Genomic DNA, 59,704 nt, shown 5'->3' on the forward strand with positions numbered 1-59,704 from the left:
TGGAAATTTAGAATCATAAAGTGTCAGCCATTCATTCTGTAAACACTTATTTCACACCAACTCTGTGCTAGACACAGCATTGAAAGAACAAGGTGCTAGCTGGTGCCTTCAGGGAACCAGGTGGCTGGTTCCTGGCTGCTGAGTTCACGTGCTGGGGACCCAGATGCCATCGATATGTGAGCTGCTGCCCTCCCAAGGGGCACTTTGCAGGAGCTAGAAAGAGAAGGCCCTTATTTTGAGGGGATGAAGCCTTCCAGGAGCACTCTCTGTACCACTTTCAGGCTCCTCACGGCCTGCAAACCCGGTCCCTGCCTGCGGAGCTCATGGTCTGGTGGGGCAGGCAGTCAACCCCCAGTTGCCAGAGCTGAGATGGGGAAGCACAAGGGGCTGTGGGAGGCATGGCCTGGGAGATATCCCAGTCAACTAAGGGAGATCAGGGAGGCCTTCTTGTAAGAAGAGGCGATTTGCCAACTGAGATGAAACAAAGTGAGGAAGGGCAAGGCAGAGGCTCCTGAGCCTGAACATTTGCACACCTGGGAGGTACAAAGGAGGCAACTGCCACATGAAACTGCAAAATCTTCAAAATCCGATAATGTAAATTGATGAGGATGTTGGTGACAAATTGGTGACAAAAATTCTCATCCACCGTTGGTGAGTATGTAAACTGGTGTGATCACTTGAGAGCTCAGTTCGGCGATATTGAGTAAAAGTGATCATGGGAATGCCCTATGACCCAGCAGTTCACTCCCACGGACATACCCTGACAGTCCTGCCCTCAAGATGCCAAAGACACAGGCAGCAACACCGCGGCTGTGCCGATAGCAGAGCAGATTGAAAAGTACCGACCCGTCCAACAACAGGAGGACAGGGAAATGAAGTGACAGTGGAGTGGTAGACAGCGGTTAACAGGAATGAACTAGACGTGTATGTATTCTGCTGGATACATGCAAAACTATGATGCTGCTTAGGGAAAAACGCAAAATGATTTTTTTTAAAGTGTAAATCTAAAAAACCACAAACAATGTTAATAAATTTCTGTGTAGTAAAAGTATAAGAAAACATGGCCTGGAAGAAACATGCTCACGTCGTGTTGTTAACTGGGAGGTGGAGGGGTGGCAAGTAGTCTTGGAGAAAAGGGCAGGGACACTGGATACCAGAAAGCTAGCACTACCTGTAAAGTTTTATTCTTTATAGAAGATGGGAGGGGGGAATTCCCTAGAGGTCCAGTGCTTAGGACTCCATGCATCCACTGCAGGGGACTTGGGATCGATCCCCGGTCGGGGAAGTAAGATGGTGGTGGGGGCCGGTTTTTTCTTTTAAAGAAGATGGGAGGGGAGCAAACACATCAAACTGCCGGGTTGTTAGCTCTGGGCGGTGGGAATAGCGTACTGGAGACGGAAGTCGCTATATTTGTGCGTCATTTTTACACCTCACGAAATGAAACGTTAGGCAAGCAAGGAGGGAAAGGGGCGTTTCCAGGCAGAAGGGCCAGCGCAGTTAAAGGTTGGGGGCTAGAGGTGCAGGGGTGCGCGGGGAACCCGGGGCGTCCGGGGTTGGCGGGAGAGGTGGGAGTGGGGCGGCGGGCAGGTCATCAGGGAGGCGCTTCGCGAAGAGGCTGGGAGCCCGGGTACCCCCGGCAGCCCCGGCAGTGACTTTGGGCCGAGCGCGCAGGGAGCGGCCCCGCACCCCGGGCTTTGCTGGGGCGCGCATCCGCCTGAAAGGGGACGTTCCGCCCCTTGCGGCCGCCCGGGACCCGCCGCGCCAGGCAGATGGGCCGCCCCGCTTCCCGCGCTCACCCCGTGGGAACCGACCGGGCGGGCGCGGGTATCGGGAGCCGCCCTGCGGGAGCGGCTCACAGGTGGGCGGGGGCCGCGGGCGGCGGCAGGCGGGTGCGAGGCCGGCCTGGGGCCCGGAGACAAAGGCTAAAGGCAGATGTTCGCAGCCAGATGTTCAGGGGATGGGGGAGCGTGGGAAAAACCGGCTTGCCTTCCCGCCGCCCTCCCACCAAAGCTTCTCCGGGCGGGCGGCGAGCGAGGTGCGGCTGGTGTGGCCACCGGCAGGGGCAACTGGGAAGCGGGGAGCCGAAGTCAGGGTCTAAGGGCTTCTCTGGTGGAAGCATTTTACCTCTAGCTGGCCCCCACCCCAACAGTCCCATCCTCTTGCTGTAAAGTACCAGTGAGACATCTCAGGACCCTGGTCTGAATGTCCCTCCCCCACGTGACCTCCTTCCCCAGGAGGAGAAGGGGCATCTGCGTGTGGAGGTCGCAGCACACACCCCTGTCTGTCGGCATCACCACCACCACCACCGCCACCACCACCATCATCATCATAGCAGCAGCAATGCTGGCTGACTTCTATTAAGCACTTATCAGGGCTTTAAATCATTATCTTGTTTCATTCTCACAGCCACCCTGAATAGAGATGCTCTAAGCATCACCTCCAATTAAGGGATGATGAACACGGAGGTCCTGAATGACAAGTGACTTGGTGAAGGAGAGAGTGGCATGGACATATATACACTGCCAAACGTAAAATAGATAGCTAGTGAGAAGCAGCCACATAGCACAGGGAGGTCAGCTCGGTGCTTTGTGACCACCTAGAGGGGTGGGATAGGGAAGGTGGGAGGGAGGGAGACGCAAGAGGGAGGGGATATGGGGATATCTGTATATGTATAACTGATTCACTTTGTTATAAAGAAGAAGCTAACACACCATTGTAGAGCAATTATACTCCAATAAAGATGTTAGGAAAAAAAGAACAACAGTTAAAATTCAAAGCCGAATCTCCAGACTCCAAATAGAATGTTCACTTATCACACCATTTTGCTTCTCTGCCTCACTCACCAAAAAATCAAGGCAATTGATTTGTAATAAAGCTCTATATAAATCCTGGAAAAAAAAAAGAAGGATTGGGTGTAGGGCTAGGGTTGAAGTCTGGGGTTCTCAAAGCCTGTGGGTTCCCGTATATCACGCCTCCTTTAGCTTCCTGTGTGCTAAGTGCTTTGCAAACCTCATTGCTTCGTTCAATCAACAAATATTTGTGGAGCACCTACTGTGCCCCTGGCTCTGGGCCCGCGCTGGGATATTATAGTGAACAGAACAGACAGAACTCACTACCCTGTGGAGTTTATATTTAGGGGAGGAGGGCACACAATGAGCAGGGTAAGTGCAATATTATCTCCTCTGGTGATAAATATTATGGAGGAAAATAAGTCAGGAAACGGGGAGATAGGGAGGACCGGGATTGGGGTGGGTTGCAATCTTGGGTGGGGGTGATCAGTAAAGGCTTCTCTGAGAAGGTGATATCTCAGTAAAGAACTTCTTCTCTCACTTCCTTCAGCTACTGGGGGCAAAACATTTCAGGCAGAAGTCACAATCAGTGTAAAGGTCCTGAGGCAGAAAGGTGCCTGGTATGTTCAAGAGGCTAATGTGACTTTAGCTGAGTGAGCAAGGAGAAGGCTGCTAGGAAGTGAAGGTCAGGGAGATATGGGGGAAGGGGCATAGCTGGATCTCAGAGGCCACAGTGAGGACTTTGGTGAGATAGGAGCCCTGGGATGGCTTTGAGCAGAGGAGGATGGTGGCCCGACTCACTGAGCGGAATCTCGACAACTCTGAGCCCACTGCTGCAGGGTTGCTATCCCCGCTGTACTGGCGGGTTGTCCCTGCTCATCTCCGGCCTTGCGTTTCTCTGTTTGTGTGACAGCAGTCGGTTTAGATCAGAGTTTCTTAACTTTGAGGCTCCTGGATGGGTTTCGATGTTGGGTGAATTTGATGCATTTTTTGGGGGGGAAAAGCTCCACAGCTTCTAACACATTGCCAAAGGGGTCTGCGAGGAATCTATAAAGTGTTCATAGCAGTCTTGTTCATAAGAGCAACCAATTGGAAAGGATCTAAATATCCATCAAAAGGAGAATAGCTAAATACACTATGAAATACCATGTGGCTCTGGGAAATCATGAGACAGCACTTTCACTTTCAGGAATTTATACTAAGGATATACTCAAATGTGTGAAATGATGTATGTCCAGGAAGAGCAGCCAACTGGAAAAAACCCATATGTCCATCACTAGGGGATTGGTTGAATAAAGGCTGTTCTGTCCATGTAGCGGAATATATACATGCAGCTGTGAAAAATGAGGAAGCTGCCTTTATCCTGAAATACTAAGGTCTCCAAGTACTTTGTTAAGTAGAAAAACAAAACAAAACCATTTGCAGAGTTGCAGGGTAATATGCATAGACTGCCGCCCCTTGTGTTTAAAAAGAATAAAAAAGAAAATATATGCATTTACTTGTAACTCACTAGGAAACTGATCACCGTGTGGCTGCCTCTGGGGGTGAAAAGGGAGATGTCTGTACTTTTAAAATTATATACCATGACAGTGTATTACTGATTCAAAAATGAAATAAAATTACAATGTAAAAGGGAGAGGTTTGGACCCAGAAAAGATTAAGGGAGAATGCTTTGTTTCTGGGGTTTCCCCCAGTCTGAGATTGTGTGGTAAGGAGACATCTGTGAACCAGTCTGAGGAATTCACCTGGACCCTTGGCTGGACCTGAGAATCACTCAGTCACAGCCACCTGGAGGTGGGACCCGGGGCTTGGAGGTGGGAAACACCCTGTCAGTGGGCTGAGGGCTCCGAGGTAGGAGCATTTCTAGAGTTTACTTTTTTTCCTTGAATATCTTTATTGAGATATAATTCACATATCATGTTATACAATTCATCCATTTAAAGTGTACAACTCAATGGTTTTTAGTATACCATACCATCACCACAATGAATTTTATAACATCTTCATTAACCCCAAAAGAAGTCTATTCGCAATCACTTTCCATTTACCCCTACCTCTCAGACCCTGGTAGCCACTAATCCACTTTCCGTCTCTATAGGTTTGCCTATCCTGGCTCTTTCCTATAAATGGAACCATACAATATTTGGTCTTTTGGGACTGGTCTCCTTCATGTAGCATAATGTCTTCAGGGTTTCTCTAGAATGTACTTAAAAAGTTTTTTTAAAAAAAATTGTTTTACTTTTTATTATTTTTTTTTTAAAAAAGATTTGTTTTATTTATTTATTTTTGGCTGCGCTGGGTCTTTGTTGCCATGCGCAGGCTTTCTCTAGTTGCGGCAAGTGGGGTCTGCTCTTCGTTGCGGTGCATGGGCTTCTCATTGCCGTGGCTTCTCTTGTTGTGGAGCACAGGCTCTAGGCATGCAGGCTTCAGTAGTTATAGCACACGGGCTCAGTAGTTGTTGCGCACGGGCTTAGTTGCTCCGCGGCATGTGGGATCTTCCGGGACCAGGGCTTGAACCCGTGTCCCCTGCCTTGGCAGGCAGATTCTTAACCATTACGCCACCAGGGAAGCCCTAGATACACTTTTTAAATGCCCAGAGAGGGGCTTCCCTGGCAGTCCAATGGTTAAGACTCCGCACTTCCACTGCAGAGGGCACAGGCTTGATCCCTGGTCAGGGTCCCGCATGCCATATAATGTGGCCAAAAAATAAAATAAAATGCCCAGTTACTCCAGCAGGTTGCATAGGGGCTGTCTCTGCGGTTGGGATGTGGGATCAGGTCGAGGACTCAGGTTGAAGGTGGACCTTCCCCTTTCTGTGGCATGTACTTCTACATGACTTGTTGTTTCATAATAATGTATTCCTTTTATTAAGGCTGATTAAAATGATAACACATATTCATTATAGAGAGTTTGGACATATAGATCAGCTCTAAACAAGATAAAAATCATCCTGTCCCCACACCTATAAATGCATAGAGATAACTTCTGAATATTTAAGGATTTGGGTTAGGGCGCAGGAGAGGCAATTTCTGCACTGGGGAGCAGCAGTGTGTGTGTGTGGAGGTGTTGTGGTCCAGGGATTTCCAAGATTCCACTTAAAGAGGCCGTGACTTTGATTTTCGGTTACTTGCTGTGAATGCCCTCCCGCTCCCCACCTTCGTCTCTGTTTACTTATTGCAAGTTGGAACTATGCATTTATTTGGGGAATCATTTATTCATAAGCATTTTGCAGTAGATGCTCAATAGAAGGTAAGAGATAATGAAACAGACTCTGTGACCCAGAAATAAATGTGTGTTTCATTTTTCAGTTATGTCACTCATGCAATCCTCAGTTATTAATCACCTACTGTGTGCCAGGCTCTGGCTAAGCCCTGGGGAGACAGAGATGAGTAAAGCCACCCTTCTTGGCTTCCCTAGGGACTTTCATGTGGCCTTTTCCAGGATCACTATCTAATTCAATAATTGTGATGATAATGATGATGGTAATGATCTAAAGTAGTGGTTAGGATTTCAGGCTGTGGGGTGAGGCAAACTGGATTCATGGCTCTGTGGCTTTGAGAACTGTGGTGCTCCGGGCACGAAGTCCATCTTCCCTGGGCCTCAGTGTCCTGTTCTACAAATGGATCCTAGCTGTGCCAACCGCAGGACTGTGATGGAGATGCACTGTGACAATGATGCAACGTGCTGCATCTGGCCTGGTCCCATGTAAAGTGGTGGTGATCGCTGAGAGCTTAGCATTGACTCCACTCCCCATTTGTCTGCAGTTCACTTAGCACCACTCCCCATGGAATCCTTCCAGCCACCAATGACTCAGGTACCACCACCTGCATTTTGCGGATGAGGAAACTGAAGGTGCAGTCAGCTAAGGAGGGAGTGAGGACACGGGCTTTCTCACTGTCTCACTCCCAGGTAGAAGGGGCCAGTGGGCTGCGGGTTGAGAGGAAGGGGCTCTTCTCCTTGACCCTCTCTCTCCCTTCCCTGGGAAAATCCAACAGGTGGTGGGGCCTCCACTCTGGGGGGCCATTGTGTGGGGGGCCTGGGAGGGTCAGAGGGCCCAGTGTGTGTCTGGGAGAAGATGGATGCCTTCATTACCATGTGAATCCTGGGAAACTGCCTCCCAGGCTGGGTGGTGGGTGGGCGTGGGCCACGGGGCTGGGGGGCTGGGTGTTCTCAGGCCTGGACCACACAGCGGCTGGGAAGGGGGTCTGTGTGGAATCCTGAGGGACCCATTAAAAAAAGATAATGGGGTTTCCCCTCTTGTTTAATTTCTTATTTTAGGACATCTCCATCCCGTGGGGCTTAAAAGAGACACAGATTGAAAACAAAAAGTTTTTTTGTTTTTTTTTTTCCCCCCTCTCAGTTGCAACTTTCCCACTGATGTGCTGCATATCTGGGCCTGAACGGTTAGAGTAGGAGACTTTCACAGCATAAAGCACAAATCAGCGTCTCCGTGGGGGCATTTCCCAGCGCTGTTCCCTGAATGGCTTTTTCATTCATGGAAAGTATGTCCTAGGTAAATCCAGGGTGATTAGCAAATAGTTGCTGAGCAAATTGGGAGAAGCAGGTTTTAGGCTTAAAAAACAAGGTGTCATCAATTTGACTGGAGCAGTAAGGACTGGCCAGCATTTGGACAGAAGGCCGGCGGTAGAGAGAGAATAAGCTAATCAGAATCAAAACAGCACCCGGTGGCTGGGTGTCCTCATCTGTAAAATGGGGCTGAGGCTTTGGAAGGACCCAGGCAGAGGGGAGCACAGACCATAGCATGAGACCTGGAACACAGACCTACTCACACACGAGGGCAGAAAGTAGGTGGATCAGCGCACGTTCACCAGCTCGAACCAGCAGAGCCTTTCCGCAAACCCCTTCCCACAGTCACACGGGATTGTCCTCTCTTGCTCTCTCACACACACACCAATGCAGGCCCTGGCTCACAAGCGTTCTCACAAACACACACTCTTAAACACGCCACGATAGATCCAGACGCATAAGCATGAGTTCACAACCACCACCAGGTAGCAACACATCTGCAGCTCTGCCCCACGTAAGTTTTCCGCATCCTCACACTTACCCACACACTTGTACAAACCCCAAACTCACACAGATTCCACAAGAACACACACTCTTTCACCCTCACACACAGGTATAGTTGCACAGAGAACCTCTCAAGCAGAAAGGGGCCTGGCCCCTCCCCCCAGCTCCACACCATGGCAGCTGGCTTTCCGGCCTTGGCCCCTGGGTTTTCTCTACTCCACCCCCCCACGCCGCCGTCCCCACTCCCCCCCGCCCCCGCCCCATCACGCCTTTGACGCGTGTGTCTTGTATGCCTCCACCTCCCCTCCCCACTCCAGGGCCCCAGCTGGACCCTAGGGTAGCCTGAGAGGGGGTGGGCACGCAGCTCTTAGCAGCAAGGGGGGTGTCTACTTGCAGGGCACGGGCACATGGAGAGGCCCTGAATGCAGTGCCGAGGGGCTGGGCCTTCTCTTGGTCCCCTCTGCTGCCTCCCACCCTCCCCAATAGCTTGTCTCAGGAGGGCAAGTGTCTGGGCCCCTCCACAGGAGGGCAGGGTGCAGTGGGGAGGAAGGGCCCATCACTGACCCCAGCGGGCCTCATCCGCCTCTCAGGCGTCCGCCTTCACATGCAGATAGCTTATTTGTCTCACCTGGTCTGCCTTAAAATGACAAAGAGGTTGGATGCTGTCTGGGTATTACAGAAGATGATGCCTGACCAAAATGAGAAGGGGAAGATTGTCAACTACGGAAACAAAATAGATGTCAAAATAGTTTGCACTATAGATATTATTTGTGCTAAAAAATACATAATAGAAAAAAACCCTGAAATCTATGTTTTAGCTGTTAACAGCAGTAATCTCTGGGTGGCAGGAATATGCTGTTTTATTTTCCCATTTTTTTAAACACATATTCTAATTTTCTACAAGGCATGGATGCAACTTCTAGATAAGGTTTTTATAAATGAATTTTGAATGACATGAAAAATGACAAGTGGGTGGTGGCCTCATGTGAACTCAGAGCTGGGGAAGCTCTTGATTGCTGTGTGGGCAGCTCCCTTCTCTGTGCCTTTATTTCCTCATCTGTATGATGGAGACTCACCACATGGAGAATGTAAACACTTGGGATGGTGCTTGGCACACACTAAATGCTCAATAATGGCGCTGCTGTTCTTCTTCGGCCATGGCTCAAGGGCCCAGCCACTCCGCGGCATGTGGGATCCTCCCGGACCGGGGCACGAACCGTGTCCCCTGCATCGGCAGGAGGACTCTCAACCACTGCGCCATCAGGGAAGCCCCATCCATGAAGGTTTCTGTTCACACTGCCCAGTACATATTGGACACCTCCTGGGTGCCTGCAAGGATGGGTGTGCACGAGGCCCCTAGGCTGGTGCACATGCAGGTTCACACACATATAGGTCTGCTGTGCACTTATGTGTGCCTTGGGCACACCCAAAGCTTGCACATTGCACTAAGAGCACTGCACTCCCATGGGGGCATCAGGCATATGCACAAGTGCCTGCAAACAAGATCACAGGCCCTTCCCTCTGAGCACACGCTGGGGTGGAGGAAATGCTGTTTCAATCAGTTATCTACGCCAGCATGCTCTCATCCCTTAGTTCCCTTCAGCTCAAAGCTGCTGGGAATTTAGGCTTCTTTCCTGGCACCAGACTAGACTCAGGGCCCCTGCAGGGGTCTTAGGACATTTTTAAGGGTGGGAGTGGTATGGGTTGAACAACCTCCAAGGAAGAGGAAATTGGTAAATAGAGTTGGGACACGTGGGTTCGTGGCCCTGCCATGCTGCTGAGGGATATCTGGATGACCGTGGGTCCACTCTCTGGCCTGCTTTGATTTCTCAATCTCTCTTGTTCATCTGCCCCCGGGGCCCTTGCCCTTTTATCACTCAGTGCATCACTATCACTGACCTGGGGCCCCATCCTTGGCTTCCAGGACTTCCCAATTTTAATGCTTAGAAAGGACTATGTCACTCCCCGGCTCAGAGTCCTTCCTTTGCTTCCAACGCCTCCAGAATAAAGCCAAAGCTCCACGGCCTGGCCTTGTGAGATCTGCTCACCTTTCCTTATCTCTCACTCTTTTCCGCTTTGCTGGCCTCTTCCCTCTACTCAGACAGGGATCCTCTCTTGGAAACAGTAATGAAGGCTAAATGAGCTTCCTTTCCTCACTCCTCTTTGTTTTTAATTTCGAGTCCGACAGATTTGTGTTCAAATCTCATCTTTGCCATTTCCCAGCTCCTTGTGACTCAGAAAGGTTTTGGACCCTTTCTGAGTTTAAGGGGCTTCCTTTGACAGTTGGAGATAATAGCTGATACTTCTTTTTGCCAGGGATGGATTTATTTTTATTTTCAATTGTATTTGTCTTTGAAAAATTCAAAAATTAAAGAATACAAAGTATACAAAAGATTACATGTACAGTAAAAATTTCCTTCCAAGCCACCTTCATATTTTTCTTGTCAAATTTACCCAAATTAGTATCTCTTTTTACACATCTTGTAGACTCTTCCATACATATAATGTATTGGGGACCTGCTGTACGTGCTTTCCATGGATTATTTCCATGGATTATTTCAATTAAATCCTCACAGCCACCCGTGGGGCAGACGAGGAAACTGAGGCTCAGGTACCGGAAGCTGCTTGCCTGAACCCACACTGTGGGTAAGCAGCAGACCCAAGGCAATGTGAGTGTGTCCATTTATGAATTGCTTTCTATGTGCCAGTCCCCTAGGATTTTCCTAGACCTGGGACATTCAACAAGTCATTCAACAAATACTGAGTGCCACTCTTTAGGTCACTGGGCCAGATGCTAGGTTACAACGGTGGGGAGGAAAGCAAAGGCTCAGCCCTCCCAGAGTTTTATCTCAGTGGAGATGGCCCATCGCTGTTGCCCCATTTTCTGGGTAAGAAAACCAAGGAACAGAAGGGAAAGAAACTGACCTGAGGTCACACAGTGATAAGAAAAGAGCTGGGATAAGCAGACGCATTTTACTGGTGGGGAAACTGGGGGATAGAAAACAGAAGTGACTTGCCCAAGGAATCCCTGATAAGTAGGCGGCTGAGCCGGCATTCCACGGCTTACAGGGTCTTGGCCGCGCCTGCGCCTGACCCCTCCCCTCAGGGGCCGGGGCCACTTCGGCCCCGCCTCGCCACTCGCGTCCGCCTTCCTGGCAGCCCTGGTGGCTGTTTCCTGCCTGCGTAGCTGGGCGGGCGGCCGGCCCATCTGGCGGCCCCCGACGGGCGGCGCGGGGAGGCGGCCCAGACTCGCTGGAGCCAAGCGCCGGCCCGGGCGCCGCTGCCCGCCTGGAGAGACCAGGTGTGGCCGCGGCGGGGGTGGGGGTGGTGCCTTCCTTCCCGCTCGGCCCTTCCTGACGCACCCGGGCAGGATGCTGCCTCCTCCCCAACCTCCGCCTCCCACGACCCGGCCTGGAACGTGGAGGGAATCCTAGCGGTGGGAGAGCCGGGTGGGCAGGGAGCAGCAGGCCCCGCCTCTGGTCTCCACTCCTTATGAGACCCCGGGCAAGTCTTGCCCTTTTTTTGGCGTGGGGCCGGTGGCACCTCTCCTGCCTGAGGTCTTGACGTTATCATTGACTTGACATTATCCATTTGTTCAGCCATTTCAAGTCGGTTTCCCTGATCACAAGGTCAGCTGGGGAACCCGCGCTTGCCCTGTGTTCCCTGCTGTGTCTAGCGGCTTGACCGATGCCCAGCTCATAGATGGTGCTGAAGCCCCAAAAGGGCATCTCAGGGCTTTACTCCCAGATTTGGAGCCACCCAGGAGGGTCTTACCCATTTCACAGCTGAGGAAACAGGACAGAGTGGGTAGGCCTGCCTGTCACCTTGTGGTAGGCAGCCTTGCTGTCAGACGCTGACCCTCTCCTCCAACACCACCACGAGACCGGAAGCCAGAATTTAGCATCCTGACTTGCATCGACACCACCTGTGGTGAATATCATGATTCTGGAAGCCAGGCACCCTGGGTTCAAATCCTCCCCTTGGGCACTTAAATGTCTCTCTGCTTCAATTTCCTTTACCTGTAAAAATGATAGTACCTACCTCACAGGGCTGTTATATCGATTACATAAATATTTCTAAAATACATAGCATAATGCTAGACACGTGAAAGACAAATGAAATAACGTACTGGAGCTCTCAGCAGGGCTGGCCTTCTCCCTTCCCCTACATTAGACCCCTCCCACCTACCACAGTCAAGGGAGACTGAGGCCACAGAGAGGGACACCTAACAAATCAGGGGCAGAATATGGGGGCTTTGGAGCAGTTTCCTAAGAATCCACTCCCACTCCAGGGTGAGGCTGGCACTAGGCCCACCCAGGGCCCTGCCCACCCCCACCTCTCCGGCGTGCAGACCCAATCCGTGCCCGGCCTGGTGCCATTTTTCCATGGGACTCTGGCTGTGGCGGTTCACATCTGGAGTCTAGACTCGGAGGCTCTGCGGGCCGGGCCTACCGCCCGGGCTGGGCCACCGCTGCCCGCTGTTTGCTCAGCTGAAGCTGGTTAATTGGAATTAGAGTGGCCTCTGCGGTGCCGGCTGGCCGGCGGGCCCTGGCCGGCCACTGCCGAGGTCTGTGGAACATCTGGCCGGGCCAGGACGGTCATTAGGTGGCAGGCGCCCGGCGCCACTGCCACCTCAGCCTCCGCCGGGGGCCGGCGGTGACTCAATGAGGCCTTTGTGGGCTCCGGGCTGCAGAACCAACCGTGCTGTGTGCCTGGGCTGCCTGCCCCATCTTCCGCCCTCAGAGTGGCCTTGTTCCAGGACCACACGGCCTCCCCTCTGGAGGCGGCTGGAGGCGGCTGGAGGCGGCTGGAGTCGGCAGAGATACGAGAAGTCCCTGAAAGGGACCCCCTGGACTGGGAGAGGCTTTTGAGATTTCCTACCCCTCCTTTCCAGAAGGCCCAGAGAAGCTGGTAGGGATCAGGCACAGGGGTCTGCACAGGAGTTGCAAAGTCCTTAGGAACTCTGGAATTTGATTCAGATGGCTCAAGGTCAAATCCATATCTATTAGGTAATCTGCCTCAACTCTCTCACTTGTGCAATGGGGCTTACACTAGCACCCACAGCCTGAGAGTGAGAATTAAGTGAAATCCTGTATTGAGGTGCGCGGTACATGTAACAGCTCCCCTTCTCTGCTCCTACCTGTGCTTTAGCTCCGAACTGTCTGGCAGCCCCTGTCATTTTCAGCCTTTAAACCTGAAGCTCAGGCAAGAGAGATCTCTGGGTGGGGTGTTGAAGGTCTGAGTCCCGGGCCAGTGGCCACCCTCCCCCACATCAGTTTCTCCACCCAGTGACCCCACCCTAAGCAGGCAGATGAGGGCTGTGCCCACCCCCGGCTTGGTCCACTGGGGGTTCTCCTACAGGCCAGGGCCGCTGTCTTCAGCAAACCTTGGAGAAACCCTAGCTATGGGATCTCCAGCTATCGGGCCTGGATGGCCTCTCGGAAGCACTGGGCCCAGTCCCTCCACCCCCACCCCACAGCCTCTCCAGGGGCCCTGGGGGCGGCTCCTAGAATCAGAATCTTTCTGGCCTTATAGTAGCCATTTTGGGAAGAATCTCAGGAATGGGCAGAATGGGAGCGGTGGGGCCTTCATCTCTAGGGCAACCTAGCGTCCAAGTGCTCTCCAGCCGAAGCCATGGGGACACCAGGCTCACAGAGGATGACTTCTGCCGTCCTGGGAATAAAACCCGGGCTCCTTCCTGGGGCTCTCACAGCCCTGCCCATTCCCCTGGCTTTGCAGATAATGATCCCCTTGCTGAGTCAGGTCAGCCTTTTGGTACCACGGCCTCCTCCCTGCAAACCTTTCCGCCAGTAGGTAATGCATCCAGCACCCGTCCAACACCCTCAGTGACCCCAAGTATTGGGAGCAGCGTGGCAGGAAAACTGGATGGCAGGGGAGAGGGCTCGAGGGCCCCCTCTTCTGGCCAGAGGGTATCCTGGGAGTGCTGAGCTGGCATACTGGCCAGGCGCTGGGTGGGCATACAGGAAGGAGGGGCCCAGAGGTCAGGGCCTCAACACAGGTTGCGACGGTCCACAGTCCCCTTCCTTACAGAAAAGTCCCTGGGTGGGAAGGTGAGACCTAGTAAACCCATTGTAAGATACTGGGTAAGAAACTTCCAGAAGCACAGTGGATTGCCCGGGCAATGGGATGAGTTTTTAATGTGAGGCAAAGTCAGTCCACAATACAAAAGTCTAAAAATCAGACCCACTTTTCCCACCTGGCACCTGGGGGGGTGGGGGCAGTTGGGGGCTTCCTTTGCGGGCAGGGATGGGGAGAGGCAGAGCGAGGCCAGAGATGGGGGAGAGGGAACCAGGCCCCGGAGGCCCTGTTGGAGGGAGCCTGCTGCCCCTGCCCCTCCCCTGGAGCTGCCGTTCCCCTTCAGCAGGACTGCGGCCGTGCGGGCCCGTGTGTCTGGCCCTCAGAGGGTCAGGCACCAGCCGCATCATTTCTCCTTCTTCTCCAGCCCCTTCGATGTCGAGGCCTCTGTTCCCTCTTTGGATTCTGTCACTGCTGCTGGATCCTTTGGATTTGACTCCTCATAACTGACCAAAAGAACAAAACAACAACGATGACACATTTAGAGGAGGGAAGAGCAGAATCTTTGTGCCCCAGCTCCCACCATCGCGGGGAAACCCCTGGGCGCGCACATCCTCGGCCCAGCACCTTCCAGGACTTGGCCCGGCCCCGCTGTGCGCCCTCCTCAGACAGGCTGCCTGCTCCGCTTTCTCTGTGCCTGGTGGTGCCAAGAGGTGGCAAGGGCAGAGGCAAACGGGAGAGGTTGGACTTGGGCTTGTGAAGGCCAATTTTAAGCTTCTTGAACCTTCCACTGGAGAGAATGGGGGAGAAAAGGGGCAGCCAGGATGAGGCTACGGGAGACGCGCTGCCTCCCAGGGCACACGGCAGGAGTCAAACAGCTCAGCCCCAGGGGTGCGGGCAGGCAGGGGGCTGCTCTACTGGCAAGGGGCAGGGTGCCACTCTCCCAGGCGGACACCCTGCTTAACTCTTACTATGGGCTCCACTTATTGAGCAAGTGAGCTCATGCCAAGGATAATACTCACATTTCCTTACCAGATCAACCACACAAGGCAGGCACGTGCCCACTTACAGATGAACAGAGAGGTTTCTGAGACAGGAAAGTGACTTGCCCAAGGCTATATGTACACGGTATACGGAGAGTGCTAACAGTGTCTACTGCTGTATGACAAGGGCTGCTGACACCCACTCTCGCATGAGTCCCACCGTACTGGTGAGGACACCAGGGTTCTGAGGCCCTGCTCCCCCGCCCTGCAGCTGGGCACCGTGACTGCCTGGTGGTGGTGGAGGAGCTGCCTCTTGCCGCCTGTCCCTGGCAAACCTCCCTGCCCTGTACACTGGAGCTGGGGTGTCTGCCCTACCTTGGGCCCCAGGGCAGTGGGGGGAAGTGGGCAGGTGGGCACCCGCTGGGCATTACATGGCGCTGGGATTCTGCGGGCGCCGGCGGCGAGGGCCAGCTAGCTTCTGCTGCATGGAGTCCGCCAGGCTGGCTGGGGAGCCCGAGACTGTGGGGAAGTGGGTGAGCCTCGGGGTATGAGGCAGGATTTCCGCTGAGGACTCGTAGCTGTGTGAGAGACAGACAGAGAGACAGAAAAAAGAGATGGAGAGGAAGAGACTAAGGGAGGACAGAGACTTCTCTTCCAAGGAGCAGGGAGCAGAACTGGGTCTTATTTTATCTATCTCTGCGCTCTCAGGCTCTGTGGAAAGAAGCCAGTGTTACTTGGAGAACAAAGAAGAAAAGATGCACCTACATAGGGGGACACTCTGCAAAAGAACTAGGATGCCCTAGATGTATACATGCTGCTGTGGAAACATCTCTCAGATACACCCTTGTGTGAAAAATCAAGATGCAGAATGCTCCAAGAATGCCACCGTCTACACAAGAATGTGTACACACATATGTGCTTTTAGGTACAGAGATGTCTCTGAATGTCCAGGGACAGAGCTGGCCTCTGGGGGTGGCTGAGGTCTGAGGGGTTGTCCCTCTCATGCTATGGAATTTTTTTTTCATGCTGTGGAATTTTGACCGATGTGCATGTGTTACCTATTTAAAAAGAAGTAAATGAATTTTTATAAAAAAGGGAGAGTGCCAATAAAAAGAAAAGTAAAACCAAAGATAAGGTGGAGAATTAGGGAGAGAGATGGGCAGAAAGAGAAGAGAGAGACCATTTGCTTTATCACCTCAATCTAAGAACCTCCTGGGGAGTGGGGGACAGAAAGGTGGGGCGCCCATGTGGGCGAACATTTAGAGAAACAAAGCACCAAGTGGTTAAAGACAGGCACCCTCTGTCCTGGCTGGGGAGGTGGCCCCAAGTGGGGGCTGGGAGCCGAGGGTGAGGGTAAGGACTGAGCTCAGGGCTCAGGTCCACCCCTGCCCCCAGAGTTCCCCCAGATCTGCCCCCAAGTTCACCCCCAGCCTTGCCTCAGAGTCCACAGGGCTCTGCCGGGCCGGGAGCCACGAGCAGGCAGGTTGGGAGCCTGGGGCTCCTAGGAAGGGCAGAGGCAGGTACGGGGGAGGGATGAGTCACAGGCCCCCCTGCAGGCAGCCAGGTGCGCAGAAGGCTCGGCCAGGCAGGTGGAGCTGGGGAGGCCCCCGAGTGGGCAGCTGCAGCTGCACCCGGCAGCTACCTCTGGGTCCCTGGTGGGCGGGGTCAGTGCTGCTGGGGAGCAGACACCTGTCGGAGTCATGCAGGCCTCGGGGTCAGGGTGGGGCTGATCATCGGTGTGGCAGGTGTGCGGACGGCCATGGGGAAGGGGTATATGTGCGACTGAGACAGAGAGAAAGCAGCTAGCTGTGGGTTACAGCCACAGAGGCGACTGGATGGGGATTGACACCTGACTTCTAACAGGGCATTTCCATCACACTAGAGTCCCCTCTATTACTCACATGTAGAAACTGAGGCCGGAGGAGGGGAAGGACACGCCTGAAGTCACATGGCAGCAGAGTCAGGAATGGGAACGCAGGGTTCCCCACAGTGGGGCCGTCTGGGGAGGAATCTACACCAGCCAGTTCCTTCTCAAGACTCAGCTGGCATCTGGGTGTGGGGGCTGCCTCGAGAGCCCCAAGGCCTTGCCCTCCCCTGGCTCCTGGCCCCCAGGAGGGTTCCGCTGGTGCCCACGGGTCTGGCACTCATGTGCTGGTGGAAAGGGCGAGGGGTGAGGCCGGTGGTGGGAACAGTGCTCCCCTGGAGACATGTACCAACAGCCCTGGCAGGCTCCACTAGCTGCCTGCAGGTGCACCTGTGCCCCTGCCGCCTCTTACCTGAACATCTCTGTCACTTCTCCCTTGGCCAGTGCCACCAGGACAGGAAAGCCGATGCAGGCGGGGACCAGGTACAGGAGCGCAGGCTGAGAGAGAACACAGGCTGGTGAGGCAATGATGGGCAGGGCACACGCTCAGGGCTGTGCCCATCACCCCAACCCTCTCCCGGGTGTGACTGAGGGACACTGACTGCCCAGGTTCACAGAGCAAGTCAGTGGCTGGGCCCAAACCCAGGGCTCCTGACTCCAGACCAGGGCTGTTCTTCTCTGGGAGGGAACACAAGAAACCCAAAGAAACTCAAGTATGCAGGGCTTTAAGGGCGCCCATGAGTCTGGATGGCAGCATCCCAACTGCCCAGGACATCAGGTTCAAACTTGCAACCTCCTGAGTTGGTCCTATTCCCAGAGACCCTGCTTGCCTAGGTCTGGGGCTGGAAGTCTGCACTTTTAACAACGCTCCAGGAGATGCTGTTAGAATGACAATGATTATGACATAGCTGCTATGGATGGAGTACTTTCTGTGGCCTGGATTGAAGTCACCCAACTGGTCATTGGCTCCACCGGGATTCATGCCCAGGTGGTCTGGGCCTGGAGCCTGTGAGGAAACTCCTGGTGAAGCTGGGTCTGGAGGACAGGACAATTACACTAACAGGCCCTGCTCCCAGAGTACCTACTGTGTGCACCGAGCTCAGCCTCTGGGGAGCGCTTCAGTCCATCTGCACACCCGCTGTGACCATCCTCCTTGTGTACGGAAGGAAGGCTGATGCTTCGGGAGGAGAAGGGGTAGCCCAGGCCTTGGAGGCCTAAATGGCAAACTGGAGGTTGAACTTGGGCACCCCCCAGACTCCAAAACCATTCTTCTCCTTGCAGCATCTGAAAGCTGGACCTCATGCTACTGATCAACCCTCCATGGCCCCCAATGCTCCCAGCAGCCTGAAGTCCCCATGAGATGTGACCCCTGCTTCCTTCTCCAACCTCACCTGCCCTGCCCTGCTCTGGCCACACTGGCCTCATTTTGGTCCTCCTTGTCACCTGAAGCTACAGGACCTCTGCATGTACCATTTCTGGGATGTTCTCCCACCTGTGCCTAGGTTCCTCCTCCATCAGACCTCGGCTCAGCTGTTACTTCTGTGGGGCAGCCTTTGCTTGCATGGAGTCAGGCCCTCTCGCTGCACACTCTCAGCTCCCCCACTCCCCCTGCAGTTCTTCACAACACTCTCTGGCAACTTGGACTGAAACATCCCTGTGCCATTATAGGCTGGAGTTTCTCTCCTGTTACGCTGTGAACTCCATGAGGGCAGGCTCCACAGCTGTCTTGTTCACTGCTGTATTCCTGGTACTCAGAAGAGGGCCTGGTAAATACTAAGCCAATGGCTTCCTCACAGATGCTCACAAAATTAAGGGGGTGTCCTGGAGATAACTAGGGTGAGGGTGAAGGAGACATCGTTCCAAAGGCAAAGCCAACACCTGGCTAGAGAACACGGCTCCAGAGTCTCCTGAGGCTGACCATCAGACCATTTCCTGGCTCCTGCCATGGGTGAGCTGTGAACTACCCTATTTCATATATGTCATCCTTGAAACTAATAACACCCTAATCATTTGGATCTGAGTTTTACAGATGATGCTATTACGGTTCAGAAGGAAATGACTTGCCTGAGGTCACACAGGGTGTTAAGTGGCTGAGTTGGGATTTGAACTTGGGCAGCTGAGCTTCTTCTCCTGCATCAGGTCTTTGCTATGAGATAGGCTTTGGGCCAAGAATGATAGAAATCACAACAACAAAGGCGTGCACCAAGACTTGTGAGAGGCAGCCAAAGCAGTACTCAGGGGAAAATCTGTAATCCTAAGTATATTTACTAGAAAGACTGGAAGGAAACAATCTCAGTTTTCAAATCAGGAAGCCAGAAAAAGAATAAAATAAACATCCCCAAAGGAGGAAGAAAATAATAAAGGCAAAGCAAAAATTAATGAAATAAAAATAAAACAAATACAAACTGATTAAAATTTAATTTCTGAAAAATAGATCACTTTTATAGATGAAGAGACTGAAGATCAGAGGAGAAAAAAGGATCTGCCCTAAATCACACAGTTGGTCAGGATACAGACCCAGGTTCCTCTGTCTCTAAGTCCAGTATATTTTCCTCACCAAGGCCAGGCTGGGCCAAATAGAAGGCTTCCCAGGAGGAGGGTGCGCAGAAGTCTGGCCCCACCGTGGCCTGCCTCACTTAAGAGCTGGCAGCAACTGAGGGGCTCTTTTTTTCTTCTTCTTTTTTTTTTTTTGCGGTACGCGGGCCTCTCACTGTTGTGGCCTTTCCCGTTGCGGAGCACAGGCTCCGGACGCGCAGGCTCAGCGGCCATGGCTCACGGGCCCAGCCGCTCCGCGGCATGTGGGATCTTCCCGGACCAGGGCACGAACCCGTGTCCCCTGCATCGGCAGGCGGACTCTCAACCACTACGCCACCAGGGAAGCCCTGGAGTGCATTTTTGATAGAAGCCAAATGGGAACACAGAGGCAGAAGTGACCCCTACCTAGGGAACTGCTCGCACTGGGACTGCCTATGTCTTGGAGAGGGAGAAGGAGCTCAAAGAACAGGTTTCCCTTGTGTCCCAATCCCCATCCCAAAAAAGATTTTCAGAGAGATGCCCGTGTGGGTGACTGAGAACAGCTGGGCTGCTGCTGGGGAGTAGCAGAGGCCTGAGACCAGGAGTCTAGGGCTCCAGCCAGGTCTCAGCTTGACTTGCTGCGTCACCCAGGGAAGGCTCCTTTTCTCTCTCCCACAGAGAGGACCACCTCTCCCACCTCTGCCCTGAGCCTGTGTGAGAGCTCCCACTGGAGCCTTCTCTGAGTCTAGCCCAGGCAGAAGGCAAGCCTGCCACCTGGTGGCCCTCTGTGGAATAGCTCTGGGCTTGGACTCTCACGGGACTGACAGCTGGAGAAGAGACCTCTAAGGAGGCCCAAGCACTCTGTGCGCCCTCTTTGCCAAGGGCATGTCCCTCTCAGCTTGCGGAGCTTCCAAGGCCATTTGGGGCAGAAGTGAATGAGAGGTGCTTCCCCACTGGTTCTTGGTTTCTCTATGGGCCAGGGGACCTTGGACCTTCTGTGAAACGTAAGTATCAATTTCACAGACATTGTAGATATAAAAATATTGTTAAGGACTAAATGAGTTAATGAGCGAGAGGGTTTAGCACAGTGCCTGGCACAGAGTAACTGGCCAGCAGCTCTTGTGATTAATTTAAATGTGGCTTCCCTGTGGCCGGTGCCCTGGAGAAGCGGGAAGGGAGGAGGAGGAGGGGAGGGTGGAGGGGGTACAGTAATGCTAACTGGGCCGGCAATTCTGAGCACTTTACTTATATTAACTCATTTCACCCTCAGACGACCCCAAGGTGGCTACTATTATTTATCCTCATTTTCCATTTTCACGAATCAGGGAGGAATCCTGAGTATAACTTCAGCAACTTGCCCAGAGTCCTGCAAAAGCAGATGGTGGAGCCTGGATTCACACCAGGGCTCCCTCGGCCTCCACTCCCCACTGCCTCTCCCATGGCCGGGGGTTCAGAGCCTGGGCTTGGTCTTCACTTGACACAGGTTTGAATCCTGGCTCCACCACGCACTTGCCACATAGCACCTGAACTCCAGTTCCCTCATCTGTTCACAGGATCCTCCTGAAGTACTGAGCAGAGCCTGACACATGGGGAGTGCTCTTATTTCCAGTAGAGAGCAACCTTGTCTGCTGGCTTTCCCCTCCCCAGCTCCTCTTCTCCAGGCCACACTGACAGCTTTCAGCCCCAGCCCAGCCTGGTTCACTCTGTGGCAGCTCAGTACCCATCTAGGTGGGAGAAGGGGGCAGAGCCTGGCCTGCTTGGGGAGTGATGGAAGGGGGGCCCTGACATCCTGTCACTTACCTGGTGGGTGGACAATGGGCTGAGACCCCCAACACCCACCTGATCCTGTTCTTCTGTCCGCTCCCACTACCGAGGCTGAGAAGCCATGGCCACATTACAGCTGGGGCCCAGGGACACTGATCTGTCCCAGGAGATGTGGGCAAAAATCTGCTGAGAGGACTCGGAGAAAGGTGTCGCCTTCCTGATGAAGGCGACAGGCATGCTGGCATCCTTCCTCCTCCTCCTTGCCACCAGTGTGCGTGTGCTGCCTGAAGCAGGGCAGTCACCTTCCAACGACCACAGGTGAAAAGGCCAAGAGAAGCACAGACACGCTTGCTCTACACCACTGCTTGCATGTGGGACAAGTACATGCCCATCACTTGCAGTGAAAGCACTCCCGATACACCGAGGACAGTCATGCTCACCTGGGCGTGTTTGAAGATGTGCATGATGAAGATGGTCAGGCCCAGGCCGAAGATGTAGGCTGCAAAGCTGGTGTAGAAGTAGGTGTGGGTGTTCTTCTTCAAGCTTCAGTGATGGTGCGGGGAGAGAGGAGGGTGAGATTGAGGCACTGCAGAGCAACAGTGAGGAGGGGGGGAGCTGGGGAAGACCCTGGAGGCTGTGTGGGGTGGCTGAGAGCTCTGGGCCGGGGGCTTGGAGGTGAGCATGCACTCTGATTCTGCCCCAGCTAAGTGTCTTTGGACCAGTCACTTTCCTTGTGTCAGCCTCAGTTTACTCATCTGCAAAATGGGAAAACCACGAGCCATCTCCCTAGTGGTTGCTGAATATCAAGTGCTATAACCTAGAACAGTGGCTAGGAAGCTCAGGCCAGCAGAAGAATCACCTGGACAGCATGTTAAAAAATAGAGCTGTACGGGAGTTCCCTGGTGGCCTAGCGGTTAGGATTCTGGGCTTTCAGTGCCGTGGCCGGGTTCAATCCCTGGTCAGGGAACTGAAATTCCACAAGCCACGCAGCACGGCCAAAAAAACAAAACAAAAACAAAAACAAAACAAAAGAAACACCCAGAGTTCTAGGTCCAATTTCCAGGGAGTCGGATCTAATAGGTCTGGGGCTCTGCATTTTTTTTTTTTTTAATTTTGTAATAACTTTATTTTTGGCTTTTTTTAAAAAATTGAAGTATAGTTGATTTATAATATCATATATAATATACGATACGATATATATATATCTTATTATATATATAATACGTATTATTGTTATATGTATAATATACGATATGATAATATACTTTCAGGGGGAAAGCATGGTGATTCAGATATATATATATAAATACATATATATATTCTTCTTCAGATTCTCTTCCCTTACAGGTTATTACAAAATATTAAGTGTAGCTCCCTGCGCTATACAGTAGGTCCTTGTTGGTTTGGGGATCTGCATTTTGAATCTGGTACAGGTGGATCATGCTTTGAGGAACACTGATACAGAAGCTGCACAGCAGAGTTCTTTTAAGCGCAGTGCAGGTTAACAGTTCAGTAGCCCGCTGTGAGTACTGAATGGACGCTGATTACATGGATAGAAGGCCAGTGGCTTTCTGGGCGATTCGCCCAAGATCAGCTTCAGAAGAGCTGACCCGTGCAACCTGGCACTGCCATCACTTGATGCCCTTTCACAATGGCAGCTCAGGACCTTTGCCTGTGTCCAGCAACATCTGTGGAATGACTGAGTACTTCTGATGCCCTTCCCTCCTTACCCTGGTGGCTTCTGAGCCTGAGCTGCAAGTACACTGAGACCTGTCCTGTTGCGCAGCCTGGAGGGTAACGGATTCCCTTTGGGAATGTCACGCAGATTCTGGAACCATCTCGGAAGGACCTGCTTATCCTGCAAGTCCAGGCCAGGAATGAGCTCCTTCCTCCAAGGGTGCTGCCAGGTGAATCTGTGTCTCTAGCAAATGGCCGGGAGACTCTCGTGGGTTGCTCTTTGTATTACCTCTGAACATCTAGGGGCAGAGCAGCTGGCACAGATGTGCTTCTACTTACAGACTGGCCAGGTCCCTTCCAAAGGCTCCACAGTGGCACTACCCAAATAACCCAGATCTATGTCAGTGAGCGTAAGTTAAAGTTTCACATGCAACTTGGATTTCCATGCACTGGCACTGAGTTTCTCACTACCACTTTCAACACCATTACTGTTCTGGCAACTACTGGGCACAAGGAGATTAAGAAAAGTTCATAAACCACCTCAAAATTAAGCGCACACACAGCAAGCCCTCCACTGGGAAGACTGAGCACCACCTACTGGTGTCAGGCCCAGATGACCAGGTGCATTAACTCGGTGTGACCTTTCCTGAGTTTTAAGGGGTGGCTCAAATTGGCCCCCTTCCCTTGCCCTTGTGCTCACTTTCTACAACGGACTGAAAATGTCTGAGTAAGGAGAGGGTGTGGAACAGCTAGAGCAGCTGGAACATGGTGACCTGACCCCGGCTGATAAAAAGCGATAATGATGATGACGGTGCCTGCAGCTGGACTTCCCTGGGAGCCGCTGAGGTCAGCCTGTGCTCAGCACTCCCTCCACATCTTCTCGGTCAGCCCCAGGCAGGAGCTCCTGTTTACTACTAACTTAAGGATGAGAAACCTTCCTTCAGAAAGGTCAGTTCACTTGCCAAGAACACACGGTAAGAAAGCTCTATGGGTACCACCAGGACCCCCTGGGTTTATATCTCACTCTGTGATTCATACCTCCCCCACCCTCTCCAGGCTCTTTGAACACTTAGAACCTCAAGATGCAAAACGCAGATAAAATCGCAATTGCCCTGGCTGCTGTGGGGGTGGAAGTTGTGGTCCCGAGTTCTCTGTGGTCCCCAGAGAACCTCCCTGCCCAGGGGAGGCCCCTCACTTGTGGAACCTGAGCGTTAGGGTGCCTAAGCAGCTTACCTGATGTCAAAACGCAGCAGCAAGGCGATGAAGATTCCTGCGGGGAGAAAGCCAGGTTAGACAGTGGTAGAGGAGCAGGGTAGTCAGCTAATATGCAACTGGGTCCCCACTTGTTCTCAGCCACGGAGCAATCATCAGGGGCCAAGGGTGTGGCTGACACTGCGAACTGCCAGCAGAAATCCCGTTTCTCTACCTTCAGGCCACCTGGAACAATGAGACGGGCCCAGGATTTTGCTTTGGTCTGGGACCACGTTGACCTGGCAACTCAGAGCACCACAGTGTGGCACACTGGGCCCACCCTCCCGAACATTTATAGGGTGCCTAAGCACTAGGCACCATACGCAATACAGGGGGAAGCAAAACCACTCCTCTCAGAGCCCAGCCGAGGGGGCAGGGCATGCTGATCGAATATTAACAAAAATCAGTGTAAATAATCAGAAAAGAAGAAGTAAAGCTGTCACTGTTTGCAGATGACATGATACTATAGATAGAGAATTCTAAAGATGCTACCAGAAAACTACTAATCAATGAATTTGCTAAAGTAGCAGGATATAAAATTAATTCACAGAAATCTCTTGCATTCCTATACACTAATGATGAAAAATCTGCAAGAAAAATTAAGGAAACACTCCCATTTACCACTGCAACAAAAAGAATAAAATATCTAGTAATAAACCTACCTAAGGAGACAAAAGACTTGTATGCAGAAAACTATAAGACACTGAGGAAAGAAATTAAAGATGATACAAACCGATGGAGAGATATACAATGTTCTTGGATTGGAAGAATCAACATTGTGAAAATGACTATACTACCCAAAGCAATCTACAGAGTCAGTGCAATCCCTATCAAACTACCAATGGCATTTTTCACAGAACTAGAACAAAAAATTCCACAATTTGTATGGAAACACAAAAGACCCCAAATAGCCAAAGCAACCTTGAGAAAGAAAAATGGAGCTGGAGGAATCTGGCTCCTGGACTTCAGACTATACTACAAAGCTACAGTAATCAAGACAGGATGGTACTGGTACAAAAACAGAAATATAGATCAATGGAACATGATAGAAAGCCCAGAGATAAACCCATGCACATATGGTCACCTTACCTTTGATAAAGGAGGCAAGAATATACAATGGAGAAAAGACAGCCTCTTCCATAAGTGGTGCTGGGAAAACTGGACAGCTACATGTAAAAGAATGAAATCAGAACACTCCCTAACACCATACACAAAAATAAACTCAAAATGGATTAAAGACTTAAACATAAGACCAGACACTACAAAACTCTTAGAGGAAAACATAGGCAGAACACTCTATGACGTAAATCACAGCAAGATCCTTTTTGACCCACCTCCTAGAAAATGGAAATAAAAGTAAAAATAAAAAAATGGGACCTAATGACACTTAAAAGCTTTTGCACAGCAAAGGAAAACATAAACAAGATGAAAAGACAACCCTCAGAATGGCAGAAAATATTTGCAAACCAAGCAACTGACAAAGGATTAATCTCTAAAATTTACAAGCAGCTCATGCAGCTCAATATCAAAAAAAACAAACAACCCAATCCAAAAATGGCCAGAAGACCTAAATAGACATTTCTCCAAAGACGATATACAGATGGCCAAGAAGCACATGAAAGGATGCTCAACATCACTAATCACCAGAGAAATGCAAATCAAAACTACAATGAGGCATCACCTCACACCAGTCGGAGTGGCCATCATCAAAAAATCTACAAACAATAAATGCTGGAGAGGGTGTGGAGAAAAGGTAACCCCCTTGCACTGTCGGTGGGAATGTAAATTGATACAGCCACTATGGAGAACAGTATGGAGGTTCCTTAAAAAACTAAAAACAGGGCTTCCCTGGTGGTGCAGTGGTTGGGAGTCCGCCTGCCGATGCGGGGGACACAGGTTCGTGCCCCGGTCTGGGAAGATCCCACATGCCGCGGAGCGGCTGGGCCCGTGAGCCATGGCCAATGAGCCTGTGCGTCCGGAGCCTGTGCTCCACAGCGGGAGAGGCCACAGCAGTGAGAGGCCCACGTACCACAAAAAAAAGCCCCAAAAGGGCTTCCCTGGTGGCGCGGTGGTTGAGAGTCCGCCTGCCGATGCAGGGGACACGGGTTCGTGTCCCGGTTCGGGAAGATCCCACATGCCGCGGAGCGGCTGCACCCGTGAGCCATGGCTGCAGAGCCTGCGCGTCGGGAGCCTGTTGCTCCGCAACAGGAGAGGCCACAACAGTGAGAGGCCCGCGTACTGCAAAAAACAAAAACAAAAAACCCCCAAAAAACAAAAAAACTAAAAACAGAACTGCCATATGACCCAACAATCCCACAACTGAGCATATACCCTAAGAAAACCGTAATTCAAAAAGAGTCATGTACCACAATGTTCACTGCAGCTCTATTTACAATAGCCAGGACATGGAAGCAACCTAAGTGTCCATCGACAGATGAATGGATAAAGATGTGGCACATATATACGATGGAATATTACTCAGCCATAAAAAGAAACGAAATTGAGTTATTTATAGTGAGGTGGATGGACCCAGAGTCTGTCATACAGAGTGAAGTAAGTCAGAAAGAGAAAAACAAATACCATATGCTAACACATATATATATGGAATCTAAAAAAAAAAAAAAAAAAGGCTCTGAAGAACGCAGGGGCAGGACAGGAATAAAGACGTAGATGTAGAGAATGGACTTGAGGACACAGGGAGGGGAAAGGGTAAGCTGGGACGAAGTGAGAGAGTGTCATGGACATACATACACTACCAAATGTAAAATAGCTAGCTAGTGGGAAGCAGCCGCATAACACAGGGAGATCAGCTCAGTGCTTTGTGACCACCTAGAGGTGTGGGATAGGGAGGGTGGGAGGGAGATGCAAAAGGGAGGAGATATGGGGACATATGTATATGTATAGCAGATTCACTTTGTTATACAACAGAAACTAACATACCATTGCAAAGCAATTATACTCCAATAAGGATGTTAAAAAAAAAAATCAATGTAAGACTGCCTGTGAAAGGGTGCTTCCTGTGTCATGGGAAGGTCTATCAGGGGATGAGACCCAGGCTGGGGGGAGGTGGGGGGGAAGGAGGGCTTCTTTGAGGAAGTGACACTTGCCAGGGAGAGGGAACAGCGTGTGCAAAGAGGAAGAGGGCTCAGGAGGTGTGGCAAGGCTCAAGGAGCCAGTAAGGCTGCAGCCCAGAGCAGGAGATGCTGGGGATGGACCAGCCATGCAGGGCTCCATGGGTACGAGGAGTGGGAGTAAGGGGACACACCGGAAGAATTCTAAGTGGGAGAAAAACCTAAAAAGATTTTGAGAAAGACCCCCATGGCAGTTGCTTGGCTGGAGGGAGAAAAAGCAGGAGCAAGCAGACCACCGGGAGGCTCTGCAGGAGCTGAGGCAAGGACCGTGAACTGTCCACCCACTGCACTATTTGCACTTCAGAACCGAGCCCAGTCGCGCTGGAAACCTGAGTCCCTGAGACACAGCCAGCCAGTCCGGCCTCTGCATGTTGCACACACGTCCATCTGTGTGTCTGTCTCCCTGACTTATCTTGGGGCTCAGACAGAGCAGGGCTGAGCCTCATTCAGTTGACAGCAGGTTCTCAGGAGCCAAAACATTCTGTGCTCATCAGAAGCCCTGACTGGCAACATGTGATTAATTTCAAAGAGGAAAATGAGGTAGTCCCCACTGAGGACTGTGAGCGGGGAGCGGGTGGCTGGTGAGAGCAGACAAATGCTGCCGTTCTGGAGACAAAACTGGGAACCCAGTGGCCCCTGGCAGCTGAATTCTACAACTGTTCTTCAACTAATCCACGGGCCGGAGCTCCCAAGAGCTTTTACTCATAATCATGCATCTGATCCTCAGAGCAACACCCCACAATCCATTCTTCCTTCAAGATCATCCCCGAGGCTCTGTGAGGGTGCAATAACTCACACTGATTGTGACTGCTGAAAAGACTCAGATACACAGGAATATGGGGATATGCAGAGATGTCCCATGCAGGCCTCAAGCCCAGAACCACCCAACAAGGACAATGGGGAAGTCTGCGGGTGCCTGTGACAGACCCTCCCCTGCAGGGCGAGACGAATGCTTTATGGGACTCAGTTTCTTCAGTCTGATGGAGCTGCTTCCCTCCTCCCAGCACCACAAGCTATGGGAACACCTGGCTTCAAGACCATGGCCCCACGGCCTTAGGCAAGTCTCATCAGTAACGTGGAAATACCCTCTACCTCATCGGGCTGCTAGAAGTAGCAAAGATAACATATTAAAAAACACCCAGCATAGTGCTTGGCCAACAACAGGTGCTTGACAAGTGATAGTTCTGGGACTATCTTATTATTGTTATTACTGTCATAAAAGCAGTTCTGATAATATAACATTTTTTGCAGTCAGATAGACCGGGTCTGAGTCTTGGCCCTTTTGCTTCCTAGTGTGTGAATTTACCTTAAGTCCCTTCATTTCTGAGCCTCAGTTTCCTCACTGGCACAAGAGAGAAAGCCTCTGCTTCACCATCATACGTATCACAAAAGGAAGGTACCACAACACAGTGCCTGTGCCATCCCAGCTTACTAGCAGAATTGCTATTATGTCCTACACTGGAAAATAAATTGGCTTTTAATTTGTTCCAAACTTTCCTCTTTTAAGCAAGCACCAGGGGTGCTTCTAACCCTCTGACTCTGAGCCTCTGGGACTAGGGGAGTAAGAATGCTCTTTGGATGTTCCGTGCCCATCACCAGGCCTGGATCTCGCAGACACACAGAATCCAAGCCTCAGCCACTTCAGCTGCCCTCAGAGAGGGAGCTCAGCTTTGCCCCCAGGTAGTTCGGGCTGCAGGCCGCCAGGGATGTATGTCCAGGCTCAGACCTCCACACAGGGCACCTGTCCCCGTGTCCACAGGTACGCTACCACCCACACATGGATAATGGGCTCAAAGGCCAGCTCGCGCAGTCGAGCAGGTGCGTGCCACCTGTCCCTCTGCTAACACTGTAGACAAACGAGCCCACAGGCATGGTGCCCCGTGTCCACACACAGTGCACGTTCTCCCTGAAGCCCTCCCAGCACTGGGGAGAGGGGGACCTGTGGCAGTTCTAGCACATTTGTGTTACCTGAAAACATTGGGAAGGGGTGTGTACACATGCAAGTGTGTGAGGGGATCAGATTCCTTTAACACTGCCACAGAATGTGCTTTTTTAGAGTGCATTTCAGTCTGTCATATACATTTATTTCTGTAGCTCTTGAGTAATGTCTGCTCACCCAGTCAGAAGCTCCATGAGGGGCAGTCTTGCTCACCCTATCCCTCCAGTGTGCAGCCCATGGCCTGGCCCAGGACCGGCACTCCACAATGTGTGCTGAGGTAGACCCCTTCACCAGACCCCTGGGCAGGGGGCAGGGGTATCTCCCAGCCTAATCCTTTCTCCTTCCCTCTCCTGGTGGGTAAGGCTGTGTTTCACAGGACTCCTCCTTCTCCAGGGAAGCCCCCTCCACCCTTTGCACTGTGGCCCCCACCTCAGCGTGGTCACCTGGAATGACGATGTCTCCGAGTCCCAGCATGGCAAAATTGTCCGCTTCCAGGCCCTTCTCCAGCAGATCCTGGGGAAACACCACTGCAGGGGGAGGCAGGGATGCGAGGAGGTGGTGAGAGCCCAGCTCACTCTGACTCCTAGCCCTCCACCTCTGGTGTATGGAACTCACACACTTGCATTTCTGGGTGGGGGGATGGGAATGGGGAGCTGAGAGGATTTCGAAGGGCTGAAGGGCAATGTCTCCATCTGGAATCACAGCTGGTTAGAGCAGGGAAGAATCTAGGATCATCTAGGCTAAAGGTTGAATGCCTTTATTCAGCTGTAACTCACATGTCATACAATTTCAATGCCCTTTTATAGCCAGAACTCTGGTTAAATGGGAATGACCCTAAAGCCTAGTATATAAAAGATGAAACAGCCCACACGGCGCTGGCATCTAATAGGCTATGCATCTCACTGCAGCTGGGGTGTGGACAGACCCTTGTTCTGAAGCAGGGAGAGCTTGGGTTACAGGCTGTTTCTGTATCTGCTGAGGGTGAAGAGGTCACATACCTATAAATCCCTTGCTTAGAGCTCCTTACTCAGAAATCCTACTGGCCAGCTTGTTTGGATAAATACAGATTGAGAGAAATGCCTCCCTGTATGTCCAGTTATGGCAAGGGGCAGCTGTAGCTGGATTTCATCCACAGGGGCCTGGAGCAGACAGCAGTTATGTATGGGCTTCAGGGTCAGACTGTGTGGGTCTGAATCCTGGCTCTGCTGTGTGACTGCACAGTTTACTTAACTGCTCTGGGTCTTGGTTGTCTCACCTATAAAATGGGTATAACAGCTGAACTGACCCCACAGGGTTGTGGTGAGGATTAGGTGATTTGCACACATTGTTAACTGCTACGTCATGCCTTCTTTACTAACCCAGTCCTGCTTTTGTGTGTGGCCGCCCTCCCAGGGGATGAATCAAGTGTGGCATAAGGCTAAGACAATCAGGACAATCTGGTCCCCAAATTCCTGACTTCCCTGGCAGCTAGGAGTGGTCACGTGACCCAGCTCTGGCCAATGGTACGTAAGCAGAGGTAAGCTGGGGGTTCTGGGCAAGCTTGTGCTTCCCTAATGAATTGTAGAGGCCCTTCCTTGCCTGCTTCTTCCTGCCTTGAATGCACAATCAAGTGATTTACAGCTTTCCTCATTTGATCCTCCCAAACCTGGTACCATTCAATTCTGAGCGGCAGATGTGGAAACCAGGGCCCAGGGAGGTGAAGTCCCTTCCCTCAGGCCACGCAGCCAGCGAACGTCACATCTGGGATTCAAGTCCAGGCCTCCTGACTTCAGCATCTGTCCACTTAACCACTCTGTTAGACTGCCTCTGAGCTCTACTCCTAGCGGTGGAGGGCAACGGACTTTCTCCCCAAGCCAGAAAACCAAATTTCAAGCACCAGAAACCAGAGGTGACTGTCATTTCCCTGCTCAGAGTCTTCCAATGGCTCATCCACTGCCTGCTGGGCAGTGTCCAGGCTCCTTGACGTGCCATCCTTGGCTTCCCCATATCCGGCCTCTTTTCTGCTGCTCCCCTAAACTCAGCCACATTCCCTCCCCGATTCTCTGCTCCCTCCATGCATTTTCCTAATTGTAGCCCTTGGCTGAAGCTGTACTCTCTCTTTCAAATGCCCCTACTGCCCCTGCATGCTTGGTAAACACATATTCATCCTTCGTGACCCAGGACAGCTTTCCTGACACCTTGGCTGGGTTCATCCATCGCAGCACGTAGGGCACAGCTGCTCTTCTTTCTGGCTTGCCCAGCATCTGTTCTCTTGCTCTGAAGAACTGCCCTCACCTTACACCCTTGGTTCTGGGAGGCTGCTGATTCAAATACTCTGCCCTCAGGCACTGGAGAGGGCAGTGACCCTGGCCTTTCCACCACTCCCAGCTGGAATGCCTAGCTCACGGGCCAGGCCAGCCTCCATGGGTTCATCCAAGCCAAAGCTGGGAGAAACCTGTTTTCCTCTAGGGTCGCTGAGCTGCGACTGCGGCCGCTAGGAACAACGAGTGGCCACCAACCTCTCTCCAGCTCACAGAGAGGACCTGTGTGCATCAGGGGAGAGTCAGACCGTGAGGAGGACAGTCATTTCTTCACTCTTGGGGCTGACTCCACCCCATCGGCCCGCTGCCCAAGCAGCACTCCTTGTGGAGCTGTGATGTCTTCCTGACAGGATCCCACTGCTTCCTTCCATCATGTCTGACTGATTCCGTTCCTCCTCTTTGGGTCTTGTGATGCCAGGAGGTGATTCTTGATTAGTCTAAGGCTTAAACTCCAAGCTCATCATGCTTCTCCCATCCCCCTTGATGATGAATGACAGAATTGGGCCTGTGACCCAATTCTGGCCAGTGAAGTATGAGAGAGGCTACAGGGGGGATTGGGGGAAAAACATCCCTCTCTGATGAAAGAGAGACATAAAGTTGCCCCTTTCTGCCCCTGAACATGTTGAGAATGGTGGGGTGGAGGGCTGAGGTGACCCTGGCTCTTGGCAACGCCAGTGAGGGTCAGAAACCCAACTCTAGATGCTCTGCCACTGGGCTTGCTGCAGTGTGAAATAACAACATTTCCACTTTTTTTTTTTTTTTTTTTTTGCCACGCAGCACGGCATGCAGGATCTTAGTTCCCTGACCAGGGATTGAACCCGCTCCCCCTGCAGCGGAAGGGCGGAGTCTTAACCATTGGACCGCCAAGGAAGTCTCCACGTTCTTTACAGATGCTTGTAGGTGGGCTTTCTAATATTTATAACAATGGATACACTGAAGAACAGAATCAGGGCAGTGTGAGAGGTGTGGGGCAGACAGCACCTGAGATTTATGTGCCAAAGGGATCCAGGGAGAGGACTCCAGGTCTCGGCGTGGGGGATATCCTCCTCTGGAGGCCCCTGCCTGCCCTGCACAGGCTGCGCCAGGCACCCCTCTCTGTGCTCACCCCCATTCCAGCTCGTCCCACAGAGCATGCACTGTGACCAGATGGCCGGAGGCCAGAGCCTGGGAGGAGGATGGCTGTGCAGGAACACAGTGGATGAATCAAAGGGGAGAAGGAAACCAGCCTGGAGACACAGGGGAGCTTGGAGAAGGAAGAGCTAAGGGAGGGTATGGACCAAAACAGGGACCACGAGGGGACGGGCCACCAGGGTGGGGGCAGACGGGCTCCCCATGGTGGGGTGGTCACTTACATTTTATTGGTGCCTCAAAGGACTTGGCCACTGTCACCATCACATTGGTGCCAAATACCTAGGAGGAGGAGAGAGGAGTCTGGAGGGAGGTGAGGGCTGGGTGGGAAGGAATGGCTGTGCTTGGGCTTCTCAATGTGCGGCTGCTTGGGACGGGCGGGAAAGGGGCAGGGAGCCAGGAAGGGCTCCAGAGCAGATGTGAAGTTGAGATGAGGTGGCCGCCGACACTGGCCATGTGGACACTTCACGGGGCTCCTTGTTCTAGGTAGCAACGAGGGGCAATTCCAAGGAGTTGGTAAAGGGCCTCTGATGCCCCCGGCCAGGCATTCTATGTTAGTTCAGGGGTCTGCCCCTCCCAAGAGAGAAAGTCCTCCAGCACCACGTACTTAAGGGGAGAAGAGGCTGCCTGAGGCCACGGAAAGGGTGCCTGAGTCAGGCTTCCCTCGATCCCTCAGCGGGGCCCCTCGGAGTGAGTGTGGCAGGTCTCTTAGCCCAGGGCTGGCACGCAGCCTACGTCCTCACAGTCGGTACCTTGCTCACCAGCGTCCACTCATCTGCTTTAACCACACTTGCCTCAACGTCTGAGCCTCAGCTCACTTGCCGGAGAGACACAGGATAAGCAATACCCCTGCTGGGGCCACCATGAGGAAGAGAGGGCGGCTGGAAGGCCCTGGGCATAGGGTGGGCTCTCAGCAAGTGAGGACTCTGCTCTCTCATCCATTCCACAGCTGAGGGCACTGGGCCCAGAAAGGACGTGCTCTGGGGTCTTACTTCCAGGTCAGGGCAGCTTCCCTCTATCAGACGACCGCTGCTTGGGCCAGAGACAGGGGAGGAGGCGGCGAGGGGGCCCGGTAGCCAGACATCCTTTGCGTCCCTGCCCAACTCACCCAGAAGACATCGTAGATGAAGAGCCCGCCCAGCAGGATGCAGCCGGTGCTGACGTTGTTCAGGTGCAGGAGCTCCACCCCATTAAGGGAGAAGGCCAGGCCGAAGAGGTTGTTGGCAATCCAGTGCTGGGGAAAGATGCAGTGAGACCAGCTCTCCTGCCCCCAACCTGCCCCTCAGGCGCTTCCCCCAACACTGCCCTGGGCCCTGGCTACGCACCTTCCTCAGCAGGTACCAGACACCAACGATGCTGCTCAGGCCCAGGCACACCAGGTCCTTGGTGTCAAACTCATAGTTGATGATCTCTGGGCAGAGAGGCCGGGTAAGTCCACTCCCCGGGGCGGGGCTGCCCCTCCCACCTGTCAGCCCCTGGACGGAGGAGGGCATGGCTGTGGGCTCTGTCAGAGATCCACAGGTTGGGGGTGCTCACTGGAGCCCCCCCACCCAGCCCCTCCAATTTCCTAGAGGAGGGAATGGAGGCCCAGAGAGCACACAGGCCTGACACAGGGTCAGTGGGAGATGGCTCATGGTGTTGGAAGCACAGGCTCTGCGCTTGTAGCTGGGCGGCCTCGGGGGAGGCAGTTCCCTCTCTGAGCTTCAGTTTCCTCATCTGTAAAAAGGGGATCACAGCACCTCCCTGATAGGACTGCTGTGGGGAGCAAGTGAGACGGCCCTTACACAGCGCTCAGCATGGAGCCTGCACACAGTGGGTGCTCAATCAACGCTGACTGCACCGAGCCCAAGGCTTTTGCAAGGTCTCAGTTCATTCAGGAATCTTTCTACTGTGCCACCAAAGGAATCAAGAAGCTTGCTGGCAGCGCTGTGTCAACAGCACAGGAGGAGGAAGGTAAGAGAGGGAGGCCTGGAGAAGCAGTAGGCAGGAGGACCCCAGGGTGCTCTGGTGGGGAGCCTGTGGCAGACATCCTGATGTTAGACCCCTTCTCCACCACCTCCAAGTGTCCTACTGAGGAAGCCCAGAGAGGCGGTGGAGCTTGCCCAGGGTCACAGAGCACAGCATTTCCTTTCAGATTCCAGAATGTAGCAGACTGCTGGTTGGCCCCAGTTGTTGTTCGCTCCTTTGTGCTAACAATACCCTGATGATTTCCCCCTGGACACAAGGCCAACTAGCTCTCAGCCACATTTTCTAGCTTCCCTTTAGCTAAATGGGCCCGTGATACAGTTGTCTCTCCTTCCTCCGGGAGGGCCCGTGGAGCAATGGTGCGCTCTTCTGGATCCGCGGGCCCCCGAGTGCGGCAGAGCACAAGACAGGTGAAAAAACTCAACAGTCACTGACTGGGCACAGATGCCTAGAAATGCACAAAGGAATCCTGCTCTCCAGGATCTGCATATAAAATCGCTGCTCTCCAGGGACAAGGCAGAACATGCTAGGGACATTCACAAGCGCGACATTCGCAAGCTCAGGCTTTGACATGAGAGAAATACCTTCCATCTGGCCAAGCCGTTGATAATCCTGTCACAGCAGTAGAACCCACAACCTAACTAACCCACGTGACCCAGGCTTTCCCCAATTCCCTGCAGTTTTCATTTTTTCGAAAGCCACGGAACTCCCCTTTCAAATCGTAGGTGGGGAATAATCACACTAAAACCTGACATGATAAAAACAGCCACGAGAGCCGACTGTTTACTGTTCACGGTGAGCCAGGCAGTGTGCTGAATGCCTTCTGCTCATCACTTACTCACAGTCCCAACAACATGCCTATAAGGGAGGTACTAGATTATGATGTTCACTTTACAGATGAAAAAAAACAAAAACAAAAAAACCCCAACCAAACCACTCAAGGCTCAGAGAGGTAACGGTGTGCACCCAGCAGCAGAGCTGGGATGTGATCCCAGAGCCCACCTTTTCCATCACTCGCTGTACCGGGGAGTCCCAGTATTGGAGAGACAAAGGCAGGGGTGGAGGAAGACACCCAAAGCAGGGGAAAGTGGGCAGCACTCACCTTCCTTGTTCTCCCCAGAGCCCTGGGTGAAGAGCAGCTGGTACTGTCGATTTGGGAAGTTGGCTGGAAAAAACTTATTCATGAAGGGGCTGGAAGGAAAGACAAAGCAGGTTGGCAAACAGAGCCCCCATGGGCAACAGTCACTGATGCCCTCCCCAGGCATCTGTTTACAAGCTGTTATCTCCCAACAGCCTCACAGCTGCCCTGAGAGGTAGGTGTTATTGTGCCCATTGTACAGATGTGGAAACAGGCCCTCAGAGGGCAAGTGACTGCCCAGGTCACATAGGAAGTCAGTATCTGAGCTGAGACCTGAACGTAGGTCTCTGGACTCCTAGTGCTTCCATACTGCCTCCTAGTTATCACCCAAGAAGCACAAAGCAGAGGCAGACTTTCACATAAAACAGTTTTTAGGAGAGCAATGGATTCCAAAGTCTAGTTTATGTACCATCTGTATCAGAGTCCCTTGTCAAGAATGCATATTCTGGCTCAAGCCTGAGTAGGGCAAGTCCTCATTCTTGAAGGAGACCCACTGAGTCTAGGCAGATGGCAGAGCCGAAATGAGGTGCCAACCAGTAGCCTGGGGTGAGACCTGACTCCTTAGAGGGTGAGCATGCCTGGGCCCCATACTGCTTAGGGTGCTGGAAGGCTAGCAGCCGAGGGGGGCTCATTAACCTCAGGTGGTCCTAGGTAAACCACCTTCTCCTTGCCGGCTCCCCCCGCAGCCAGAGGCAGCTGACCTGGCCTGGTCCAGAGTAAGGCAGAGGATGTGCCAACCGTGGCCAGGCCCACAGAGGGAAAGAAGATCTGCAGCCCTCTCTCCTGGGCTGGAGGTAGAGAGGTAGATGGGTGAGGAGGCATGAATTTTTTTTTAAAAATAAATTCATTTATTTATTTATTTTTGGCTGCGTTGGGTCTTCGTTGCTGCGCGTGGGCTTTTTCTTTAGTTGCGACAAGTGGGGGCTACTCTTCATTGCGGTGCGTGGGCTTCTCATTGCTGTGGCTTCTCTTGTTGCAGAGCACAGGCTCTAGGCGTGCAGGCTTCAGTAGTTGTGGCACACAGGCTCAGTAGTTGTGGCTCACGGGCTCTGGAGCGCAGGCTCAGTAGTTGTGGCGCACAGGCTTAGTTGCTCTGCGGCATATGGGATCTTTCAGGACCAGGGCTCAAACCCATGTCCCCTGCATTGGCAGGTGGACTCTTAACCACTGCGCCACCAGGGAAGTCCCATGAATTCTGCTTTTGACTCTAGGAACGGAAAGATAAACCCCTTGTCCCAATTCCTCAGAAGTCTCTTGTTTATTCCCAAAGCCATTCAGATGTGTTCAACGTGGCAAATCAAAGCTGCAGCATTCCTTTGCATTTTGAGGCTATTAGAGACTTTCCATTAAAATGTCCATCCAGGGCTTCCCTGGTGGCGCAGCGGTTGAGAGTCCGCCTGCCGATGCAGGGGACACGGGTTTGTGCCCCGGTCCAGGAAGATCCCACATGCCGCGGAGCGGCTAGGCCCGTGAGCCAAGGCCGCTGAGCCTGCGCGTCCGGAGCCTGTGCTCCACAACGGGAGAGGCCACAACAGTGAGAGGCCCGCGTACTGCAAAAAAAAAAAAAAAAAAAAGTCCATCCAATCACTCTTTCAAAGGTAGCCTGTTAAACTATTTTAAAGTTTTTGAAACCCCATAAAAGTCTAGCACACTCCTCTCTCTCTCTAGCAGTTAGCAGACCCAGAGCCAGCCAGAGTTGACTATAAAGCACACTATTCTGGTGATTTGTTTTAACTATTTCCTTTAATTTTCAGTTTCCCAGAACACTTAGCTATGTTGACACGAGGCAATTCCTTCTATGTGATCCCTTAAATATTATATAAACTATGCCAACACAGATAAAGCATAAACAGTATAATGTGAATTATTGTTACCTGCACCTCTTACTTCAATAATAAGCATGGTGTCAGCTTTGTAATCCAAATAAAAGGAATTAAATATGGGAAAAAAAAGAATGCATATTCCTGGACTCCCTTCCAGACCTATTAAGTCAGATGACCTGATGGACACCCCACTCCATGACCTGTCAGGCCTGGGATTTTTACGAACTCAGCCGGACTTGATCAGCTAGATGAACCACAGCCCCTTGGGTGGGAGCAACCTCACATTCACTCCTTCCGTGAGGCCTCTGTTGCTCACGATGGGCTTGGCCTTGTCTCTGGAAGCATTCTCTCTGATTACTCAGCATGGTCCACTTCCTGGCCAGGCAGGGAGCAGAGACTTTCTTTTCTGGATCACCTTCAGAGAAGGAACAGAAAACCAGGGGCTTCTGCTCAGCCTGGTGCGGCAGCATCGTGGAGTGGACACAAGCTTGGGGGGCCCAGCCCCGACACGTGCTCTGCCATGTGAGGCCCTGGGCGAGCCACTTTAGTGGCTCAGTCTCCTTGGTTATATGTGGGGATAATACCACCTGACTCAAAGGGTTGCTGTGAAGGTAGGAGAGAAGGTGGGGAGAAGTTTAGCCCAGCACTGGATCCTCAACAGGGGTCATAAGAACTGTGAGTGTACATCATCGCTGGCACTTGTCCAGAGCCTGAGCTCAAAAGCAGTTGGCAACACCAGATCAGACCGACAACGACTGATGGGGTAGGCAAATCCAGAATGGTGCTCCCAGCTGTAGGAAAATGGACCCAGGCCGAGTGGTACCGAGGGCACAGTGGTAAAGGCAGGGAAAAGGGAGCTGTCCAAGACCCTGGGGCTTGGAGGAAGAAAATATGGATTAAGAACCATCTCTGGGCCTCAGTTTCCCCACTTGTCCAACAGCCAATCCCTCCCAGTCTGCAGGGCTGTGGCGTGAATGATGAGAGGGCTTCGTGATTATGTGGAGACATGGTCAACACAAGGATGCAATTGGGAGTGGGTTTCTACAAATGGGCTCTGAGCAGGTGGGAGGCAGCAGCTGGGATGGATGAGGCTGGAAGCTACTTTCAGCTCAGTTTGCTGAATCACTTTTAGGGAGTTTGAAGCCAGAGGGTGTGTGCAGAGGCAGAGAGAAGGCCTGAGGCGCTAAGCCCTTCACTCCAGCCTGGCATCTGCCTTAGGAGCTCAACCAGCAGAATGCAGTGGTTAAGAGTATGGACTCTGGAGCCAGGCTTCCTGGGTTCAACGCCTGGCCCTGCCACTGAGCTGTGTGACCTCGGCAAAGTTACTTAACTGCTCTGTGCAACTGTTTCCTCATTTGGAACACTGTAACAGTATCTTTCTCATAGGGATACTAAGAGGATTATACGAACGCTTGGCACCCTGTAAGCTTAACTGCAGCTTCAACTCCAAGTAGGAAGTCTCTAGACTGATGTCGTTGTTATCTCGAGAAAAGAGGGGCTGCTGGGTAACACATGGTAAGAGTCGAGCAACCTGGCCGGTGTGAGCCTGCCTTGAGGGCAGGAGTCCCGACTTATCGCCTTCACTACACTCATGCCAGGCTTGGGGCCTGGGAGGCAGCCAGTAAATGCGGAACACCTCTGAATGCGGGCTTTTGTAGCAGGCAGAGACTCCTTCCGGCCCTCGATGGCTCATGCCAAGCCTAAAGGCCACTGCTTCCTGCTGGGAAATCACATCCTGGTGCCCTTCTCCCCTGGGGGTGAAGACAAGGGTCAGTGAAACAGGTGATGTGGCCTCGCCCCCGTGGGGGGGCAGATTATGGTCTTATGAACCTTTTCGTCTAAAGGTCATCTGGGTGGGATATGAACTCAAGAGGTGATAAAAATAAGCTGTGGTTCCCTTGGCAGGAAGGATATTGGCATGGGCTTGAGTCTTGGTGACCGTACAAGGTGAAGGCAGGCTGTGAGCCCTTGCCTTCCTCCAAAACCTCAAGCTGTGCTACCTTTGCAGGGAGGCTTGAGGCGGCCGGGGGAAGTGGAAGGAATCCCATGAGCGTCTCTGCCTGGGCTACGCAGCTCCGGGCTCAGCTTCTACAGCCTCTCAGCAGGCCTCTCCTCTGCCAGTCCTCGGGAGACCACAGGCCCACCAGAGAGGGTGCCCAGGCCCCTGTCTTTAAGTTGCCTCTCCCCTTCACTTTTGCCAGACCGGAAAGAATACCTGGCCGTGGAGTTAGACAGACCTGGGCTCAAAACTTCACTCTGCTCCTAGCAGCTACGAAACTCTCTGAGCCTCAGTTTTCCTGTCTTGAATCTTCAGACCTTGTTTGGATCCTGAGGCGGGTCTGACTGAGTTTGTGGATACATATAAACAATTCATCAAAATTCTAACAACACTGTAGACTTCTTTGAGAAAATATTTAAGAAAATTCAATTTGACTGAAGAAAAGTCAATTTAATTCTTAGATCAACTACCTAAATAGCATGATTAAACTATGCCCTTCCCCTTTTCTACTGAAATTATTTTCATCTGATTCAGTTCTTTTCCATGTACATTTTACAGTAATGAGTTCTTTCATCCCAGCTTTTAGCCCGTATCAATTTTTTTCAGAGGATAGCTCGGACCCTGAATGGTGAGTACCCTTTATGCCCATGGCCACCCATTATTTTCATAAGGTCTAATCTTCCCAGGTCAAACTGTGTGCTCTAAATCTTATCAAGAAAATGATTCTTCTGTTAATTTTTAGTCACTAACAAATCTTACCATGGGCAGTTTTAGTTGCTTTGGTTCTATTTTCTTTGATAATTTCTAACAGTAAAAATTATGAATTGGTTAAAAGACAGACAACTGTTTCTTGGCTAATCCACGGGAAATTTGGGACATTGTTCCTCAGTTACTATTCTAAAAGGGAAAAAAAGGTCTCTGGTGTCAAAATGACACAGGCTCAAAATACCCTGCTCGTATTGATTGTAGGATTGTTGAGATAAAGTGAAATAATCAATTCCTCAGCACATGGCCGAACAAAATATACTGGGTTCTTGCACTCTGAGGTGGTGGCTGGGCTGTGGGGAGGACTGGGCTCTTAAGGCTCTTGTAGATGCTCGGGGGTAGGGGGAGATGGGCTAGAATTGAGGGGGGGGATCCAAACCAGCATGGGAAGTGACTGCTCCCACACCGGTCCACCAGGAAAGGACAGGTCTGTCCTTTGAGGAAGGGTGACTGGGTCTGCCACTATCTTGCTGGGTCCTGGTCAGTCAGGCTCTCTGGGTTTCCACCCTAAAAGGATGGCGGGGCTGGCGGGAGGGGGGGCGGTAGAACAAGGCCTTGTGGGTGAAGGTAGGTGTAGTTGGAGACAACACTGAACTCAGTCCCAGCTGTGTGAATTCGGGCCAGCCGCTCACTCTTGGTGCGCTTGGCACTTGCTCTGGGCAGGTCACAGACGTGCTCACTTGATCCTTCCCACGCCCCAACGAGGAGGTACTCGCAGCATCTCCATTTTATAGGTGAAGAAACTGATGCTAGGAAAGCTTGAGTAACTTGCACAAATAACAGAGCCTTGGTTCCAGGGCCATGTGCCTTTTGAGCCTATGCTCCTGACCTCCAGGGTCCTGCTTAGAGGAACGAGGCTAAACTCCCCCTGGCTCTGCACGCTTCCGCGAGGATCCTGCTCTTTCTCTCTGTTTTGGGAGATCCCGCCTGCACTGTCAATGTGCACAGGCCTTCCAGCTCCTGGCCTGGCATCTCCCTCCTACACCCTCTTCCGGGTTTCCTACCCTTCGGAGTTGAGTCCAAGTTGTGTTCCTGCCTTCTGGAAACTTTTCCTGGTCTGCTGACCACCTCTGTGGTTCTCAGCCCGAGGCTGTACCTCCTCAAGAGACCAGACGGAAATAGACTGGGATGCTTTTGTAGTCACAGTGAGGGGGTGTGCTGGGGGCACAACTCCCATTTGGAAAGCAGCCCCACCCGAGGACCAGTGGCTTAGACCCTTCATCCCCACTGAACTGACACAACATGTGGCAGTCTGAGCAGGGTGGCAGTGAAAAGAGGAAGGGCTCTGGGGCCACAGAAACTTAGGTTTGAATCTTGGCTCTGCTGCTTATCAGCTGTGTTGTCCTAGCAAATTTCTTAACCTCTCTGAGCTTCAGTTTCTGAATGTAACAGATAATAATAATAATAATAACAACGGCTAACATTTATTGAACACACTGAGTGCCAGATACTGTGCTAAAAGCTTTCCACATGACCCATAAGGAAGGTACTATCAGTTTTCTTCACGTTCAGGTGAGGAAATTGAGCCCAGAGAGATTAAGTAAACTGCCCAAAGTCACAGGGCTATTAAGTGGCAGAGTCTGGATTCAAAGTCAGATAGTGAAATTCCAGAGCCTGTGCTCCTAACGTCTCTCGATACTGCCTCGCTCTCTTATGAGCTGAGACCACGTGTGAGAGGCCAGCTTAGTGCGTGTGCAGCAACTATGACACCTCGCCGGTGGCGATGGCATCACTCTTCTCAGTACTGTGACAACTACCATGACATTACTGTTCACAAATAACTTTCCCAACAACCGTGGTGGGAAATACCCACTGGATATTCTTACCATTCCTTGTAAAGAAACTGTGGCCCAGAGAGGTTAGGGTTCTTGTTCTAGGTCACCCACGGTATAACACAGGGGAAAGATTCCCTTGGATTTTACAGCCAGGATTCAAACCTGGCTCTGAATGACGCCAAAGGTCATGTTCTCATCCGAGACCCTGTACTTGCTCTTGAGAAAGCTGCTTCAAATGTCGCAGAGATGCCTTCTGACCTGATGGTGTGGGACAGGGCCAGGATTCCCAGCACGAAGAAATACATGGACAGCAAGAGGTTGATGTACTCCTGGGAGAATATCTGAGGCAGAAATACAAAGAGAAACAGGCAGTCAGGGTTGCCAGTGGCTATGAGGAAACCAGAGTCCACGCTTCTCTTCTGGAGTTGGGGAACGGTGTCAGAAAGACTCTCAAATGGTACTGGGGGGCCTTCTAGTTTCTATGGCAACAGGAAAAAGGGAAGGAACTTCAAGCCCTCAGATGCACCTCCCAAAGGAGTCTGTAGGTTTGCGCTTGGTGGCTCCATTATTTGCAGACAGGCAATATTGTGTGTGTGTCGAGGGTCCTGCATGGGGGAGGGGAGTCTGAAGTTCAGAGTCCCAAGAGAGCCGTCTGAACCTCAGAATGCACTCTTCCGAGCTTCCTTCTCTCTGCTCAAAAACCTAGGGAGCCCCCTACAGCGGCCACACAGTTGAGTCATCTGCACCCTGTTCCATTCTCCATGCTCTTCTGGACGACCCCTCCCCCAGTGGTTCTGAAGCTCTGATGGCAGGCCCTCACAGCTGCTTCTTGGTCCTGTTATTGTTAGGTGAACCCAAGGAATGTTGTCTCTCACAGGGCTAAAGTCAGTGGTCACATGTTGTTAATTCTGGACTTCAGGCAGGCTGTGCCATATGGCTCCATGGTTGCTGCACTGTCTTTTTTCTCATAAATTTATTTTTATTTATTTTTGGCTGTGTTGGGTCTTTGTTGCTGCATGTGGGCTTTCTCTAGTTGCGGCGAGTGGTGGCTACTCTTCATTGCGTTGTGGCGCGCAGGCTTCTCACTGCGGTGGCTTCTCTTGTTGCGGAGCACGGGCTCTAGGCACGTGGGCTTCAGTAGTTGTGGCACACGGGCTCAGCAGTTGTGGCTCACGGGCTCTAGAGCGCAGGCTCAGTAGTTGTGGCGCGTGGGCTTAGTTGCTCCACGGCATGTGGGATCTTCCTGGACCAGGGCTCAAACCTGTGTCCCCTACATTGGCAGGCAGATTCTTAACCACTGCGCCACCAGGGAAGCCCTGCATCGTCTTCTAATTTGTTACCGTGAGGCTTTCTAACTGGGAGGGAATAATGTGCTGTGGTGTGGGGTCTGGGGCCACTGGCCACTCTCAAGTAGGGACCTGTTTAAACCTCTGTCTGAGCCCCTCGATCCGCTGCTTAATGCCTCTCAGCAGCTTCCCTCTGCTCCCACGAGCTCAAGGCCCACATCCTCCCCCTGCCCTCTCATGCTCTCGTGGTGACCACCACAGGCCTCCTCAGCCGCTCCTTCTCGTTCTCCGTGCTGCGGCCACACTGGCCTTGTCGTGCCACATTCCCACCCGCGGGTAGCCCATGTACATGCCTCTCTGCTGCCCAGGACGCTCTCCTCTCCTCACCCAGGTTTCCAAGCAGTTTTCCTTGACGTGACCTCCGTTAATTCAGCTCACGTTTACCAACTGTCTGCTACGCTGTGCTCAGCACTGGAATAGGCAGCAAAGTCCCTGCTCTCATGGAGTTCATGCGCCAGTGAGGGAGAATCTCACGAGATGAACATGCAATACACTGTCCGGTGGAGATGGGCGCTGAGAAGAAAAGCAAAGCAGGGCAAGGAGGCCGGGGGTGGGGGTGCGGCATCACACAGGTGGCCTGGGAAAGGCTCCACTGACTTCATTTAGGAGTAGAGCCCTTAACGAAGTAAGGGAGCAGCTGTGAGGATACCTGGGGGAAGAGCCTTTGAGGTGGAGGGAAGGGTGAGTGCAAAGGTCCTGAGGTGGGCATGCGTTCACGTGTGCAGGGGACGGTGAGGGCTTGTGGCCAGGAGCCAAGGTAGGAAGGAGAGTGTCAGGAGACGAGGCTGGGAAGGTAGGAGGGAGATGGACCGTGAAAAAGGCTTTAGCTTCGTCTGGGTAAGACAGGCCAGTACTGCAGGGCTGAGGGCAAGGCTGTGATCTGATCTGACAGCCTGAGAGGATCCCTCTGCTGCTGTGTGGAAGGCAGACTCCAAAGGGCAAAAGTCAAGGCCGACAGCCCAGCAAGCGAGCTGCATCCAGGAGGATGGTGCCCTGGGCTGGGGGGCAGGAGGGATGTGATGAGCCGGGGTTGGATCCCCGATCAGCTCTGGACTAGCGAAGTGGGTTGTGCCCAGGGCTGCGTGCTGAGAGGAGGGAGGAACCCTCCTAGTTCGGCCGAGCAGTGAGGTGGGTGAAGTGCTGCTGTCTGAGACGGGGGCGTGGGCAGGAGCAGATTCTTCCGTGCTCTTCTGGTGCTACAGACCCCGCCTTCACACCACTTTCTAGGACTGTCACTTCGCATTTATCTGTGTGACTGCTTGACCGGTGTCTGTCTCCACCACTTAACAAGAAGCTCCTTGAGGGCAGGGGTGGGCCAGCTGTTTTCCTCACTGCAGTGTCCCCAGCACCCAGCACAGGATCTGGTGTGTGTTTGTAGAATGACCAAATGGACGAGCACATCAGTGGCTACAGTGTGAATGCTCCTACCCACACAGGCGTGTGGGCCGTGTTTACCCGTGAAGACATGGTGTCCTCTCACACAGTGTTCTTTCAACGTGGGTCCTGGGGAGAAATTTCTCTCTGGCCACACCTTTGAGCTTCTGGTCGGCTTGACTGTGTGGACTATGAATTGTGCACCAAGTCTCACTTTCTTTGTGCTTTGGCTGCTAGAAAATCAGAGTCACGCCTGTGTCAGAGGCACTTCTGACAAGAGTACAAGTCTTTAGACTTTAGAGCATGGGGTCTGGGTATGGTCCTCACCCAGAGCTTCACTGTCTTTTCCTATTTTTTCTCCTTTACCCCAGTTTCTTCCTTTATTATTTTTCTTATGCTGTTGGATTTAATTTTTATAAGTTGCCTCAAAGCAATCAGGTTTAAATGAGGTGGGATAAGGTAAATTTTACGATTTTGAGAAATGTAACCAACTCCAGTGCCCCAACCAGGAAAGGAGGAGGAAAGGGGCAGAGTGAGAGCCACTGTTAAGCAAACCACAACCAGCGGTCAGTCTGGAGTTTGGAAGGGATCTGGTGGCCGTGCTATCCAGGCAGCTGCCTTTCAGACATCTCAACAAGGACACTCTGGTGACTTGGGAGGAGGTATGCTGTGTCCTCTGGCACAAGGCAGGCTGGGGCTTACCTGCCTGGAGAGGAGGACAGGCTGAGCAACAGGCGTCCGGAGCCTTAAATAAAAATGTTCACGCCCTCTGCTGCCAGAAAGTCCTTTCTGGGGAATCTATAGCCTCAGGAGAGAATCCTAAATACTAAAAATGTTAGATGGTCCTGAGGCAAAGGCCTGGGTGTATATTCCTAGCGCTTAGCACAGCAGAGACTCGAGAAATATCTGCCAAAAGCCAAGTCGGAGGCAATGAGCTAGATGTGTACAGAGCCACAGAGAGATCTCAGGAGCACAGGGGAGAGGAGAAGGAACACAGTTCTACTTACGGAAACCAGACTCTCACTAAATACACACAGATACATTAACACCATATATTTTATAAAAAGACACACATCCAAGGACACAAATCAAATGCATTAGGGCAGGTGCCTCTGGTGAAGGGAAATGAAGGTGGCAAATGGAGATGGGCATCAGGGTGAAGGTGGTGAAGGAAACAAGGAGGGGCCCTGGCGTGGGCCGATGCCAGTGTGCTGTGAACCAAAGCATATGATAAATTCACCTCTTCTCCCGAGGTCCAGGGAAAAAAAAAAATCAGTGAATACCTAACGTTATTTGATGCACTCTTACTTATAAGAGTAAAAATCAGAACGATATTTTCTGTTTAAAGAGAGGGGGATGCTATAAGTCAGTCGTGGTGTATCTGCTTGTGGGGATATCCTGAAATCATTAAGAGGAGCAGTTCTGATCCAATAATGAGGGAGTGATGGAACAGGAAGCAGGCGTTAAAAATTATGTTTCTGACTCACTCACAGACTGGTAAAAATAAAGGATTTTGAGGCGAGTCAGTATAGGTGGGAGTACAGTGAAGCCAGCACACTTGTAACTGTTGGTGGAAATGTAAATTGGTACAATCGGAGGGATTTGGCACCAACTATTCCGGATGCTGTTTGATCTGGTAATGCTACTGCAGATATACTTGCCAGATACTTACATGAGGAGGCTCATGGCGGCAGTGCTGGGACATCCCACCACTGAATGCCCCTCAGGGGCACATCCACGAAACACAACCACAAGCAGCTGTTACAAGAACTGAGGTAGCTCTGACTGTGCTGATATAAGAACCATGTGTTCGATACATATATTTGTTTTAAAATTGTTACATAAATGTAGATCTATGCATAATAGAATGAGTCACAAGAAACTACGTTGGGGAGAGGATTATGGCTCATTTGCACCTTCCCTTAGATTGAAAAAAATTTTCTTAAACTATGTTTATGTATTTTTAAAATGTGAATTAAAAGTTATCCTTGAGGAGGGATTTCCCTGGTGGTCCAGTGGTTAGGACTCTGAGCTTCCACTGCAAGGGGCATGGGTTCGATCCCTGGTCGGGGAACTCAGATCCCATGTGCCGAGCAGCGTGGCCCGGGGCGGGGTGGGGGAAAAGTTATCCTTGAGGAATTTTCAATGACCAGGAAAAAAGTGCTTGTAATGTATTATTTAAAAAAAAATAGTTATAAAATGATTATCATTAGGTTAAAAATACGAATATGAAAAGCCTGAAAGGAGATATGCCAAAACGTTAATAGTGATTACCTCTGTGTATTTTTCCCTCTCTTTAAGTTTTCTGCATATATTACTTTTATAATCAGAAAACAGTACATGTTATATTAAAAAAAAAAAGTTTGAGAGTTTGCAGTAACATGAGAAAATGCTCACGATGTAATTAATGTGAAGTGAGAAAAGCAGCTACAGGACTGTATACAGCACATGTTCACAGCTACGGAGGAACCATGCACAGGGAAAAGCAGAGGAAGGACACACCTCCAAAGGGACTCTGTGACTGTCTCTGGCAGGGGGGTTTTGGATGGCTGCTGTTTTCCCCTTTTTACTTTTCTGTGTTTTCCAGGTTTTCAACACTGAGCCTGTGTAACTTTTATTGGGAAAATAAACCTCGATAAATTAAAAAAAAAAAAAAGCAATTAGTATGGTAGAGGTATGTCCGAGACATAGCTATACCCCACCCCAATATGAAGAGTACAATGAAACCAAACCGGTATCAGGAAAACAAAACAGAAAGCTCCTCGAAGAAGGGAAATAAAGACTGGTGGGAAGGGGCCCCTGATATCACAGTGGGGTCTCTGGGTAGTGGGCCTAAGGGTAAATTGTTATTTTTCCTGCTCTTTATTTTCTATAAATGAACATGCATGTCTCCTGTGATGGGAAAAATAAAACAAAATCAAATAAAGTTATTCAAACCGAATGCTACAACAGGTGACAAAGGACTTACTTTGAAAAAGAGGTAGAGCCCCAAGAGCGTGCAGCTGGCGATGATGGGGAACCGGGCAGCGTCCCGGCTGGTGATGGTCTCGGGCATGTCCGAGGCATTCTAGACGAGAGAAGAAAGGCCCTGCTGAGTGCTGGGAGTGCTTCTGGCCTCTGAGGGTTGGATGCTGGCAGGAATTTGGTGCCCCAACAGCTCGTTCATCTCCTTCCCCTTCTGCCATCACTGAGTTGCCTCAGGGGTCCCCACGTTCTCCTGACTCAGGGCTTGGCAAGTGCTGTTCCCTCTGCCCGGGCTGCGGACCACCCAACCTGGGGCAGGACGCTCTGATCCCATCGTCTTGCTATTGAGGAGACCTGCACTCCAACAGGGACAGTTCCTGGGAGGACCCAGGGCACGTGCGGCAGAGGCAATGGGTACATAATAACTGAAAGAGAAAACCCTGGACACTGGTGACAAGACAGCAGTTCTGGGCCTCGCGAGGACTACCTCCAGTTTTCTTATGGTTTAGCTGAGATGTAAATATGATCAGTCTTTTATCCAGTAGGCAGTGAATATTATTAGTGGAAATAAACCAACAACACACAAAACTTAACAATGGCTAAAACCGAGTATGGGAAGACACCAACTGCAAGGAGAAGCAAATCTGGACAAAACTCAAACTCAAGAAGTGTGACTGCGAAAACTGAATCTGGTCAGAGTAAAAGCCACCTTTAAATTCACAATGGCAGATGCAATAGTTGGCAAGAATGTGATCTAGGTAAAGAGCTGACGGAGGATAAATATTTACATGAAAAACAACTGAAGGCAATCAAAATCATTTCAGTATTATCAAAATGGAAAAAAATTGGAAATAGAGTAACAGTGCAACATAGAAAATTAAGTCAGCTCCATAGAATTCATGACAGAAGACTTTCGAATGAAAATCCATCATAGTAGTATAATTCTGGTTTAAATTTATATTAAAAATGTTTTTTAGTCAAGTGGGGAGGCCCTTAACCAAACCCCAACATATGCATGGCTGAGGCGGCCCAGGCACAGGGCTGAAGGGAGACCCGCCCTTGTGGAGGGACCAGGTAGCTCTGTGTGAGTCACTCTCTGGCAGCTTTGCTGGGAGTGGGGTGGCGGTGGGTGAGCAACAGTGACATGGAGAGGCAGGGTCATCTTCCTTCCCTCTTCTCTCCCAGCCCTTGGTTTCTGCTTTTGGCAGCACTGTGCTGTGGGGTCTGGGCAAATTCATCGCCCTCTCTGTGTACCTCCATAAAATCATTATATTTCCTGTGTAGCAGCAGGGTGGGCACAAAAATAAATGAGCTCCTGACCATAAAGAGTTCACAGGCAGGTAGGCCAAGACCTTGACATGTAAACAGAATATCACCGCATACTGTGACATGTGACAGAACAGAGACACGCATACTGCGGTGGTACGTGGCATGAGTGCCCAGTGGTGGAGGGAGGTCTCTGATGTCAGCAGGCCCAGCTGCACTCCCAGCTCTGCTTCTTTCCAGGTTTGGGACCTTGGGGAAGTTAACTTCCTTCTCAGAGCCTCAATTTCCTCAGCTGTAAAATGGGGTGCCAGGATTTGATGATTTTTTTTTTCCCCCCACAGCACTGGAAGTACCTGTGTTGTGCCTTGAGCTTCCCATAAGTTGTATAAACTATTTGTATTATTCTTATGTAGAAGGGAATCATGAGAAAGCAGACAGGACACTACTTTCACAAGGAAGCAGGGGAGTGTCAGAGCTGGTTAGAGCAGATATCACTTAAGCAAGGCCTTGAAGGCCAACCACAGGGTCTGGTATGTAGTCGAAGCCAGATAAATGCTGACTAAGTTGAGGAGTTTGCTTTGTGTACGAGGAAGGGAAGCGCTTACCAGGCAGAGGGACCTGTAGATGCAGGCAGGGCACATGGTATGAAAACATTCACGGACCCTGGCTTCACCTACAAACCAGTGTTACCGCTCATTTCCACAGTCATTTCAATTCAGCCCAGGATCCTGGGCGGGAAGAGGCTTAATATTATTCGATGACAAACCAGGCTGGACAGATGCTCCATCACACAAGGAATCTGGTCTCCTCTGTGGGTGACTATTGGAAATATCCCACGTGCAATGTTGAGCCAGAACAGGAGACTTGAAATCTGACCAATGATGACAGTAACACGGATAACACTTACTGAGAGCTTTCTAGGTGCCAAGCATTGTTCTAGGTGCTTTACATGATTTCATCCTCACAGTAACCCCAGGAAGCAGGTACTTTTAATAGCTCCACTTTACAGATGAAGAGACTGAGGCTCAGAGAGGTGACATAACTTGCTTTAAGGTCACACAGCTGACGAGTGGCAGAGCCAGTATTCACACTGAGGCAGTCTGGTTCCAGAGCCCAAACTCTTGGCTATTACCCCCTAGACGTCCTCTACCTTTTCTACCTGGAAATTTCTGCTGGAAAGTTGTGACAAGATGCTCAGGGAGCCTGCGACCTTTCTGAGGAACAGAATCCTGAAGGCAACAGAATCTTTGTAGTTGGAAAAATACAAAAAGTTGTCAGGATTCTCCACTGATTCAATTTGGATTTTTAAACTAGATGTTCTTATGCAAATGCAATGGCTCCTGAAATGCAAAACATACTTGGGGGCGGTGGCGGGGGGGGGGGGGGTGGGGAACTGACACAAAGAGCAGAAATAAATTCAGCTTCCAGTGACATTCCGCATGCTCACTTATCAGGGCGGAAGCAAAAGCAGGGAGGGAAGATGGCTCACTCAAGTCGTTGGCTCAGCTGGAGCTCTGGGAGTTCTGCTTCCAGGCCATGCCCTAGAAAGGATCTGGAATTCGTGGGCCATTCTGTTACCCCAGGGTCTCCTCTCCTCACTGCCACGTGCACTCACTCACCTGAGCATCTCCTGAACTACCCCCCACCCCAGCCCTTTGCCCCTACTGCAGTCTCCACTAGCACCACCTCACCAGCCCCTTTCCTGCCTGTCACCTCCCCTATCAGGAGCTCTTTCTGAAGGACCTGATCGCATCCCACAACAGCTGAGAAACCTCTGGAGAATGGACTACCAAGCAGCCATCAAACAAGAACTGAGGTCACTGCGGGTGGGAGTATAAACTGGTACAACCTCTATGGTGGATAATGTGATAAAATCCGTCTAAATCAAACATGCACAGAGCCTTTGACCCTGCAAATAGATTTTAAGGAATTTATCCTACAAATACACAGAAAAGTGTAAAGTAACAAATGTATAAGGAGATTAATTTCAGCATGGTTTGCGATAGCAGAAGATTGACACACCTAACTGACCAGTGGAGGACTCCAAATTAGGGGCCCTCACACTTGGGCTCGCATCAGAATCGCCAGGAGGGCTTGTGAACAGATCTGCGTTTCTAACAAGTTCCCAGGTGATAACTGAGGCTGCTGGTCCTGGGATTACATTTTGAGAATCATGGCTGGGGGGTACAGGTGGACACCACACAGCTGTTAAAGAACACAACCATGCCATGTGTACTGACATATTAGATCTCCAACATGTAAGTGGTGAAAACAGCAAGGTGTAAAAAAGAGTTTATCTATAACAAAATGTAACAGTTATGTAGCAAAAAATGGGGGGAAGCATATGCTTATTTATTTGTAAAGGCACAGAGGCTCTGGATGGATAGCCAGGAAACATGTAACAGGGGCTGCCTCGGGGGAGGGAAACTGGGAAGCTGGGGTGGGAGGGAGATTTCACTTTGTCCCCCTGTACCTTTGGAATTCTACACCTTGGGCGTGCGTGACCTACCCTCCCCGCCATAAAACAAGGTACATCTACATGTACTGACATAAGAAAACTACCAAGACATACTGTTAAGGAAAAAAAAAAGAATCGAGTTTCAGGGCAATTATGTACCACAAAATCCCACTTTTATAAAAATAAATTTACATATGTATATACACACAGGCACATACTTGTTTGTATATATACAGAAAAAGGTCTGGAAGATGGCACACCAAACAGCTAACTGGGTTACTTCCACAGAAGTGGTACTGGGGGGGGGGGCTTTTCCTTTATACTTCTGCGTTGCTTGAATTTTTACAAATGCAAACATGTAGTAACTACGAAGATTAACTGGTGCGTTGCCCTCAGGATTCTGTACCTCAGAATGGCCGCAGGATCCCAGAGCATCTTCCTGTTACATCACCCGAGTACCTGTACTGGGCTCACATCAAACTGCTCACTGCCTCCTGGAAAACACCTGTGGGCCCACGCCTCCCTCTCCTCCTGTCCTGCCTGCTGAGCTATCCACCCTGCCAAAGATCACTGCTGCCACCTCTAGCAGTCGGCTGGTCACACAGCTGTTTCTCCTTGGTGACTGCGCTCTGTGAGGGGAGGGCTTGGCCTTCTTTGTCTTGGCACCCCTGGTACCCAGCCCAGAGCAGGAACCCAGTCCAGCTGGCTGAGGGGCTCCTCTGAGTTACAGGCCAAAGGCCTTTGAAGCAATGATGAGTAGTTGTTGCTGGGATTTGCTCCCTTCTGGGAACAGAGGTCTCTGACAGGAATGGGCACTGCTCTCAGATGGCTCTGCCCATGGCTACTTCTTCCCAACACACTCCCGGACTTCTCCTCCCATGATTTCACAACTCGCCCTGCCTGTCATGGACAACTTGCCCCCAGGGAGAATTCTGTCCTCACATGCCCTCTCAGCTGGCTGTGGGGGGTCTAACACTAGTGGGAAATCAAAACTCCTGGGCCCCCAAGCTAACTTTTCTCTCCTTGCCAAATGATTAGAGAAACAACTCAGGGTAGAAAAAGGGAGTCGTTTGGCCTGTCCTCTCCCTAAGCCAAAATGCCACTTGTATGGGTCCTTAGAGGCATCTGCATCAAAGAGAGAGCCCCGGACTAGGACCAGGGACACCTGGTTCTGCCCCTAATTGGCAGAGAAGTCATTTCTTTGACTCTCAGTATCTCTGTGCAATGGTGTTAATAAAACTGGCTCTGCCTGTCTCACTCAGTTGCTGGGAGAATCAGAGGGCGAAGGCTTGTAAACTTTAGAATACCCTGGTTACTGGTGGTGGGAGGCTACTAAGGGTCAGGCTGTTTGCAATTCCATGCACAGTCTTCCAGCACCCCTGTCTTGCCGGAGATGCTGGGGAGAGGTATTTAGATGCTTCAGTAGATTGAAAGCTCTCTTCTATCCCTACCCTCTGCTCCAGCCACTCCAGACCGTCCACCATCACCTAAACTGCCTCGTACAGCTGCTTTCCTGGTTTCCTCTGCCTCGAATGTCTTCTGGGGGAAATTCGACCTCTACGTCAAGGCTCCAGCCCACCTCCAGCACCAAGCCGCCCTGCCCTGCCCCAGGTGTGTTCAATCTTTCTCCCTAAAGCCTGCGGCACTACCTGTACTACAATCACAGATCTACTTATTCCTCTCTCGTCCAGACACCTCAACTCCTTGGTGACAGGGCTCTGACCCACTCATCTTTGCAGCATCCGTTTGTCCTGGACAACAGTGGAGGTTCAGGAAATTCTGTTGTCTGGAAGGTGTTTTCTGAAGAGATTACTAATCCATGTGTAGATGGTGCCAAGGAGAATTACTCAGTATAGGGAGCCCCTCACATCAAGTGCCCAGCTCACTCCTTGCTGCCCTTCACCTTCTTTGTCCTGATCTATTTCAGAACATCCCCCTGTACCAAGTGTTTGCCCGAAGCAAAGGTAGGGAGGATGAAAGCCACCAGAACTCTGCTTAGAAGAGGCAGAATTGTACGGAAAATGGGGCCACCTAAGCATGACCAATCCCCTTTGCATCTGACCACAGAGGGAACCAGCCTCAAGTTCTCTGATCTTGAGAAAGGAAGGTGGCAGGCCTCGGCCACTGCTCAAGTTGGGTAATGTTTTGAGAACCTGGGCTTGAGCAGTTTCAAAAGTGGCAGCTCCTCTATGGGTCTGCCCTCTTTGGGTACGACGGCTTCCGCTAAGGTTCAACTTCAGGTCTGGGTGGGGGAGGAGCAGCAGGGAGCTGCAGATCAGGATGTGGTGGAGGATGATGGGAGAGGCTGCCAGGAAGTGAGAAGTCACTGGTGCAACGGGCTAGTGAGGTCTTAATATCAGGAAGAAGGGTGACAGAGAGGAAGTCAGAAGGTGGAAGGCCCTGGGGTCCTCTTAGGTATCCAATGGGACAGATGTTGAAGGACAGGGATGAGCTCTGGCCCAGTCTCACAAGAGAGGCCTACAGCAGCTCAGTTACTCAGCAGGTAAGCCCAGTTTGGTGGAAAGACTGTCTTAAGGGGCATGAGAAGAGCTACTTTGAGGTAGGGTCTGGGGTGGCAACAGGGTCAGGGTTAGGGGTTAGGAATAGGGTCTGGGCTCAGGCTCAGACAGGTCCAAGCTTGGGTGTAGTCAGGGAGAGAAAACCAGCAAACCAAGGGTCTATGGCTGGTTAAAAAGAGAGGCACCAAAGTGCCAGGTCCTGAGGAGTTGTGTGACCGGAATTGGTTCCAGAAAGTGATGCAAAAAACTAGGAGCTGAGCTGGGGGTTCCAGGAGCTAATATTCCTGTGTTAGTTTGTTTTTTTTTTTTAAGGTGGGGCAAAGGCTTGATCTGGGGGTTCTAGGAGAGCGCTCTAGGGGTCACAGATTCCAGCTGGACAGGTGTCAGAGTCTAGGGATGAGCCTGGGTGCCAGAATTTGCCCTGGGTTAGGGTGAGGAATGACAAGAGGCTGTACTATTCAGGAGGTGTCAGAACCAGTGCCCCATCAGATACAGATGGATGTTGACCCAGAGCCTGGGATGGGGTGACTGTCCCAGATGGGATGAACAGCCAGAGCAGAGCGTGAGGCTGGTCTGGCTGGGTCCAGCAGGCTGAAAACAATTAGTACCCGAATCACAGTGTCAGGGTCGGCCAACAGTGCTTCCAGCATGGTGCACAGAGGGAGGGATGTGTCAAGGTCCGAACGGGGGTGGAAACCGCTCCCTATTTGAGAAAGGTGTCAGTACCTGGTTCGTGGATCGGTGCCCAGATCCTGGGGCACCTAAGGTCAGCCCCGGGATGTGGGCCCGGGTTGGGGATGCGGTGGTGAGCAATGCTGGGAAGGCTCAGTGTCCGGGCAGAGGAGGTGTCTGTCCCGTCCAGGGCGGGCGGGGGAAGGGTCCGTGCCAGCAGTGTCAGGGTGGGAGGTGGACAGCGCCCGGCTTTGCCGCTGACCCTACCTTGCCGCGGGCGCAGCGCACGGAGCGCAGGGCGCCGAAGAAGATGGGCAGCAGCGCCATGAGCAGGAGGCTGCCATAGGCCAGCGCGATGCCCTCGGGCGTGGAAGGCGGCCGCGTCGTGCCGTTGGTTGGGCCGCCTGCCTCGACACTGCCGTTATGCGGGTCGCTGAGGGCCGAGTCCATGGCAAGGCTGCACTCGGGGTCCGACTCCAGGTCCGGCAGCTGCAGCAGAGACGCAAAAGGGAAGACGGGCTAGGCGTGGAAAGCCACGTTCCCCTAAAGAAACAGGAAGTGACGTGCTTCCCTCGCCGGCCTGCGCCGCGCACGCGTGCGCGTTCACGTCTCCCCGCCCGCGCGCCCTCTAGCGGTGGCGGAGGGACAGGCGGCCGGTTGCTAAGCAACTTGCTGGCAGCAGGGAGAGGAACACTGGACCACTGCGGTGGATATCCATCCCTAGGGAGACCCGAGGGCCCCATTCTCTAGTCCCAGTCAACCTCCTTAACTCCAGGATACTAATAACTAAGAACTTGTTTACTCATGCAGGCATTCATCCAATATTTAATCATTCCCTCACTCCTTAAGTATTTGAGTATCCCATCATATCCAGGCACTGTCCTAGGCTCTGGGGACACAGAAAGGAACAATATAGGCAAAAGTCCGTCCCTGCCCTCATGAAGCTTGCACTTGTAGTGTGGCGGGGGGGTTGTTGGGAGGATAATAAATAAAATGAATAAAATAAATAAATCAGTCTATAAGATGTTAGTGTGTAGTTATATGTTACATAGCATGTTTTTTTAAAAAAATATTTATTTTAGGCTGCATTGGGTCTTCGTTGCTGTGTGCAGGCTTTCTCTAGTAGCGGCGAGCGGGGGCTATTCTTTGTTGAGGTGCGTGGGCTCTCTCATTGCGGTGGCTTCTTTTGTTGCGTAGCATGGGCTCGGGCTTCAGTAGTTGTGGCACGCCGGCTCAGTAGTTGTGGTTCATGGGCTCTAGAGTGCAGGCTCAGTAGTTGTGGCGCATGGGCTTAGTTGCTCCGCGGCATGTGTGATCTTCCCGGACCAGGGCTCGAACCCGTGTCCCTTGCATGGGCAGGCAGATTCTTAACCACTGCAGATTAAGTAATTTAGAGGGAGATTAGTAATTTAAGTAAATTAAATTAAATTAAGTAATTTAAGGGAGATTAGTAATTTAGAGAGACCTCCCTCTCTAGGAACCTAGTGAACTTTTGTATATGGCTTGGGCCAGGGTGGTTCCAGCCAGTTCCAGAGGACAAAAGTCAGGTGGCTTGCTCTGCAGATGGCCAGCTCTGTCGGGTTCCCAGTGTATGTGTGTCCAGGAGTGAGGAGAGTGTATAGGTAGGAGTGACCTGAACTTGGGTGCAGGCCCAAGCTGTCTGGGGCTCCTGGCTATGCTAATGGTGCTCTAGTTAAGAGCTGGAGAAAGTATGTAGCAGACAAATTGATGCAAGCTGTACCCTGCAGGCACCTAGCACTGGAGAAACCCTGCGCCAAGCAGTGGGAAAAAAGCATGTTCTCCAGGAACCCAGGAAGTGAGCCAAACTCGAACCAGGAAGGGAAGGTCCATTCTCCTCCAGTGTTCCTCTAGTACACTCTGCTGAAAAGGCTTAAAGTATGTCAGCTGGCAAGGAAGAAATATTTACGAGGTCTGGCTCCATTATCACAGAGCTGGCAAAAAGAGTGGTTTTAGAGCAGAGAGACAATAAGTTGATAAGTGACACTGATAGTGTAAAATCACATGGCTTGGTCCAAGCTGGACAGGTGGTGAGGTGGGGTTGGAGTATAGGGTTCACAGTGAGAGGAGACAAAGGCAAGGAGTCAGACTATAAAAGTTTGCATAATGGAGTTTGCCTAGTTCATGCCAGGCACTGTACTGGTAACTTTATAGGTGTTTTCTTTGATCTCAATAACACTGGTAAGATATGATTAGTCCCATTTTGCAGATAAAGAAACAGGCTCACAGAGGTAAACTAGCCAGCCAGGTCACACAGTCCAGCAGAGGAAGAGGAGAGACTTGAACTCAGGTCTGTAGGGCTCTGAAGCCTCTGCTCTTTATAATATTCCAGCTACAAAGAGGGCTAAGGAGTTTGGACCAGAGTGACTTAGTTCTGGGCAGATGGTGTACAGTTTCAGGCTCTGTTTTTCAATAAACTGGACATGACCTTAGTGGATGGGTGAAGGCAGTGTGCCTGATGAATTCATCCATCAATAATTCAGGCCACAGGATTTGCCCAGCTGGGCCTCATGGCTCCAAGCCTCTTCATCTGAGAGCATACAATTGGAAATCAGAGACACTCCTGCTTCATGCAAGGCTGAGCACTTGATTTAGTTTGGTCTGGGGCAGATCTGCCCATCTCCCTTTACACTCATGGGAGACTGTGAATATGACCCAGAGAACTGAGGGGTCGACTCAAGTTCAGAAAGCTCCCGTCAAGGCTTCTGGAGGGTTGGATTTCTGGCTTGGAGCCAGCCTGTCTTGGTATTCTCTGGAGACAGGGATAAGACAATCTTGTGCGTGGGGGGGTGGTGCCCCGAGGCTTCATCTGCCAAGCCTCCTGTATGGTGTTACTTTCCCAGAGGAGATCTGAGCTGAGGTCAATAATGGAGCCTGTTTAGAGCCTGGGATAGTTAAATTACCAAACACTTGTTCCAAAGAAAGATGCAGACTTACTCCCACCCCATTTCTCTTATTACTGTGTTCAGTCACTGTGAATGGATTTCAGTTATTCCAATTTTTTTCTCATATATGCGCACACACATATACACACACACTTACACACACTATTCCATGCTTAAATAATTCTGAAAATAGTAAGCAAGGATCATTAGTGGATGCTAACCCTTGGGAGAAAGGTTTTTGAGGGACAGGATAGTCACACAATTTACCCCACAGATTACTAGTTATTTATAGAAGAAAAAACTTCCCTTTAAAGTGGAGTGACCTGGTGGACACTCTCTTAACCAAGCAATCAAATTTAGCATCACCGAATAGGATGGGACAAAATGACTAGACGTGATGCAATGCGGGGGACACATCACCTGCGTAGTCTTCTTGCCAAACATGTTTAACCTGCATCTACTCATGAGGAAACATCAGGAAAAATAAGAAAAAGCCAGACTGTAGCATATTCAGAACAACTAGCCTGAACTCTTCAAAAATGTTGGTGCCATGAAAGAGAAAAAAACCAAAAAATCCAGTTGTAGATGAAAGGAGAATGAAGGGAGGGGAAAAGCAAATGTAATCTATCATCCTTGATTGGATCCTGGATCACAACATTTTTAAAAAGGCTATAAAGAAAATTTTCGGACACGTGGGGAAATTTGAATGTGGATTGTTTGGGAGTGATAATGGTATTGTGGTTCTGCAGGACCTTGCTAATCAGGGCGTGATCCCCAGACTAGTAGTAGCAGCTGGGAGCCTATCAGAAATGCAGAATCTCAGGCCCCACCCACACCTACTGGATGTCCCGGTGATCTAAGTGCACATTTAGTTTGACAAATGCTGGTGTAGGAGATCCACTGTATTTGTAGGAGGTATAGTCCTGCCTCAGGAGCCCAGGTGATCCTGTGTTCTTGATTCTTGGGAGAGAATGGGCAGGGAAGCAGTAAAACTGTGTAAATGTTTACTGTTAAATTACCTACTGAGGCTACAGGACCTTTAAATATATGTGCTCAATAAATATTTATATGTGGAGGAATGAGTTTATTGTTCCCTCCACCTAACCATGTTTATCTTTCCTCACAACACTGGTTAACCCCTACTCATTCCTCAAAGCTTGAGTCAAATGTGATTTCCTCAGGGAACTTCAGGGAACTCCTGTATTTCTAGCAGTGTGGAGCCAGCAGTAAGTGCCACAGGGGTTTTACTAAGATAGAAGAAACAGGGTGAAACACTCTCTGTGCCCCTATACCTCCTTACAGTAAGACTGGAATTCTCATTTGGGAAGATTTTTTTGGAGGCTAAAACTGCTCACGTGGCTTGTGTTTTCAGTTCCATCATCCTAGAGAAATTCTCACACAGGTCTATTAGGGAACATGTCTGAGGATTTTCCTGCAGTTTTTTTTTTTTCCTGGTGGTAGCAGGAAGTTAGAGTGAACCTAGGTGTGTGTCCCTGAGGAACAAATGGACAATGTGTGCTGGGTGTATACCATGGGATACTGGGCAACAATGAGAAGCAACGAGCCAAGTGCCTGCTCGGTCAGTGCAGTCAGGACAGTCATGGCTTCTGCCCTTTTCCCTGGACGACTTTTTTTTCAATATTTTTTATTTTTATTTTTTTCAATATTTTCAATATTTTTTTCAATATTTAAAATTTTTATTTTCAATATTTTCATTGATTTACAGTGTCGTGTTAGTTTCTGCTGTACAGCAAAGTGATTCAATTATACATATATATACATTCTTCTTTTTTAATATTCTTTTCCATTATGGTTCATCATAAGATTGCCCTGGCTGATTATTAATAGAACCCCTTGCATTCTCAAATGTGTGCCAGTTTGGATGATAATGCACGGTCACTCTCATAGGTCAGAGAGCCAGAGATGAGGATTCTTGTTTAATTGCCTTTGGTGGGGAGTGTCCTTAGGAGGAAGGGAAGAAGGAAGGAAGGCAGGAGATAAAAGGCCAAGTGAGAGGCTTCCCTGGTGGCGCAGTGCTTGAGAGTCTACCTGCCGATGCAGGGGATGCGGGTTCGTGCCCCGGTTCCGGGAGGATCCCACGTGCTGCGGAGCGGCTGGGCCCGTGAGCCATGGCCACTGAGCCTGCGCGTCCGGAGCCTGTGCTCCGCAACGGGCAAAAAAAAAGGCCAAGTGAGGATGGGGTCTCTGCCGGGGACTCGCTCCAGCATGACCTCATGGGGACCTCTGTGGCACAAAGTGTGCCACAGACTTGTTCCCACCTTGAGGCCTCTTGTAATCCTGTATCTGTCAGTCACTGGCCAAGTCTAGGG

General features: G+C 51.2%; 1 protein-coding gene across 3 annotated transcripts; it reads right to left on the reverse strand.

Annotated features, from left to right (window-relative positions):
* Positions 1-13,951: 13,951 nt before the first annotated feature.
* On the reverse strand, positions 13,952-55,064 carry HM13 (histocompatibility minor 13). Of its 3 annotated transcripts, XM_029219996.1 has the most exons (13): positions 54,739-55,064; positions 47,561-47,659; positions 42,131-42,213; positions 35,475-35,563; positions 33,733-33,818; positions 33,516-33,641; positions 32,632-32,689; positions 29,423-29,506; positions 23,892-23,928; positions 21,422-21,524; positions 17,116-17,201; positions 15,271-15,417; positions 13,952-14,362 (listed from the first exon to the last, which is right to left on the reverse strand). In XM_029219996.1, exons 1-13 carry the CDS (start codon positions 54,919-54,921, stop codon positions 14,263-14,265), a joined length of 1,281 nt encoding a protein of 426 aa, XP_029075829.1. In that variant the 5' UTR covers positions 54,922-55,064; the 3' UTR covers positions 13,952-14,262. The 3 variants fall into 3 exon arrangements, with proteins under 3 accessions (XP_029075829.1, XP_029075826.1, XP_029075827.1); XM_029219993.1 differs by lacking the exon at positions 15,271-15,417; XM_029219994.1 differs by lacking the exons at positions 15,271-15,417; positions 42,131-42,213 and having other exon boundaries at positions 54,739-55,018.
* Between the last annotated feature and the right edge of the window lie 4,640 nt (positions 55,065-59,704).

This window comes from Monodon monoceros, unplaced genomic scaffold (assembly GCF_005190385.1).
Source record: "Monodon monoceros isolate NGI ecotype Baffin Bay Population unplaced genomic scaffold, NGI_Narwhal_1 Super_Scaffold_13, whole genome shotgun sequence".
Classification (NCBI taxonomy): Eukaryota; Metazoa; Chordata; class Mammalia; order Artiodactyla; family Monodontidae; genus Monodon; species Monodon monoceros.

Bases quoted from the DNA above. Each gene is read 5' to 3' on its own strand.
- HM13 (XM_029219996.1), bottom strand. From the start codon at position 54,921: ATGGACTCGGCCCTCAGCGACCCGCATAACGGCAGTGTCGAGGCAGGC. The intron at 42,214-47,560 runs GTAAGTCCTTTG...TTTCTGCCTCAG, and splicing joins GGCTCTACCTCTTTTTCAAA to ATATTCTCCCAGGAGTACAT. The intron at 21,525-23,891 runs GTAAGCTGCTTA...CCATCACTGAAG, and splicing joins CTGCTGCGTTTTGACATCAG to CTTGAAGAAGAACACCCACA.